This window comes from Hordeum vulgare, chromosome 7H (genome assembly GCF_904849725.1).
Source record: "Hordeum vulgare subsp. vulgare chromosome 7H, MorexV3_pseudomolecules_assembly, whole genome shotgun sequence".
Lineage (NCBI taxonomy): Eukaryota > Viridiplantae > Streptophyta > Magnoliopsida > Poales > Poaceae > Hordeum > Hordeum vulgare.
Genome location: NC_058524.1, coordinates 552,324,003 through 552,396,091, shown reverse-complemented (window position 1 = coordinate 552,396,091; position 72,089 = coordinate 552,324,003). Strand labels below are relative to the sequence as shown.

At 41.1% G+C, this 72,089-nt stretch overlaps 2 protein-coding genes across 2 annotated transcripts; both read left to right on the top strand.

The window, feature by feature from the left end:
- Positions 1-7,512: 7,512 nt before the first annotated feature.
- LOC123409283 (vacuolar protein sorting-associated protein 8 homolog) lies at positions 7,513-21,168 on the top strand. Its single transcript, XM_045102225.1, is given in 21 exon segments — positions 7,513-7,519; positions 8,547-8,629; positions 8,816-10,126; positions 12,231-12,524; positions 12,614-12,856; positions 12,972-13,104; positions 13,199-13,338; positions 13,427-14,060; positions 14,565-14,629; positions 14,709-14,810; positions 15,394-15,530; positions 16,034-16,089; positions 16,438-17,084; positions 17,189-17,379; positions 17,496-17,790; positions 18,304-18,591; positions 18,679-18,788; positions 19,007-19,337; positions 19,833-20,234; positions 20,731-21,059; positions 21,153-21,168. Coding segments are annotated over 21 exon segments (5,814 nt in total).
- A 24,850-nt stretch (positions 21,169-46,018) lies between these two features.
- Positions 46,019-47,944, top strand: LOC123411467 (BTB/POZ and MATH domain-containing protein 1-like). The gene is made up of 2 exons (XM_045104414.1): positions 46,019-46,517; positions 46,692-47,944. Exons 1-2 carry the CDS (start codon positions 46,140-46,142, stop codon positions 47,775-47,777), a joined length of 1,464 nt encoding a protein of 487 aa, XP_044960349.1. The 5' UTR covers positions 46,019-46,139; the 3' UTR covers positions 47,778-47,944.
- Positions 47,945-72,089: the final 24,145 nt, after the last annotated feature.

Genomic DNA, 72,089 nt, shown 5'->3' with positions numbered 1-72,089 from the left:
GTTTTGAGGAAGGATATAATGAGGCTTATGATGACAGAGCATATCATGCCAAGGTTTTGGATGCACCGGCGAAGTATGCACCAACTCTCAAGATGAGAAAGCACTACTGAAATAGTATTTTTGCCATGTGTCAGTCCTTTGCCATCTGCCGTGTGTCAACTGATGGCAAAGAGGTTCTTTGCCGTCAGCCAGCCGACGACAAAGAACTGGCTGACGGCAAAGAACTGGATTCCAGTAGTGAAGGGCAATGCACAATACCGAAGAGGCTAGCAAAATATGGATGGTGGAAGTGCCAACAATCAAATACTCGCATTAGTCCGAAAGTCATGCACTTATTATTGGTAACTATCTATCTAGTTAGGAGATTCACAAAGAGACAAGTACCCCAAGGAGGAGTGTTTGGGGGTTTGGTTATCCTTGCACATCCTCGACCCATGATAACGTGAGGGTACTCCATATATTCCAACCCCTCGAGAGGTTAGTGATCCATCTAGTAGCTAGAGTTCTCAACTATTTTTTTTAGTTTTTGAAAATACACACAGATTTCCCAAAATACGACACCTATCACTAATAGGCTCAAGCTCTTGACACCAAAAGTCCAAACATTACTCAAATCGATACCTCAAAACGGTTGCAAGTTACTACTACACTTAAATAGAAACCTCAATTACCTACTCATGCAAGACACACAACTCAGTGCAACATGCCAACTCTCTAAACAAGATAAACATGATAACTCAAGAGAGTTCCAAAAGCATCCTAAAAAAAGCTCTTAAAAATATAAAAGCAAGAAAACTAAGAGCTAAACGTGATAGCAGCTATGAAAAGATAAAGAACACACAAAAAGATAAGCATGAAAACCTATGTTGTGTTCTAGGGTGGAGTGGAGCGTGTTTCTCTCCCAAACAAAGAAGGCTAGGGTCCAACTTGTTATGAACAGCAAGCAAAACTAAAACAAACTAAAGAGTAAAGAGCGCGACGCTCCAAGCATAGCACATAACATATGAAGTGATAAAAATATAGCATGGAGAAGGATGAACTAATGATTGTTGATGGAGAAGGGGATGCACGGGGCATCCCCAAGCTTAGACGCTTGAGTATCCTTGAATATTTCTTGGGGTGCATGGGGGTATCCCCAAGCTTGAGCGCTTGACACTCCTGGATCTCCTTTCATCATCTTCCATCGCATACTTGAAAACTCCCTTCATGCGAAACTCATCATAAGCTTATTAGAGTGGTAAGTACCCATAATAAAATAATTTTTCTCCACTTGAAATAAAGATTTTCATGAAGAGCCACTTTTTCTCAAGATTCCCAAAAAGTTTTTGCAAAGAAAAAGCAAGCTTAAGATTTGCAAAATGATGAAAACGCAAAACGTGGCAGAATCTATGAAAAACAGACCAGCAGGTAGTAAATAATTTTTTCAGGGCACTTCTGCAACTCAAATCTAAAAATCAGAACACACGCCAGAAAGCCAATTTTATAGAGCATAATTTCAAAAAAATCATATCAGAAAGATGATCTGGTGATTTTTGGTGAATTTTTCCGTCAAGCAGACAAAATCTGTTTCTGAACTGCATGTCACAACTTTTGAACTTTCTTGCAATCGGAGGCTAAAACTTGGCACAAAGCTTAAAAATAAAGATACAATGATGTTGCTACAGTAATAACACACATCAAGACCACTAAAAACTGAAAGTAAAAACTCAAAGTAAAGATAACAAGGGTTGTCTCCCTAGAGCTCTTTCTTTATAGCCATAAAGATAGGCTTAAGATTTTAATGATGCTCTCGTAGGAATAAGAGTTGTAGAACAAAAGAGAGCATCAAGAAGCAAATACCAAACACATTTAAGTCTAACATTCTTCCTATGCATAGGAATATTGCAATAGAATAATTCATTGAAGCACAAAGCCTTCGACATAAAGAGGGGAAACTTCTTATTTTTTAGATATTTAGAACCATGTCTCCCCCTCTCATTTTAAATTTCAGTGGCATCATGGATGAACTCAACAATATAACTATCACATAAGGAATTATTTCCATGATCCAAAAGCATAAAAGTATCATTACTCTTCTTATAAGCAAAATCTTTCTTATTAGGAATAGTGAGAGTAAAGCAATCATTATCATCATGGTAATTATCATATTTAGGAAGCATAGTATCATCAAAGCAAATTTTCTCCTCAAAAGTTGGGGAACTAAAAATATCATGTTCATCAAACCCGTCATCCCCAATCTTAGAGCTTTCCATGTCATTAGCAATATTGATATTCAAAGAAAGCATACTAATAATATTGTTGCCATCATAATTGTTATACAAATAATAAAGTTCCATAGGTTTTTTAATTTTCTCCTCAAACACTTCATGTCCTATTTCAAGATAAAGTTTATAAAGCTCTCTCATATTTTTGTTGTTTTCCATTAAGCCTAACTAGTGAAAATAAAAACAAGAAACGAAAAGATGTAATTGCAAGATCTAAAGATATACCTTCAGGCACTCACCTCCCTGGCAACGGCGCCAGAAATAGCTTGATGTCTACGCACGCTTCTATTCTTGTAGACTATGTTGGGCCTCCAAGCGCAGAGGTTTGTAGGACAGCAGCAATTTCCCTCAAGTGGATGACCTAAGGTTTATCGAACTCAGGGAAGTAGAGGTTGAAGATGGTCTCTCTCAAGCAACCCTGCAATTAAGAAACAAGAAGTCTCTTGTGTCCCCAACACACCTAATACAATGGAAAATTGTATAGGTGCACTAGTTCAGCGAAGAGATGGTAAAATATGGGTGATAGGTGTGGCAAAGCAAGGTAATATAAATCTGTAATAAAAATTACAGCAAGGTAGCAAGTGACAAAAGTGATCATAAACGGTGTAACAATGGTGAGAAACAAGGCCCGAGCTTCATACTTTCACTAGTGGCAACTCCCAACAACATTAACATAGTATAATCACATGATATTTCTACTAAAACATGCAATGGTGACGTACTCGGAGGTCATTCCTTTGTGATCAAGAGAGGACGAGAATTATGTAGGGCTACAAAATCACACCTCAGAGTTTGTAGTTCTCATCTATGGATTTCCCAATGTCACCGCGGCCATCCAAAGAGAGTACCACAATCACCAAAATGTATCTCAAGGATAGTCAAAGACAAGCATCAAGAGACTCTCAATCTTCAATCAATTCACAAAAGAGGAAATCACTCATGAAAATATTCTTCTAATCCATGTCCAATAGACCGTTGTCACCATGGTCTCGGGGATTATACTAGATAAGATCAAGTGGGTACATCAATCCAATACATAGAAGAAGGGGAAACATCATGGGATCACCCTAGGTTAACATAGCCTATGATCACAATCAAGATCACATCATGGGAGAGAGAATTAACCACATAGCTACTGTAGAAGACCTCAGTCCCGAGGAGGAACTACTCTCGCTTCATGGAGGGAGGAAGCAACGTCGATGTAGATGAATCTGGGGGCACTTCCCCGTCCCGGCAGGGTGCCGGCACAGGAATTCTGGTCCCCGAAACTTGTTGGCGATGGCGGCGGAGATCGGAATTGATTCTGGAGAAAACGGTTCCGAAATCAGGGTTTCCTCCACGGTGGTAAAAATAGGAGCCAAGGTAGGGCACCAGAGAGGGTGGGCCCCACCCAAGCGGCCTCCTCGTGCGGCCAGGGGCAGGCCGCGCCACCAGGGTGCCTGGAGGCCTGGTGCCCCCCTCTGGCCCTCCTTCGGTCGTCTAAAGTCTTCTGGAACGTTGATTTTATATATTTTTTGTGCAATTTTTTGGACACTGTAAATATGGGTATAAACCTGCAATTCACAGACATCAGCAGACATGAACTGGCACTGGGTGCACTGAGTTAGTAGGTTAGTCCAAATATGTTGAAAAGGTATGGAAGTGTACAAAACACATAGCAATATCACCCAAAACTTGCATGGAGTAAGCAGAAATTATAGATACATTTGGGACGTATCAACCGTCTCCTCGGAAATAGGAGCACGGGAGAAGGGCGCCCCCCTCCTCCTCGACTCATTATCATCTTTGTCATGTGAGATCATTCATCCTCTCACAGCCCCCCTTGAATTTTGTGCTAATGGATGTGTTTGCTATTGGTTCTCAACCTGCGAGGCTTGGATGCTTCTTGTCCTGACACTATATTCAACTAGCTGATGTTGATTGCTTGTGCTGCTACTATGTGCTAATGTGTGCTAATGTGTGCTGTTGTTTGCCTCTTTATTTGGTTATGTGTGAATCTGAAAACTCTTCTTAAGAAGCAAGGATTTCGGTTGTTACTGATGTTGCATAATTGACTCTAAATATTTTGTCATCTCATATGCTCACATGGCATGCCTACCCAACCTGCTCGAGTAGTAACAGAAACCAGGGTATTCGGACAACCTGATCTTTAAACTAGTGGTTATTTATGCTTATCGTGTCTTCTGCTAAAAAATAAAATGCACAATGAGCTTGTTTGAGTTTTTTTATGCATATACTATACTTGATCATGGTACTAGAAATGCGATAGTATTTAGGAAATTTCAGTTCTTGTCAAGTCCAGCAGGCATTGCTTTGTTGTTGGACACCAGTAATTAAGAGATAGCGTTGTATACTCTGTGATTATTTGTCTAGTGATTTTCAAAAGCATCTATCTTCCCACCTTTCAAAATGGAGAAACTCGTGTCATTTCCTATATGATTTGAATGAAATGATTAGTGTGGTAGTGGATTTACCATAATGTATACTTTACTAAAGAAATAACATATGCGCTCCTGAAACGTATAACTTTATTCTCTGCTACATGTTCCATTTAAGCTACGTACAGTAACTTGCAAAAAATGTAATTGCCAAGCTTGACTTGTTCTGCTTGCCTCCTACACAATTTTCAAATAACTACTACTCCCTCTGTTTCTAAATATAAGTCTTTTAAGATATTTCACTAGTAGTCTACATACGGAGCAAAATGAGTGAATCTACACTCTAAAGTATGTCTATATACATCCGTATGTAGTCCACTAATGAAACTTCTTTAAAGACTTATATTTAGGAACGGAGGGAGTACTTAATTTGTAGCATGTAGACTGGATTATTATTTTGTCCAAATTGTATTCTAGAGATATGTACAAAAGTGTATGTTGTCCAGCCCATGTAGACATATACAAAATGCTCTAAAATCAGTTGAATGTTTGTGAACTTAGTTTAATGATTGTGGTTCTGCTTGGGTTTTCCTGTTGCTGTTGTTTCGCGTCGGGTTCTAATTTGGTCTGCTAGTGTTGTTTCTGTGGTGGTGATGCAGGCTCGCGGTGAAGAAGAGCAAGGCCGAGAAGGACCCCAAACAAGCCCAAGCGACCCCCGAGCGCCTTCTTTGTCTTCATGTGAGTCCCCCTATTTGATTACTTGATGTGGTTCGATTCACATTGTTTTCCTGTGTTTTGGTGTGACACCGCGTCCTAACCGAGGAGTTTGTGTGTGTTTCGTCTACGTAGGGAGACCTTCAGGAAGGAGTACAAGGAGAAGAACCCCAACGTCAAAAAGGTCTCCATGAGAAGTTCGTGTGTATGCAAGATTGGATGGTTAAACTGGTTGTTATAATATGACAAGTTTATGAAGTTTCGTGTGTTTTGTTCTGACTAGGATATTGTAATAAAATGATTTTGTCTGATATTTGAAGATTTTCATATGTTTTCTCTCCTTTGTGTGTGATATATTGCTTATTAATAAGCTGTGAAAAAAATAGAACCTCCAGTTGGGACCCATTGCCTAGAAAAATCTAATAATTGAGACCCATCTGAGAACTGGAGCTGACAAAGAGGCTAGGAACTAAAAATAAATGGTTTTTTAAAAGGTCACAATCCAAAAATAAAAAGGCTAAAATGTTGGTCCTGGCCCATGTAGCTGACCAAAATTAATAGAAACATAATATAAAAAGGCTAAATTGTTGGGCTCGGCCCACGTAAAACACCGAATTGGACCGGGTTGATTCTTATCAATGACCAATCGAATTGGTCGTAACTTTGCCACGCCAGCTTGCCACGTTGGATCCGACGTGGTGTGGGTATACTTCTAACGACCAAAATGATTGCTCGTAGAACCTACGACCTTTTGTTTGGTTGTAGAAGTCTACGACCATTCCAGAAGAAAGGTTGTTAATTTCCATTAGAGACGCTCAACTTTTGACCATCTGTTTTTGGTCGTAAAAAGGCCACAAATGGAAATCAACGACCATCTGGTGACCAATATTGAAGGTTGCAAGTTAGCATATTTATTGTAGTGAAAAGTTTCGGACTCATTGGTAGTGTACCGGGAGTGCCGGGAGGGTACCGGGGGACCACCGGGAGGGGTGTGACGACCCAAGGGCTTCATGGGCTATGAGAGGAGGTGGACCAGCCCTTGGTGGGCTGGCCGAAGCCTCCCCTAAAGGCCCATGCGTCTAGGAGTGGAGGGATAAGGAAAGAAAGTTTAAAAGGAAAGGAGAAAGAGTCCTCCCTCCTATATATGTACTAGAGGTATTTAGGGTTTTTGAGACACGGAAATCAGCCACGTGCTCCCTCTTCCTCTAGTCTAGTTCGGCGGTGCTTAGGCGAAGCCCTGCTGGATTAGTTCACCATCACAACCACCATGACGCCGTGCTGGAGAACTCGTCTACCTCTCCGCCCCTCTTGCTGGATCAAGAAGGCGGTGATCGTCATCGAGCTGTACGTGTGCTGAACACGGAGGTGTCGTCCGCTCAGCACTAGATTGGGATGGATCGTGATGGGATCGTGGGACGGTTCGTGATGAGATCGCGGGACGGACTGCAATTTGGATCACGAAGATGTTCCACTACATCAACCGCGTTATATACGCTTCCGCTTAGCGATCTACAAGGGTATGTGGATCCGATCTCCCCTCTCGTAGATGATCATCACCATGGATAGGTCTTGCGTGTGCGTAGGATTTTTTTTTGTTTTCCATGCAATGTTTCCCAACAATCTTCTCATGTTTGGTTCATGCGTTTTGACATTGGCAAAAGTACATAACCACTCTACCGTGGAATGTAGACAACTAATTCTCTGTTTCATCTGAATTACCAGGGGTCCCCTGGGAAGAAAACTATGGGAGTTTGTATTGCCCTTCCTACCTGAAATCCCATGTCTTTCAGCCAATCAATGGATGATAAGTCCGGCCTGGCCTAAACATCCCCATTCCAAGCCTCCATCTCCTCTGAAACAAATACACTCTTATGATAAAGCCCGTTCACCAGTCCATGTTATTTTCCCGTCGCAATACACGTGCTCTTTTGCTAGTGAAATATAAAAGGCGGAAGCGAAGTACTTTTACAAACGCGGGATGACGGCCTGGTTGTTGTGAAGAAGCCCTCCTGTTTGCAAAATACTTCCCCCGTCTGAAATTATTTGTCACACAAATGAATAAAAAATATGCATCTAAAATTAAAATATAATTTAGATACATACATTTTTATAACAAGTATTTCCAGACGGAGAGAGTACACATCAGGCTCTGTACAATGGCAGGTGCTTAGCAGGGACGATTCTAGGGAGGGACTAGGGGGGCTAGACCCCCCTAACAAATTGATTTTTCTACTATAATAATGGTTGTTATAGTCATTTTTTTTACTTCATATGAACTTTGACCTTTTCATGAACAAACTTGCCCCCCTATGCTTGCATACTAGCTTCGTCCCTGGTGCTTAGACAGGTGCGAGAGAAAAAAAAACCCGATTTATTTTCTAAGAATGGACTGCACGGGTGCTTAGAAAGGGAAGGAGAAGCAAACTTTTGCTCCGGTGCTAGCTGATGCTTAGGAGAAGTAAGTGCTTCACAAAGGTCACGGGTGCTTCACCCCAATGCCTCCATCGGGAAAAAAAAAAGCAGCCCTTCCATGCACGTGAAAAAACTAAAATAGCCAAATCCAGGTGGGTCCGTGTGGGGCATGCTTGTGTTGATCCACATGACAAAGCGACGGTGTTGATTGGAGTTGTGCGTCTAACTTGTTGGGCATAGACATATTCGCGTTGGAGAGAACTGATGCCAGGGCAGCCCTACGCGAACTTTGAAGCATCTGAAGCATCTTTGAGGCTCCGACTAACATCTATGCATTGTGAGACAACTTTATTTGCGACCCAACGCCGTTCTTTTTTTCTTAAAACCTGGCCATAAACACCCACCACTCTACAAGGCCTCAAGCCCTCAACAGACAACTGCAGCTATCCTTAAAAAATTGCCTAAAAAAAGCTATCCTCAAAAAAAAAAAGACGACTGCAGCGGAATCATGGTATTTGGAGATATGGAGAATCTGACAGAGAGTCCAAACAGGCCCAAAGTCTCGCGAAGCTTCACATCAGCCCACGTCATGTCCCTCAACAATAATAAATCAGCCTATATATACGTGGTCTATTTGATCTGACGGATCCAGGGACGGATCGAGCGACCGACGCGAGTTATTGGAGTAGTTGTGTTTCCCCTGGACTACAACCCAAGCACCGTCGAAACCGAAAGCATCGAAAACTACCAATAATAAGTTGCCAATTACCTTGGCGAGACGGCCCCGTCTCCCTCGTGTTATCGTCGTCGCCCGCGATGGCATCCAAGCCACCGCCTCTGCCCCATGAGCTTGACCTAGATGCCTCCCCCCTGGGCTCTCCAATCTCCGACGTTGATCACCGCCGCGCCGTCGAGGACCTGCTCCTCCTCCTCTCTTCGTCCGACTCCGACGGCGATGACGAGATAAACCCTACACCCGGCACCAACTACAAACCACTGACCCGCACCAAAGCCCCATCGCCGCCCCCTAGTGAGCTCGATCTGGAGGCCTTCCTCCCGTCGTCTCAAGCCTCCTCCGACGCTGACGCCGATCGCCGCTGCGCTGTCGACGACCTGCTCCTCCTCCTCTCCTCGTCCGACTCCGACGAAGACGACGAGCCAAACCGTACACCCAGCACCAAATACAAACCTCTGACCCGTACCAAAGTCACACCGCCGCCTCCTAAACCTTCCCCATCTCTTCTGCCGTTGCCTTCCGGGTCCCCCGGGAGGTCCACATCAGCATTGCCGTCGGCTACGCACTCCTACCTTGTCTCTAGAACCTTTTCGAACAAAGCTACCTCCTCGTCGAGGCCAGTCCCCTCGCTCTTCCGGGGTGTCCGCCCCAGCCCTAAACCAGGCGCCGCCTTCGCTGCAGCCGCGGCCGCGTCCCGCGCTGTTCTTACTCCGCACGCTGCTGCAATTAAGTCGCGGCGCACTGCCTCCACGCCCATAGAGAAGCTCCTCGACCAAGGCTCCGAGTGTATCCTTTTTACCGGAAATTTCAAAGGAGATGATGTAGCTGAGAAGGTTAGTGAGGAAGTGGTTGCTAGGGTGACGGACGAAACTGTCGGCGGGAATGGAGTTGAAGAATTGGAAGTGGGCAAGCACGGTGAAGTGGGGACTGGAGAGAATCCTGAGCCCTCAGAATCGGTGGACATAGGCAATGTCGACTTTGTTGATGCGGAACATGTCAATGGCAATGAGCAACTTGAGGGCAAGATTTTGGCTGAAACCGATCAACGCGGGAGTCAAATTCGGCTTATTGTTGAGGAAAATGGTGATGAGCCAATTAGCAACGGAATTTTTGTGGAATCTGGTGACATTCAGGATGGGTCAGTTTCCCATCAAAAGACTGATAACGGGCTGGCAGTCGAACGTTCTGAAACTGATTTGGAAGAGCAAATGAAATCTGAGAGGATCATCGATAAGGTGATCGAAGAGACGTTGGAGATCAGCAGGATGGCTGTGAAAAAGACGGAGAAAAAGCCAAAGGCGCCGATAAAACCATTGGAGTGGGCTGAGGAGCTCGAGAAGAGTCATGCCTCATTTGTGCAGCACTGGGAGGAGGGAGCAGCAGCACAACGAATGCGTCTGGAGGGGATTGGGAAAGGCCAACCTGCTATTGGTTACATGCAGATTGAGGTGGACAACCCAATAACTCGTGCCATGGCCTCTCCGTCTTTTAGGCAGGAACATGGCTCTCCTCAGGTCTTAGCAGTACATAGGAGCTATATTGCCATGGGCATGTCCAATGGATCTGTTATCATCATCCCAAGCAAATACTCCAGCAATCAAGCTGATGATACAGATGCAAAGGTTAGTCATTGCCTCCTTGGTGCTGTTGTGGTCAAATACTATATATGGTTTAATGCTTTGCTTCAGATGTTGTACTTCAAGGTGTTTCATTATTAGTTATGTGGTATAGACTTGAAGATGATTCATTAGATAACACTGAGTCGTAGACATTACTTGGGGCTACAATTTTGCAATAGTTGTATACATCACCACCATAATTCTGAAATTGTCTTGTCGTCAGGGTTGTAGCTGCATCTCACAAAATTAAGTTAATCCAGATATAATGTGTTGCAAATAATGATCTAACTTGACATGCAAACATCTGCTGTCCCCATTACTACCCTGGTGTACCAAACTTTGATACAAACATGACATTTAACATTTAGGTAGAATTCTAAAAGCATACAAAATCTTAGATTTGGAACAGAAACTAGAAGTACAATAAGGTGGCAACGAGGAATCTGCTAAAGTAACTCATTTGCCATCTGACTATCTGAGCCCCATTAACATGACAAATACAATTGTGCAATGCTATGCATAACTGATAGTAACCCTTGGAATAAATCTGCACAATAGTGTTTGCTATTTTCGTCAATCCATCTAGTTGTATAGTTGGGAATAAAGAACAGACCACTGTATGGACGCGAATTTGGTGAACATGGTTCAACGCGCATCTCTTATGAATAGAAAATTCGAAAAAAGGCTAGCAAAAATAAATAAATAATGAATCTATTTTTGTAATATACATAATTAACCAGTATACTCGTGTATGAAGTTTCACGAAGAAATCGCACCCGTGGTAATCTGGGGAAAAATGACAAAATCAAAGCTATTTAAAAGAGACTGTTTTTTTGTTTGCGCTATGAATAGTTATGGTTACAATTGTATTTTCGTCACTAAGAATACCATGTGTGTCTATACCGTGAAATTTCAGAATTTTAAAAAAATCAAGCATTTTTTATGAATTGACTATTCACATGGGTGCGCGTGATAAGGGTTACAGTAGCCGTTAATGGCAACAAAAGAAGATAAGGGTCTATTCCTTGTTCTCATAATTACACCTAAAGTTCACTTAGGCAAGGCTGTGAAGTGTAGGTATCACACCTTCATAGTGCGGACCACTTAGGGCATGTACAATGTTGCTATCGTAAGAGTGCCACGTAAGATAAATGCTGAGGTGGAGGAGAGAGAAATCATAAGAAAAAAGGCTTGTCTTCTCTTATTTAAGAGATGATCTCTTAGCACGATATGTCGCACTATACTTTTAGGAATAACTAGTTATTGAAGATAAGGCTAAGAGATAATCCATTGTTGAGATGAGTTTTTGTCATCTCTAAATTACATACAAAGCTTAAGATAAGACTCTCTTATCTACCATTGTACATGCCCTTATAGTCTTTAGCAGTTGATGGCAACAAAAGAAGATAGGATTACCTTGGTACTTTTATTAGATTAGATGGCTCAGTACTCAAATACTCAAATATTTTACCATCTTTTGTGCCCGAATCTAATGACAAGAATTTTGATTGACTTAACATAATTTCTATTGAGAAAGCTGGTTGATTATATGACATTGATTAACGTGCCAAACATAAATGGTAGGAATAATTAAGCCCAACCAGATGCCTCAAAGATGATTGGGATACATCTCTATGTTCTTTTAAGAACAAGAAACCAGAAGAAACTGTATTTTTTGTATGTTTAGCTCGCCCAAATCTTCAAGGCACTTTTACTTCTTGCTCTACAGTTGCTCACTCACTGCACAATTGACCCTTGATTTCTCTTCTCTTGCTTGCTCATCGAAAATTATTTTTTTCCAAGATAGTTCATGAAACTCGAAAAGTATCTCCTGGATTGATGCTTACTGCACATTTCATGCGTTTGCCAGTCATATAATAACTCAGTGCCTGCACATGAAGCTATTAATCTTGTAGGCCACTAAGGCCAGTAACCAGTTGCTATTCAAAAATCTTGTTGGGTGAATCATATGTGGAAAATAGTAAATCTTTAATAATGGTTATGGTTTAAAATGAGGACAGCTATCCTAGAGTAGTGGTTCTGAAGTCCTGAGAATTATATGTCACTTTGATTTTTTTGTCTATAAATACTGCTTTTATAATTTCAGATGCTATTCTTTTGGAACCAAGGTGAAAAAACTCAATCACCAGTGACTGCCATGTGCTTTAACCCGCAAGGGGATCTTCTGCTAGTAGGATATGGTGATGGTCATATGACAATTTGGGATGTACAGAAGGCTACTGCAGCAAAAGTCATATATGGTGAGCATACAGGAGCTGTAGTGCATGTCTGTTTTATCCACCAATGTAAAGCCATCACTGGTGATTCAAAAGGGCTTGTTCTTCTGCACACATTCTCAATTATCCCCGTCATTAATCGCTTGACTGTCAAGGGAATCCAGGTATGTAGAAACATCTCCATTGTGCACATGTTAACCCACTTGATCCACTGTTAAATATGTCTGCTCTGACAAAACTTACGCTTTGCCAGCGCCTTTTTGATGGGCATACTGGAATCGTGCTCTCAGCCTGTCCTCTTCTAGCGGATGACTCCTTTGGTTCTGGCAACTCATCTATGCCAGACAGCCTAACAACTTCCTCCAGTGGTGGTCATGGCAGCATGATGGGAGGTGTAGTTGGAGTAGATTCCAGATGGAAGTTTTTCAATGAAGGTTCTTCTCCAATGGAGGATGGTGTTACAGTCATGTTCATTATGCATCAACATGCTCTTGTGGTATGAATGATATATTTCATGATGCAGACTTTTTTTTACTATCTGTTATGTTGTGAACTCATAATTATCGTAACCCTTGTATTGAGTTATGATGTTCTGTGTTTCTCCTTGCTAGGTTAGACTCCGTACCAACATTGACCATGTTGACCATATTGAGACCTTCTCTAGACCAGAAGGAGCACGAGAAGGGTCAATTGCTTATGCTGCATGGAAATACACATCATCCTTGAGTCATTCATCGCCAACTGGTAAGATTAGACCTCCTCAGATATTGACAATGATCAGTAATTTCTTATATTGGTAAACTGTAGCTTCTTGTGCTAAAATGACAACACTATATAGATGAAGACCGGGTATCTTGGCTTGTGCTTGCATGGGACCGTCAAGTACAAGTGTCAAAATTTGTTAAATCAAAGATGATCAAACATAATGACTGGAAGCTTGATAGTGTCGCTGTTGGTGTTGCCTGGTTAAAGGATAAGGTATGTAAAAGTCTCCCCTTTTGCTTATTCATTTAGTTTATGTTCTTTTCACAGTTGTAAAATCAAGTTGCTCTTTTTTTCCATTCAGATGTTAGCTGTCCTTAACTTGAGAGGGCAGCTCTGTTTGTTCTCAAAGGATGGCAGTGAGCTTCGCAGGACTATCTTTATTCTTGATGGCTTGGTCTTAGAAGACAGCATACTGTACCATACACATTTTTCTAACAGGTTTGGTAACCCTGAGAGGCATTTTAACAACTCGGTAGCAGTAAGGGGTGCTACAGTTTATATTCTTGGCCCAAGCTTTCTTACAGTTTCGCGACTTCTTCCATGGAAAGAGCGGATTGAAGCACTAAAGAGAGCTGGTGATTGGATGGGTGCAATGGACATGGCAATGAAGCTTTATGACGGTCACACACAGGGTGTTGTTGATCTTCCGAGTAAAGTTGATTCTATAAGGGAAGCCATAATGCCGGGTCTATTAGAGTTGCTCCTGTCATATATTGATTATGTCTTTGAATATATTTCAATTGCATTGTCAAACCATACTGGAAAAAGGGGAGCAGCTGATGGCCTGATAAACGCCGATAGATCCCTGCTGACAGAGAGAGAAGAAGAGTATGCCCGTGTAGGAGGGGTTGCAGTCGAGTTTTGTGTTCACATTGGACGGAATGACATCCTGTTTGACACAGTCTTTTCTAAGTTTGTTGCTGCTCAAAGTGGAGGTAGGCTTGTTATTAATTAACTCATAAGAACTAGCAATCTTTCCATTTTGCTAAACTCTGATGTTTATTTTGTTCATGCCTGAAGTTGACGCAATCCTCCCTTTCCATGTTTAAGACATCTTTCTTTCGATCATTCGTGGATACATACCGTGATCCTCTTAATTTTTCTCTACAGCAATGCAAAGGAAGATACTTTCCTGCTTCGGTTCTAAGTTGCAGGCATTCTGTAAATCCCTTTTGGTGGATGCTTTAGTGGGTTCTAGTTGCGTAGCCAGGCATTTTTTCCTTCCTTCTGTTGCTTTGACTCTATTTTATTTGGAATAACTTTACCTGTACTTTTGAAGGTTCCACAGCCTTTTTAAGGAAGATTCCAGAGGATATTTATATTAATTTTCATGTTCAGTAGTATAAGAAACATATTGCTTATGTCAAGTTATCTGTTTTCTGATAAGTTATGTCCACGTACATGTTTCTGTTATTAAATTGCGGCTATATCTTAAACAGGTGTATTTCTAGAGGCACTAGAGCCATATATATTGAAAGATATGCTTGGTTCTTTACCCCCTGAGGTGAGTAACACTGAGGATTTTCTAGTGTTAGCACATAAATTTGCAAATGGTTATACATTTATGCCAATTTGATTTGTAGATCATGCAAGCTCTAGTAGAGCATTATAGTGGCAAAGGATGGTTGCAGCGAGTCGAACAATGCATTCTTCATATGGATATTCCATCACTGGATTTTAATCAGGTATACATACGAGAGTGGTTTTTCTACACCCCAGGTCGGTGCACCCACGGTGCACCCACGCGAAAAACATAGCAAAACATTTAAAAAATATATGAAACTTTGTCGGAATGATAATCAACAAATGTTATGGGCGCTTGCAAAGTTTGGTAGTTATATAACATTCGAGGAGCTCTGTACAAAAAAGACAAAATCACTGAAAATTAGTTAAAATGTAAGTCACTGTTTGAGCAGATTTTGTAATTTTGCCTTTTTTGTACGAAGCTCCTCGAATGTTATTTGACCACCAAACTTTGCAAGCACTTCTAAAATTTGCTGATAATCATTCCCACAAAGTTTCAGAATTTTTTAAAAATGTTTTGCTATGTTTTCTTGTGTGGGTGCACCGAAGGTGGGTGCAGCCACTACTTTCCCTATACATAACTTGCATCGAACTAGTGTAAGATGTTTGGTGTTTCATTGTCCACATTCATTGTCCAAGAAAATTGTTTTTTTCAGTTTCTTCTTGCACTCTTTTTGTAGTTTGGACTAGTGTGTTGCACAATTATGCATCCACATGATATTGTTCTACTTGTTCTCTATGCAGGTAGTCAGATTGTGTCGTGAGCATGGGTTATATGGTGCTCTAATATATTTATTTAACCAAGGCCTGAATGATTTCCGTACACCTCTAGAGGAACTTCTATATGTTCTCCAGAACGCTACTAGAAAAGATGCTACTTGGTATGTCATATTCTTGCCAGAAGGAGTTGTTTAAACCTGCCATAATCACCTTGCTCATAGATGATATATAATAGTATAATCATTATGTTCTCAAGTTAATTATATATGATTTGAGCATACTTATGTTATTCCCAAGTTCCTGATTGAACATCTGTTCTGGTACATTATTAATCAGAATTTCATAATTTTCTTAGCATTAGTTACTTGTCTATCATATATGCAGTTTACATGAATCTTCATTCTAAGTGCATCTTTATGTTTTCCATGGGATTTCCCTATTGACATGCATGAGTGTGAACAAAAATGTTGAAGCCAAGCAAGGAAGTTCCCATGATTCTAAGGAAATAGGCAAGAACCACATTAGTAGTTGGTTAGAGTTGCTCGATTTGGTTTGACATTTCTAGCGGGCTAGTTTTGTATATGCAATTAGTGTATCTTTTAGAATATTATACTACTGCTATATAGAAGGCCAGTTTCTTCTTACCATATTTTCACTTTAACAGCTACAGAATGCTTGTTTATCTGAAGTATTGCTTCCAGGGCCTAGCATTTCCTCCAGGTTAGTAGATTTACCATTCACAGTATTTTCTTTACTATTTCATTAATTCTATGCCAGTTTAGTGTTGACCATACTATGTTTTTCCTGTGCTGTTGGGCTTTTGGTGGGCATAGAACCTTGTAAATTGTGAAGTGTGTTAATAAAACTATGTGCTTAAATTGTGATTTTCTGAAATTGAAGAGTTAAGATTCAACATAAGCTCCTTGGTGTTGTGTCATCGTCGTGAGAACATCTGCATACTTCCAGCAGTATTATGCTCAGAACTAGGAATAATTAACTTGTTATAAAGGATGCTCTTATAAGGCGATTCAACTCCATGATATGTTATCACATGATCTAATTTTTCAGGGCATGGAATAATTCCCAGAGCCCAAGTTCATTCAGTGAGAAGAGAACTTGTGCAATTCATGCTTGAGGAGTCTAAAATGCTCACTTCTGAAGTATTTAAGGGTTTCAGTTCTTCTGGAAAATGCCCAAACATATGCTATCTACTATGGATGGATACAGAAGCTACTCTGGAAGTTGTCAAGTGTGCTTTTGCACAAGAGAATTTTCAACCTACTTCTTATACTCCTGATGCATCTGTGTCCAAGGATGAAGATGATACTAATATTGAAAGGACAGATAGTCAAAATGTCTTGGTACAAAGTTTAGTTGACACAATCATTCATATTACTGGTTTGGAAAATGAGGCAATCCATTCCGTTCTTGTGGGTACTGCTGAGTCAGAAGAATCAGAAACTTGGCCTTCAGTGAAGGATTTTGGTTATATAATTGAATTTGTGTCTTTTTACATTTCCAATAAAAGGGCAAGGTCATCTCAACGAGTTCTTAAGCACATTCTTAAATACTTCACGTCATCCAGTACTCCATCATATAATGATAACAATGTGCTAGCTCAGAAAGAAGTTCTTCAGCTCTTCAATGTGGTTCCTCATACTGACTGGAATTCTGATTATGTGTTGCACCTTTGTTTAGATGCCCACTTTCATCAGGTTTGTCACTACTTACCCTTTAAAAGTTCACCTGTATAATATAGCACTGCTGCTCAGAAAAGGTCTTTCAGCCCATGACTGTAAATGTTATTGTTACTATACAGGCATGTGGCAGGATATATACAGCCAGAAATCAAAATTTGTCTGCTTTAGATAGTTACATGAAGGACAGAGTGGAACCATACCATGCTTTTATCTTCATCAATAGAAAGTTATTTCAGTTGGCAGATGATGAAGCTTTATCGTTTCGTTCCACAGTAATATTTCGTTTTGCCGAGCTGGTCAATCTAAGCAGGTGAGATTGCTAATTAATATTTTAACTAGTACATATCTCCCCCCCTTTCAGTTTTTTGCTTGCTGGTTTGCCTTCCTACTGAATCTGTTCAATTTCTCTGTTACATCATTTTCTAGGGAGTGCGCATTTGTCTTGTTCCTTGATCATTTTCAAAATGAGATCCAGCAAATATTGTCAGAGTTTCATTCTGATAACCGCAGCCACTTTCTTTTCCTGAAAACTGCAATGGAAGTACACTTGTCAGGAAAACTTGACTTCAGTTCACTAACTGCCCAGGACAATGAAATTGGTGCACGTCACTACTTATCTGGTGAACTTGAAGATTATCTACAGAGATTATCAAATGTCCCAAAGTTGTTTGACCGCAATCTTGTTTCTATGATTGATGAGTTATTTGAACCCTATCTGAAGGTACGCTTATTTGATAGATTTCCACCACTAGTTTATTTGATATGGAGCCTTTAAAACAAAATAATGATACACCTTTGGGTGAAGCCTTTTAGCCATCACTGTAGACGTCAGTAAATCCTTTGATTTCTATAACACTATATTGGCACAAAAAGTGGTACTGAGAGAACAATCTATCGGCAAATGGTAGCGCAATGATTTGCCATAAGCGTTGTATATAGAATCAAGAAGCAGTTGCTGTTTCTTTTTTGGAGCTTTGGAATCTGATTTTATTATATTTAAAACTGTTGTTCATGAAATCAATACTTATTTGCAGTTTCTTGAATTTCTACAAATGTTGCCACTTTTGTGAAGAGGTGCATATAATTGACTTTATACTAGTAACAAAGAATAACCTAATACTCAGAAGTAACATTTTATGTAATTTGTTAGGTTGAAGTATTTTATTACTAGCAACACATGTTTTGTGAGATTGTCATCCTTTTTTGTTAAATCGAATACACTTTTGTTGCACAGCTTCTATGTCAGTATGAACCAAGGTCAGTCCTGAAGTTTCTAGAGACTTATGAGAGCAACAGATTGGACGGGTGTTTGCAGTCCTGTCTAGATTATGGAGTTACAGATGCTGCCGCATTTCTGCAAGAGAGGCGTGGTTATGTTCGGAGTGCGCTGACACTTGTTCTAGCCGGACTAGATGAGAAAATTAGCCAGTTTATCACTTCGCTGGAAAATGCGTTTTCTCATATATCGCCAAAGAGGATCTCTGAAATTGAGCAACCAGCCATTGTTCTAAAAATGAGTGAGGTTCTTTTTCTCGTACCTATTGTAATACTAACTTAGATTGGTATCCTTTATTGCATAGTTGGTAACATATTTGATATTCTCATCAAGGCTCATCCGGTGCTTGATACATTACGTTCCTCTATTGGATTGTGCCAAAGGAACTCACAGCGCTCAGACCCAGAGAAGTCTCAATCACTTTGGTTTCAACTGCTTGACTCGTAAGTTTGCTAATATATACATAATTACATACTCCATCCGTCTCAAAATAAGTGTTTCAAGTTTAGTATATAACTTTGTACTTAAGCTAGTACAAACTTGAGACACTTATTTTGGGACGAAGGGAGTATAAACTTTCGTACTTTTAGCTTGTTGGATTTATCAGAGATCAGCATATAGACTATAGCTGTTAATTAATGCTGTTATGTTGTTGATGCAGTTTTTCAGAACCACTGAAAAAGTTGTATGGAAGCAAGGATGTAAATGGAAAAGGTTGTCGGTCCGAGGGGGGTGAAACAACAAACGGACATCCAACAGGCAAAGGATTCTCACAACAAATGGTGATTTCAGCTTATGAAAGGTGTTTGAATACTCTTTGGAGAGTATTCTCACAATTCGTTGGAGAGATAATTGAGGCAATGGCTGGGTATATACCCCTACCAACAATTATGTCAAAGCTGTTAGCTGACAATGGGAGCCAAGAGTTTGGTGATTTTAAGCTTGTCATACATAGAATGCTGTCTATGTATCATTATGAAAAAATAATACTGGTACAGATTGATTTCTGTTCCTTTTGTCATTTACTTCATAAGTGTAGCACAGATGAAATTTGATACTTTGCACAACACCAACATTTGGCAAATAGGCCATTATTATTTACATAACAAATTACATACTCCATTGATATAGAGCAGATTCATTGATACATACTCTATAAGCTTAGGATGATTAAGCTGATTGAACTAAACCCGATGCTTTTTTTAATAATATTAGCAAAATTCATATGAACCAACATCTAAAGCGATTATACACTTTATGAATCTACAAACATTTTTCTGCTGATCTAACTAATGTCCAGATAGTGATGCCTTGAATTTTTAATTTGTTCAATCAAATGTTGTTTCCTCGGTAATTTATTGTAATAATTTCTTGCTCTGTATTAAAGACCAGCTAATTATGGTGAAACGATAACATCATCATTTATTTTTTTCTTATGTATTTTATCTAATATAAGAAATCAACCTCATCTGATACCTCGCTTGCAGGAAACAACGAAGTCAGTTATCGAGGATGATTCGTTCTATACCTTGAGCTTATTAAAGAGAGGAGTTTGTCATGGATTTGCTCCACACACTTTCGTCTGTTGTGCATGCAGTTGCTCAGTTTCTAAAGTTGTTACTTCAGCAGTTCGAGTATTCAGTTGTGGGCATGCAACACATCTTCACTGTGAATCTGAACAAAGCAAATCATCCAGCGAGGATTTTAAAGATGGATGTTCAGTTTGTCTCTTGACGAGTGACACACAAACCGGGAAGAAATCACCTATAATATCAAAGAATGGGCTACCCAAGTATCCCATGGTTGAAAATGAAGTAGCATATGGCGTCTATAATAATAACGAGACACATCATGTCGAGAGATCTCGTGGGCTTCAGCAGATGTCACGGGTAGGAATATTTTGAGATATTTCTTTTCTTCTAGTATAATAAACTTCTTTGTTGTGACTAGACTCTTTCCAAAACTGACTTGTGTGATAGTTGAAAGCTCTCATCAATAAATTGTGCTATCTCTCTTGTAATGAATATTTAGCATATTCTTGTTTTAGTCCTCTATATGTTACATATTATATCATCTGTGTATTTAGTTATGCTAATATTAATCTCATATGTGCACGTTTTATATTGGCCTTTGGTCAGTGATATACTTAAGTGTCTATTCCAATACTTCAAATTTAGTTAAAAATAAATCTAAGTTAATCTTGTAGTTTCTCAATGGTGATAAAATGGACATGGCCTATATAATGTACTTCTGTAGTACTCCCTTCGTTCTTTTTTATAAGACGTTTTGGACAGCTGACATTAAACTGTTTTGTACGCTATCTGAATTTTCTAAATATCTTATAAAAGGGAACTGCTAAAGTTTTTGCCATATTTTCTTTTGCAGTTTGAAATTCTGGGAGGTCTCCAGAAAGCTCAGAAGTCTCTTCATATTGAAACTGTACCTCCATTGAAACTTTCTCCGCCAGCTATATATCATGAGAAGATATAGAAGAGAGTAAGGTTGGTAGGAGAATCCAGCAGACCCTCAATTGGAAGTGAAAACCCACAACAAAGATTGCACATGAAGGAGGCAAAATCTAATCAGCGAATAAGTTGGCTGGGAGAATCCATCAGACATTTAGCTAGAAGTGAAAAAGCCGCTGAAAATACGACACACGGAGTCAAAACCAAAGAAATCAGGAAATTGGCTTTTGCCGAAGTCAAGCAAATTCGGTAATTCTCTAATTTTCTCGATTAACTGAATAAACAAAAGCAGGTTCCTATTACCTTGGATTCCTATTTCACCTTTTAAAATCTCATATGCAGGTTCTCACAAGAATGAAATACTCAGTGGCAAAGAAGTGCAAACACCTGCAAAATCTGCTTTGACCATTCGCATAAAGACCTCAAACTAGGCTGCTGCTGCGACTGCTAGAGCGAAGGAAACGATGCTGATCCAAAGCTGGTCAAACTCCGAATAAGACGTACCGGAAGACTCCAAAGCTAACCCAACGATTTGCATTTAGCTCGCACGCGTATGGTGTGCGTGTCAAGACATATAGGAACAATAATTTTATATATATGGTAGGATGTATTTTTAGGTCAGTATATATTTTATGTCAGCGCAAGTTGAAATGCTTGTTTCTTTACGACACACTAGCAAAATGGCACGTGCGTTGCCACGGAAGAAAAAAAAACATAATCTCTAATGACGGTGACCACAGTATGTTCACATATCATCGCTTGATTTAGAAATTTTGTGCACAAATGCAAGAAAATGTTTTTTCTTTTAAATTTATTCACAAGTTGAAGCAATCTTTACATTTTTAAAAAATATATATCATGGTTGTCAAAAATCTTGGTAACTCAAAGATTTATTCTGAATTTCAAGATTTTTTTTAGAAAACATACAATAATAATTGATCCATCCAACAGTTAATTTTTCAAAATTCACACAGGTATATTATCACAAAGACTTAAAAGCATTAATGTTTAACTACATACATTAGATCTTTCGTGAATAATTTTACAAATATGGGAACAATTTTAAAATCGAGAACATTTTTTACAATTTACAAACATTTACTAAAAATCGTGAATATTTTTTATATTTCGAACGGGTTTAAATATTTTCTTTTGAATTGGCAACCAATTCAAGAAAAGACCAACATAATTTTTTATGTTGGAGGATTTTATTTTAAATTCACAAAGATTTTTTGAGATGCATGAAGTTTTTCTGAATAAACAAACATTTTTATAAATCAGTAATATATTTATTAAATTCATGGACATTGTTTTGGAATTTGCGAAAAAAACCAGCGCTTTTTTTGAATCCTATTTTTAATTCAAAATAAAATTCGTCAGCATTTTAATTCAAAATTCCTATTTTTTAATAGGGAAAAGCTAACCATCAGCCGGCGGATTATAATGGCCGCATCAGCCACCTCCCCCGTAAGACACGCGTCCAAGTGACTATGCGGTTCTGCAACAAAGACTATGTTTCTGAAACATATACGATGTTGCAATGGTCTACTATAGATTTATGTTCTGACCATCCGGCCGCCGCCAGCCGTCCATGAACGTTGCAAAAAAATTCCGCAACTTGACCTTTGTTGTAAAAATTCCTGAAACATGACCTTTGTTGCAAAAAAATCTTCCGCAAAAATACCTATGTTACAGAAAGACGAAGAAAAAAAATTCCTGCAACAAGCAAATTGTTTCTGAAACTCGACCGTTGTTTCAGGAATTAACGGGTCCAAAGTTTATTTCTTGCAACAAAGCGAAAGTTTCTGCAACTCAGCCATCGTTCCAGGAATTATGGGGTGCCTGACCGGAGCACATCCGACGGCCACGTGTAGATCGGACGACACTCCAAGTGGTGGATGTTTAGTAAACATCCACCGGTGGAAGCGTAGCAGGCCCCTTTTTAATATGCAAAAGTTTTTGTAATTCTAAATTATTTAAATTATAAATAAACAAAAATGGAACGGAAAATTTTAAATAAAAAAAGAAACTATCAAAACAGGCATTAGCTATTTATAAAATTTTAGGACATTTTTTAAATTTATTAACATATTTTGAATTATCAAGCATTTCTTTAAATTCCTTTAATAATTTTTAATACATGGAATTGTATTTGAGGTCATGGACTTTTCTTATTGTACAAACATTTTCTAAAATTGCAAACATTTTATTGTATATGCGAGCATTTTTTACAAAACTCCGAGCAGTTTTTGAAGTCACAAACATTTTAATTTTTTAAATATGTTGATTTATAATTTTCAGTTTATTAAAATTTTAAAGATTATTTGAAGTTCTAAATTATTTAAAATAAAAAATAGAACGTAACTGAAAATAAATAAATAAATAAACGAAACTAAAAGCAGGCGCGTGTGCATGGGCCGGCCCATACGGTGTGCCGGATATTCTCCCAGCATGCAGAGCGTAATATAGGAGGTTTTTACATGGGCCGGCCCAGTGCAAGATTTTTCGCTTTGTGAAACATTTTCTATTACTTACCGGTGGCATGGTGGGTAATTTATGCAAACTTTAGGGATAATTTTCAAGACGGACGATCAGAAACCGTATTTGCTTTATTATTAGGAAGAGATAAATGCATATTTTCACAATTCCTCCATTGGATCATCTTGTTACATTAGAAATATGCTACAATATTTATTTCATATTATTTCATAACTTTTAAATGTTAAAAAACTTAGCGAGCCTAAACTAGTTATGTGACAAGCTATGATAGACATAATTTTGCTTATATATATATACAGCCCGTGTATTCTGTTAATATTAACAGAATAGTTATTCTGCACATACTTTTCAGCTGCACGCTCAACATTAGTGCACTGCATCCCTATCAAACGAAACACTGTAATGTCACCAGAAAAAACTGCACGCGCTTTTTTGAAACCATTTTGGCTTCACTTTATAAAACCGTTTGTCGGAATGAGGCGTATAATATACCGTTGGATTGCTAAGGAAAACCCCAACTCCTTCATGTTGAATATTTTTCACGATTCCTCGCGGTTTGAGAGCAGTTTTGAAAATGGTGGGCGCATGGCGGGCTGCAATGAGCGTATTTTTGAGATTTTTTCTAAACAGCTCATTGAAATGAAGAAAATAATATGGCGTTGGAAAGATATCGTCGAGCCGCATCTTTTTATGTAGATTACTATGTCTAATTCCTTATGGTTTGAGAGTTATTTCAAATTTACTAAAAAATAGAATTCTGTTTTTTGAATTTTTTTGTTTTTTGCCACTGTTTTCAGTGCAGTTTTTAAACCGTTCCTTGGAACGAGGCGTATGATAGGGCGTTGAAAAGCTCTGGAATATGCGCAACTTTCACATGTTGACCATTTGTTGAGATTTCTCGTGGTTTTAGATGAATTTTGAAAACGGTGTGACTGCCTAGGAATGGTAGCAAGCGTATTTTCGTATTTTTTTGCAAACCGCTTATCGGAATGATGCAAATGACACGGCGTTGGAAAGATATCGACGATGCACATCTTTTTCATGTACACCACACTCTCTAATTCCTTACGGTTTAAGAACAGTTTTAAAATTACCGAAATGCGTACACTCTGTTTTTTCACGACACCCAAATCAACATGTGAGCCTTTTTGACGAAACACCGCATTGCATGAGACGGGTAAGTGAACTTCATGATTTAATTTTTGTTAAACGTAAATTTTTCAAGACGGGGAAGTAAACTGTATTTCACGTTGGACGTAAGTCACTAGTAGAAAATGGTCCATTAGCCCCGGTTCTGGAACCGGGACTAAAGGGTCGGGACTAAAGCCCAAAACCTTTAGTCCCGGTTCTCTTACCAACCGGGATAGGAGGGTCTCCACGTGGCCGCTGCCAGAATCCCAGGCAGGAGGGCCTTTAGTCTCGGTTGATCACATCAAGCGGGACCAAAGGGCTTCCACGCGTTAGCATCTCGCAGGAGTTGGTTTTTTTAAGGGGGGTTGGGGGGTTTTGGAGGGTTAATTCAGGGGTTAACTCGAAGCTAGCTAATAAGAATGAAGGAAACCATTAATTACACAAGATCGTAATGCTGAACATATATAGAGAGAAGTGACATCTCTTTCTCCGTGCTTGGTCGAACAATAAGTTTTCGTATATTTATCCGACGCTACTACATATATACAATATAACATCTTTTAGAATCACTAACATCATCTAACTAAGATCCAATCACAAATCCACATGGTATTCTCCGTCTTTAGGTATGACGTGGTCAAGAAAGAAACCCTCCAATTCCTCTTGAATTGCTCGTATGCGATCATATGGTAGGAGTTCATCCCGCATTTACCAGATCTAATTTAAAGAAGGGGTCAATACATGCATATATATGAATAAAACTCAACACGATTGATGCTAATATATAAAATAAAATTGTGAATACTATTTATGTGCTTCAAATAGTTCATCAGAGAAGCCCCGTTCAGAGGTCGAGTGGCTAATGAACTCGCATACGTAGTATGCACATAAAAGAGTCCCTTCTTCCTGGTACAAGCACTTTACGAGAATAAAGTTCAATCAAAATGATAAGCAAGCATGGTAATGATATATTGATGAAAAATTGAATCAATTAGAGATGCGCAAAACTAGCTAGTACTACTTACTTTGGGGTGCGTAAATCGCAACTCTTTGTTTAGACCGGGAACCTTTTTGGTGAACTTCTTCCAAACCCTGCCACACAAAGAAAATGATTACTTGATATCAGGAGATTAACGAAAGTTACATACCGATATGGTCCCGGTATTGACTGAACTTACTTCTTGAGCATTGCAGTCATGTCCGCATAATCCTCGGGACCTTTACGTCTCGAGTCTAAGACAATTAGTAATGCCCCATCAATGTTAATGGATAGCAGAATAAAGTGGAAACTGCGCTGATACGTCCCAAACGTATCTATAATTTCTGCTTGTTTCATGATCTTTTGGGTGATATTGTTATATGTTTTGCTACACTTCTATATCATTTTACACATATTTGGACTAACGTACTAACTCAGTGCACCCAGTGCCAGTTTCTGTCTGCTGATGTCTATTTTGCAGGGACTTTTACCCAATTTTCTGAAGCCCTAAAAATTCCAAGAAAAATATATAAAAAATCAGCGTAACGGAAGCTTCCAGATCACCGAAGATGGGCCAGAGGGGGACCAGGGGCCTCCCAGGCGACCTGTGGGCGCAGCCTAGCCCTAGGCCGCACGAAGAGGCCGCCTGGGTGGGTCCCACCTCCTCCAGTGCCCTCTTTTGGCCTATATTTAGTCCTCCGTGAGAAAACCCTTCCATCACATCCGGAATCGCGAATCTATCCATCGTTCCGCCGCCGCAGCGCTTCCGAGATCGGGAGCGTCAGGAGACCTCTTCCCGGCACCCTGCCGGAGAAAGGATTGACCTCTGGAAGCTTCTCCACTGCCATGGACGCTTCCCGGACGTGCCATGAGTAGTCTCCTTGGACCATGGGTCCATGACCAGTAGTTATGTGACGTCTTCTCTCCAATCGTGTGCTTCCATGGTTAGTCCATGTGAGCTACCCTACATGATCAAGGCATCTATGTAATTCTCTTGCTATTTCTATGCTCTGTTTGTTGGGATCCGATGGATTGTGAGATTATGTTCAGATTTTTATGAGTTATATATTTTATTATCCTTTTATATTATGTTCCTTAGTGATTCATGCATGTTCTTTGTTGCTATTTATTGCTTTGGTCGAGTAGTAGATTGTAACTCCAAGAGGGAGCGTTATGCATGATTGTGGGTTCATGCCCCTCGATGTCTAGCTTGAGTGACAGAAACATGAGAGTAGGGGATGTGTTGTTGCCACCAGGGAGAAAACAACGGTGCTTGTGACCATGGTTGCAAGGATTGTTTACCTTACGCATAGTTCATTCATGCAGTTGTCCGTTGCTTTGAGTTCATACTTTGGGTGGGGCTCGCAACTTAATACCGGCGAGATGTTCTGGATAGATATCTCAAGGTGGATGATTAGTAAGTAGATGTTGATGAATAAATGGTCTACTTGTCTTGGCGTACTGCCCATTACTATTGAACATCTAACTATCAAGTAGCATAATTAGCATTGTGGTGCATTCATAATTCTGTCAATTGCCCAACTGTGATTTGTTTACCCAAGCATAGTTGTTTATCATCTTTTGGGAGAGAGACATCACTAGTGAACATCATGTTACTCCGGTCCATATCACCATCATTGTTTACACTTCCACCATTTACCGTTTTCATTTACTTTTCCGTTGCAATCACTATTACCTTCCCGCTTGTGTTTTGATCCTTTGCAAACTACAAGGCCGGAGAGATTTGCAACCTCTCTATACTCGTTGGGAGAAAATTTATTTGTGTGTGTGCAGGTCCACGTCTTCTGCTAGCTCCAGGGTAGAGACACCTACTTGTTGATCCTAGGAGTCCACTCGTCCCCAACTCCGAATCGAGCTCTAAAGGTGGGAATGGAGCCCCAACGGCCGGATCTGGCGCCGCCTGATGCCGCCGGAGCCGCTCCAGCGCTCGCGTCGTGCCTCGTCATGTTGGAATTATGCCCTAGAGGCAATAATAAATAAAGTTATTATTATAATTCCTGTATCAAGATAATCGTTTATTATCCATGCTATAATTGTATTGAATGAAGACTTATATACATGTGTGGATACATAGACAAAACACTGTCCCTAGCAAGCCTCTAGTTGGCTAGCCAGTTGATCAACGATAGTCAGTGTCTTCTGATTATGAACAAGGTGTTGTTGCTTGATAACTGGATCACGTCATTAGGAGAATCACGTGATGGACTAGACCCAAACTAATAGACGTAGCATGTTGATCGTGTCATTTTCTTGCTACTGTTTTCTGCGTGTCAAGTATTTATTCCTATGACCATGAGATCATATAACTTACTAACACCGGAGGAATACTTTGTGTGTATCAAATGTCGCAACGTAACTGGGTGACTATAAAGATGCTCTACAGGTATCTCCGAAGGTGTTCGTTAAGTTAGTATGGATCGAGACTGGGATTTGTCACTCCGTGTGACGGAGAGGTATCTTGGGGCCCACTCGGTAATACAACATCACACACAAGCCTTGCAAGCAATGTGACTTAGTGTAAGTTGCGGGATCTTGTATTACGGAACGAGTAAAGAGACTTGCCGGTAAACGAGATTGAAATAGGTATACGGATACTGACGATCGAATCTCGGGCAAGTAACATACCGAAGGACAAAGGGAATGACATACGGGATTATATGAATCCTTGGCACTGAGGTTCAAACGATAAGATCTTCGTAGAATATGTAGGATCCAATATGGGCATCCAGGTCCCGCTATTGGATATTGACCGAGGAGTCTCTCGGGTCATGTATACATAGTTCTCGAACCCGCAGGGTCTGCACACTTAAGGTTCGACGTTGTTTTATGCGTATTTGAGTTATATGGTTGGTTACCGAATGTTGTTCGGAGTCCCGGATGAGACACGGACGTCACGAGGGTTTCCGGAATGGTCCGGAAACGAAGATTGATATATAGGATGACCTCATTTGATTACCGGAAGGTTTTCGGAGTTACCGGGAATGTACCGGGAATGACGAATGGGTTCCGGGAGTTCACCGGGGGGGCACCCACCCCGGGGAAGCCCATAGGTACTGGGGGTGCCGCACCAGCCCTTAGTGGGCTGGTGGGACAGCCCAAAAGGTGCCTATGCGCATTGGGAGAAAAATCAAAGAGAAAAAGAAAAAAAAGGAGGAGGTGGGAAAGGGAAGAAGGACTCCACCTTCCAAACCAAGTAGGACTCGGTTTGGGGGGGGAGACCTTCCCCCCTTGGCTCGGCCGACCCCTTGGGGGTTCTTGGACCCCAAGGCAAGGCTCCCCCCTCTCCCTCCTATATATAGTGGGGTTTTAGGGCTGATTTGAGACAACTTTGCCACGGCAGCCTGACCACATATCTCCACGGTTTTACCTCTAGATCGCGTTTCTGCGGAGCTCAGGCGGAGCCCTGCTGAGACGAGATCATCACCAACCTCCGGAGCGCCGTCATGCTGCCGGAGAACTCTTCTACCTCTCCGTCTCTCTTGCTGGATCAAGAAGGCCGAGATCATCGTCGAGCTGTACGTGTGCTGAACGCGGAGGTGCCGTCCGTTCGGCACTAGATCGTGGGACTGATCGCGGGATAGTTCACGAGGCGGATCGAGGGACGTGAGGACGTTCCACTACATCAACCGCGTTCACTAACGCTTCTGCTGTACGGTCTACAAGGGTACGTAGATCACACATCCCCTCTCGTAGATGGACATCACCATGATAGGTCTTCGTGCGCGTAGGAAAATTTTTGTTTCCCATGCGACGTTCCCCAACACGCCAGCGCCGCTCCTCGGCCTCCCAAGACGTACAGAGAGAGCTTCGCTCGAGCTCGTCCTCGAGCACCAGTATAGGTCGTCGGTCGCAGCTCTGACGAGCAGCCCCGAGCAGCCGAGCCCCGCCACCGCACGTCCCCCGTGCCTCCGGTGAGATGCCCTGCTGCAGCTCCTCTGTGTGCCTGTGTTTTTCCCTGTCTCATCTCCATCTTGATGCAGCGCCATGTAGGTTCTCGCAGCTCTACCTCGCCCCGTTTGAGAAGCTCCACCACAACCTGTGGGATCCGGCCAGGAACTCCATGAGACCGAGTCCCATGCCCAGATTTGTGCGTCTTCGAGCTCATCCCGGTCTTCCTCTATATTTTTGCCATGGCCGCCGGGCTCTGTCCCATGAAGTGAGAAATCCCCAGATCTGAGACTATGTTGGTTCCTCGATCCGTTCTGGCAAGTAGTGGTTAATCTAGTGTTGTCCTTATGTTTTTGTATGACCGCTAACAACAGCGCAGTGGTTTGCCGTTGGAGTATATTTTCCCTGGTCCAGGAGGTCGTGGGATCAAATCCCATGGGTGCCTTTAATCTTTTGTTGGCTATGGTTTTTTTCTCTCTTCCACACAGCTGTCTTGGGCCGATTTCAGCCTTGGGCCACTGCACTATGGTGCAATTCGGTCCACTCCGTTTTTTAACATCGTGTGATTTTCCAATTTCCACGGACTTTGCTAATTTCAGGAAAAACTTTGTTTTTCAAACGAGCGTAGTTTCTAAACCGTGGATCGGTTCGGAGTGATTCAATTTGTAGCTTGACTAGAATTTCGCGTAGGTTAATAATTTCCAACTCTCATGCATGTTCAAGGTTGTTAGCGTGTTGTTTGCATCGGTTTGTGTGCTGATGTGTTAAAAACGGTTTAGGTCGTAACTATTTGTCCGTAGCTCCGTTGGAGTTGTGCCATATATGTAAATGGAGTAGAACAACGAGTAGAATCACATGAACCACTTTGTTTTTCCGTTTAACAAACCTAAAATGTGATTAGGACAAATATGGACAGAATTAAGATTTAACACGTGGGGTCATTTCGGAGATGCTATATGTCGTTTCCGGCCTCATTTAAAATGCCTAGATAGGTAGATTAATTTGTGCTTCACCCCCTTGCCATGTTAACAACCTTTTAATATATCCATGTACCTGAACGGGAGTGAACTAAATAATTCAACATGGAGTTTCGTCGATATGCAACTCGTTGCATATCGAGCTTCACTTAATGTGTAGTGTTTGATTATTGTGATTCTCATGCGTTGCATTAGACCGTTCATGCATCATATTTGTCTTGCATCGTGTGGTGTATTTCTGTGTTGATGGTTGTTTCCGGTTTCCTCCGTCTCGATAGCGTTCCGCAAGCGTGTCGGAAAGTGAGGACCCGTTCGACTACAACGGTTCGTCTGCTTCACGGAGTCATTCTTCTTCCAAGCGGGATCTCAGGCAAGATGACCATTTCCCCAGATACCATTACTATCATTGCCATGCTAGTTTTACCATTGCTACCGTTTATGTCTCGTTGCCTACCACATGTTAAATATCAGTCTCTCAACAATGCCATGAAAACCTTCAACCTGTTCAACCTAGCAAACCATTGATTGGCTATGTTACTGCTTGCTTACCATGTTGTTAGTGTTGCTAGTTGCAGGTGCAGTTGCTTACATGTGTTAACACGGGTCCCTTGTCATATCACCATATTAAATGTTATTTAATTTAATGCACCTATATACTTGGTAAAAGGTGGAAGGCTCGGCCTTTCTAGCCTGGTGTTTTGTTCCACCTTTGCCCCCTTAGTTTTCGGCTACCGGTGTTATGTTCCATAATTGAGCGCTCCTAACACGATCAGGGTTGTTATGGGGACCCCCTTGATAATTCGTTTTAGATTAAAGTTGGTCTGGCAAGGCCCAACTTTGGTACTACATTTGCCTAAGAACCTAATAAAATTGCATAGGGACTTTCCAGACCCCGAGGATAATTTAATCAACCCCCCGGGCCAGTGCTCCGCATGAGTGTTGGTCCACCAACCTAGCAGTCGGCGATGCCACCTCGAGGCAACTCGAGGTTTGGCTACCGTCCACTATGCATAGACGGTGTGTCCTAAGAATGAGATACGCGGCTCCTATCGGGTTCGTCGACACACCGTGTGGCCTTCCTAGATTAGTTTTACCTTTGACGAGATATCTTGTGCATTGGGATTCCGGTGATGCTTTGGGTAATCTCAGAGTTGAGGTTTTCCACTAAGGAGTCCGACGAGATCGCGAGTGTCGTGATCGAGGATTTCTATGCGGCTTGTGGTAATTTGTGATGGACTAGTTGGAGCACCCCTGCAGGGTTAAATCTTTTCGGAAAGTCGTGCCCGCGGTTATGTGGCAACGTGGATACTTTGTTTAACACTGGTTTTAGATAACTTGAAGTTAACTTAATTAAAACATGCCAATTGTGTGCGTAACCGTGATTGTCTCGTTCGTGAGTTCCTTCTCCGATCGAGGACACGACGGGGTTATGTCTGACGTAGGTAGGTGTTCAGGATCATTCATTTGATCATCGGTAGTTCATGTCCGTTATGCGTAATTCATCCCCCTCTTATTTCTTGTACTCGTAAGTTTAGCCACCAAATATATGCTTAGCCGCTGCTGCAACCTCACCACTTAACCATGCCTCACCTATTAAGCTTTGCTAGTCTTGATACCTTTGGAATTGAGATTGCTGAGTCCCCTGTGGCTCACAGATTACTACAACACCAGTTGCAGGTACAGGTAAAGGTTACTTGACGCGAGCACGTTGATTGTTCATTTGGAGTTGCTTCTTCTTCTTCTTCTTCTTCATCAATCTAGGATGGGTTCCAGGCCAGCAGCCTGGGATAGCAAGGATGGACGTCGTTCTTCTTTTGTCGGTTGTTTTCGTCCGTAGTCGGACCCTGATCTTACTCTTGATGAATATGTAATGTACTGTTGTGACTCTGATGTAGCTTGTGGCGAGTGTAAGCCAATTATATATATATATATATATATCTTCTTTTCAGTACATGTACTTGTAACGATATCCATTCTTGCGACACGACGAGATGCGCTTCTATCCCTGATGTGGCGTTTGTGCCAAATTGAGGATAGGGTCGCATCTTGGGCGTGACAAGTTGGTATCAGAGCAGTACCGACCTAGGAGCCCCCTTGACTGATCGAACTTGGCCGAGTCGAGTCTAGTGAAAAACTATTTGAGTCTTAGTTATATATCGGAGAGTAGGATTCTTTTTTCTCCTCTTCTATGCTCTGGTGAGGAATCTTGACGTAATAATTTATTCTACTCCTCTTCCCACTCCAATTTTTTTAGGATCACGCGGATATTTTTGGGATCTATATGATGCCGATGTGACGGAGTTCTTTCTTGGTGCCTCCTGTCTGACTTGATTTTCTTCCGGGGAGTTGAGCTCCAGGAGATTCTTGAGCACATCGTTATCATTCAGATTTCTTAATATCTCAGGACAAAGGATGTTCGTAATTGCTTCAATACTAGTAGTGGCGAGATAACCCCGATGTCCCAAGTACTGGTGCAGATTGTTCGGGAGTACTGCCATACTTTGTATCGTTGTGATCACGAGGGTCTGTTGTAGATGAAGGTCCGAGATTCTGGTCGTGTGTTGACGGATGTGATACAGGTGACGGGTTCGTATAGGAGCTGTGTGATATTACTCCTTGTATCCGTGTACCAGATTGCATGACCAGATATTTCGGGAATTCTTAGATGGGAATTCAAGTAGTTACTTATAGGACAATCTTCCAACAAATGCATGATGTTAGGTTGGGGTTTGACATCTAGTGGATTCGTTTGTTGACGGTTGATTTACAGCGGTTCTCGTTGTGTCTTAAAGAGTCCTTGTAGCTTGCTACGACTCGGGGACACTTCGTATGTCGGGTGCACTGTCTTGCACTTGATGGCTACTGTAAGGTTCGAGCCCGTGTGATCCTGTCATATAGGACGAAATCTTTCTCATGAGTTTGTTCTGGCTAATTGCAAGACGCATCCTTTGTTTTGTTGAATAAGGTAATTCAAGTTGCTTCGATGTCAAGTGGTGATTTCAGATCTTTCCTAATCTGTGTTCTCATATTTTTATGTGAGCGCTAATTCTTTTTGTACCAGTCTGTAGCAATCTATATACTTCGTATACTTATGGTACCTCAAACATTCTGAAAAATTACAAATTCGTGGGCAAAAGGCATATCAACCAGCAGCAAAAAGAATCAACTCAAAAGCTCTTTCTGAATAAAAATGAAAAATCATCTCGTGAGTGAAAAGTTTATGTCTTTTTCCAGCAGGATCAAACAACCATTACCAAGACTAATCATAAAGGTTTTGCTTGGCTCAAACACAAAAATAAACACAAAAAACACAATCACAACAGAATTATGATGGTGTGGACGCAAGAAAACAGAAAGAAAAAGATAAATTCATTGGGTTGCCTCCCAACAAGCGCTATTGTTTAACGCCCTTAGCTAGGCATAAAAGCGATAGAATCACGTATCGTCGTCTTTGGTGCTCAAACCATAAGTAGTGTGATCACTTATCATCTTAAGGTTTTCATCTTTCTTGCTAGATGATTCACCACTATTTTTGGGAACAAAAACAGACTTGGTGACCTTATTGTGGGCAAAGTTTGGAGTATTTTGCACGGCGGCAAAAGCGGAACCCAAGTTGGTTATAACGTCCTCTAGTTTGCCAATCCTAGCGGAATCATGACCTAATTTTTTGTTGACTGTGGGTTCCTTCTCCTTTAAAATTTTCAAAACCATTCCCACCTTGGATCCGTACCGAGTGATTTGATTGTGGATCTTTTTATCCAAATTCTCAATGAGTTCTATCGTAGCAACTTTATTTTCAATGATGTCCAGCCTACGCATCACATGTTCCAGAGTTAAGGTAGTTCCATTAACCATGAGTGGGGGTGATCCTACCAAATTTATTACAGCGCCGTAAGAATCAACGGTATGGCTACCCAAGAAATTTCCACCTACGATGGTGTCAAGAATATACCTATTCCAAGGAGAAACACCCACATAAAAACTGCGAAGCAGTACGGTAGTGGATTGCTTATGAGTAGATCTACTCTGAGCATTGCAAATCCTATACCAAGCGTCCTTTAAGTTTTCTTCCTCACTTTGTTTGAAATTGAGAACTTCGCTCTCGGAAGTATCGTTCGAAGTGGTGGATCTAGCCATGAGCACAGGTAGACTTTCCCACGCAGACGAACAGAAAACAAGCGAGAAAAAGGGCGAACGAAAAAGGCAAATTGTGAAGTGGGGGAGAGGAAAACGAGAGGCAAATGGCAAACAAAGTAAATGCAAGATATGAGTTTGCGACACCTACTTGGATGAGTTCTTGACTTGATCCTCCCCGGCAACGGCGCCAGAAATCCTTCTGCTACGGCAACAAAAATACTTCCCTGGCAATGGTGCCAGAGATCCTTCTATCGTCTCTTGAGCTTGCGTTGGTTTTTCCCTTGAAGAGGAAAGGGTGATGCAGCACATGAGCAGTAAGTATTTCCTGATTTTTTCGATGATCTCCTGATTTCGATGATCTCCTGATTTCGATGCGGCGACGGAAAAGTACTTTCGATGATCTCCTGATTTTTTCTGGGATTTTAGGGAATATATAGGGCAGAGGTGGCCCAGGGAGCCCATAAGCCAGGGAGGCGCGGGCCCCCCTGGCCGCGCCATGAGGGCTTGTGGGTTCCCTGCAGGGGCCCTGCCTTGATTCTCCGGCTTCCCGATCTTTTTCTGTTTCAGAAAAAATCTTTTTGGCAGTTTCATTCCGTTTGGACTCCGTTCAAAATCCTCCTATGAAAGGGGTCAAAAACATGGAAAAAATAGGAACTGACACTTGGCACTGAGTTAATAAGTTAGTCCCAAAAAATATATAAAAGGCATGCAAAACATCCAAAGTTTGACAAGATAATAGCATGAAACCATCAAAAAGTATAGATACGTTGGAGATGTATCAATACACAGCTCATCCTTCTTCTTGAGTGAGGTCCAAGGGTGACGTTGCCCGTGCATAGCTGGGTGCGTGAACCCATCCATCACGGTACCGACAGTAGCCCCCGGACCTGGGCTCGACGTGTGTTGCACACATCGTTAGGGCCAAGTCCTATAACACAAAGAGTCGACGCGTTGCCAACCCCTCTGTCCGTTCAAATCCAAAATGCAAAGGATAGCATGAGTAACAGCCGTGACCGAGGTAATCCGACTTCCGAGGACAACTGTCTCCCACCGGTAATCCTCCTTAGCTTCACCTCCTCCATTGCCGCGTCGCTTCTTGACTTGATAGAAGTGTCTTCCTGACATGTGGTGTTCCATCTTTGTTGATGGAGGGGATGATGCATTGCATGCTACCATAGATGGGGGGCGACGTACGCAGGTGGACAACCCATCATCAATTCCCTTCGAATCCAACATTTGAGAGGAGCGGCAATGATGTTGCTTTCAATTAATTGATGTGATGTGTCATCTTGTGTTCATCTTGGGAACCCATTGGTGCATTAGGAAGGCCAAGGAGTAGCATGATCGAGCAGTTGATCCTCCTCACCTCCCAGGCTACAACTATCGAGGAGGAGCATGTTGTTCGTCATCCTTCCCTCTCTTGTAACATCACGAGACACATTCTTGAGTTGCCTTTCGTTATATTCGTTATTATCGTGCCAAGTGTCTATGTGCTGCATTTATCGTCACATTATTCGCATTTCATTGACACTTTGTTGCCGTCGTTCTATAAACTTTCACTCTTCCACGAAATCCCATGTCTTTTCTATGCGCAAGTTTGGGCTCGAAACATTGCCACAAATCCCTCTATGACATTCGTGAGCTCCACCAAAAATCTTATCATTGTTGGACCTTCCAAGCACCTACTTCATATTCAAACTCATTTAAATTAAATTCAAATGAGTTTGAATTAAGCTCTTCCAATTATGGTGAAACTTGTTCGACGGGACTAAGTATATATCTTGGACCCCACATAAAAGTTTTAACATTTTTCATCTACCATGGCTATTTCTTTTCTTCCTTTTCTTCTTTTTCTATTTTCTGAGTAAAGGAGATACCAAGGGAGAGAGAGTGTAGCCTAGACGCGAACTCCTACCTGCCGCTCGCTGTGGCATGGAGTCCCTCCCACACAGGGCGACCCTCGACTGGGCCGGCCTAGTAGGCACGCGACAACTGTAGCTTCTTTTTTTCTGATTTTTTTTACTTTTTTTGGGATGTTTTCTTCCCGTTTTCCTTTTTTCTTTTTTATCAAAACTATCAAACGTTGAATTTTTTTAATCATTTTTTGAAAGCTTGAACTTTATTAAAATAGGGAACAAATTTGCAAATGCGAACAATTTTTTAAAGCACGAACATTTTTGAATCTCGAGAACAAATTGTTAGACCAAGAAATTTTTTGAAAAATCTAGAACAAATTTAGGACCACGATTAAAATTTTCAAGCACGAACATATTTCGAATTTTAAGACAAAACTTTGAAACAGAGAACAATTTTGAAAACCCCGAACAAATTTGGAACCATGAACAAGTTTTTAAAAGCAAAAGCAGTTTTTAAATCTTGAAAACATATTTTGAAAATCACAACAATTTTGCAAAATCCTGAACAAATTCATAAACATGAACAATTTTTGAAAATACAAATATTTTGTGAATTTTGAGTACAAATTTTGAATGACAAGAATATTTTGTGAAAAACAATTCAAAAATCCAGAACATTTTTTGAAATCCTAGAACATTTTTTAAAGAAATAACATATTTATAAAAAAGCAAAAACATTTTCAGAATTTGACGAACATTTTTCGAAAATGTCGAGCATTTTTGACAATTTGGAACTTTTTGAAAATACCGGACAATTTTTTGAAAACAACAATAACATTTTCTAAATATGAAGAACATTTGTTGAAAACCGAGTACATTTTTTGAAAAATACCGAACGGATTTTGAAAATCAAGAACATTTTTTGACAATCCAGAACATTTAAAAAAAAGCAGGAATAGAATTTGAAGAACATTTCTTGAAAATCGAGCACATTTTTCTAATAAACAAAAATATTTTTCGAAATTGAAGAACAAGTTCTAAAAATCCCGAACATTTTGTGAAAATCCAGAACATTATTGGAATTTCTAGAACATTTATTTAAATCTGAAAAAAAAGCAAAAACATTTTTGGAACTTGAAGAACAAGTTTTGAAAATCTTGAACATTTCTTAAAATTCAGAACATTTTTTGAAAATATCTGAATAACTTTTTGAAAAAGAGCAGAAACATTTTCCGAATTTGAAGAGCATTTTTTTAAACCCAATACATTTTTTGAAAATCACAAACATTTTTTGAGAATCAAGAATTTGTTCTGAAAAAAAGCAGAAACAGAATTTGAAGAACATTTGGTTAAAACCTAGTGCATTTTTTGAAAATCGAGAACATTTTTCTAATAAACAAAAACTTTTTCAGAGTTTGAAGAACAACTTTGAAAAATACGGAACATTTTTCTAAAATCCAGAAGATTTTTTGAAGTTCTAGAACATTTTTTTAAATTCTAGAACACTTTTCTAAAATCCAGAACATTTTTCTAAAAAGCAAAAATACTTTTAGAATTTCAAGAATAATTCTTGAAAATACCGATCATTGTTTGAAAATTAATAACTTTTTTCGAAAATCCATTTTTTTTAAATAAAGCAGAAACAAAATATTACGAACATTTTTTGAAACCCAGTACATTTTTCAAAAAATGAGAACAGTTTCTCAAAACTAAACCTTTTTGGAATTTGATTTAATCCCGGACCTTTTTTCGAAAAGCCATAGCATTTTCGAAACAGGAAAAAAAAACAGATTCAAGTAACCTTCTAGAAAGTTCCTAAAACCAAAAAAACCGGCTGGGAACATTCCGAAAACCAGGATCCCCACAACCGGTAATGGGCCGGCCCAGATCGCGTCCCTCCTGCTTTATCCGTGCGAAGCCCCGACATCTTGATGCAAAGAGCGGGAATTTCTCTTTTCTTTTCTTTCCCATTTTCCCTTTTTCTCTAATTTTATTTTTCTTTCTTTTTCATGTATTATATATTATTTATTTGTGCGTTTATATAGAAAAATCTTCATTCTTTATTTAAGGAAATGTTCACCCTATGTTTATAAAATAGTCAATGGATTTTGAAAAAATGTTCACTGTGTATTTAAAAGAAATAAATGTATATCAAAAAATGTTCAATGCGTATTTTAAATATAATTTTTTGTTCAGCATACATCACGACACAATTTGATGTGTATTTGAAAATTATTCAATGTTTATTTTCAAAATATTCTCGGTGTATGTTTAGAAATTCTTCAATGTTTGGAATTCCAAACTCTTTGTTCATTTTAAAAATTTGCTCGAATTTCCAAATTTGTTCATAATATTAAAACAATATTAACACAAGTTAAGGAAATAAATCCCAAGAAATGTTTATTTTTTTGGAAAATAATGGATCCACCTGTGTCCATAGTACATTTACAATAGCACTGCAACATAGACAAAGTCAGTCGCTGTGTGTAGTGGCAAGCGACGGTGCAATCGAGCATGAGGTGCTTTCAAGTCTACGCCGTTTGCTATCTTTTTTATTTTTTCTTAGACAGTCACACAAAGCTTTATTCAACCTGAATTAATGTTTACACGTATAAAATAGATGTCCTAACCAAACATGGCGGCCCAACCCTAACCTTAAAACATGCTTCGCTAGATTGTAAGCCTTGAAATTCGAGCTCATAAATTCATGTCAAAACTACACTTATTGAAAAAGCTATTATGATCCATTATTTCATGTAAGATAGCTCCAGCTCGTCTGGTTTTTTTTTTGCGTGATATCATCTATCACAATCTTACAGCTAAGAATTCAACAGTTGGTGGATCACAAACTCCCTTTACCGCTATAGTAGAAGCTTCCTGGAATAGTCCACCATGGTCACGACATATTGCCATTGCAATGCCACATCCTCGGCTATTAGCGATCGGGGCATCCACATTGAATTTGAAACAAGTTTCATGTGCCTAAATCCAATGCGTTGGTCGGTTTGCCCGTTTTATCGGCGGTTTATCTTGCCGCTCCTCAATGCTATGAAGATCAAATATGATTGGATGAACTGGTTATGGATTGAAGGCCGTGGAAAACATCCTCATAAATTACCTTTCTTCGAGTTCTCCACACTAACCATAGTGTCACCACCAGGAGCACAAATTGCTGTTGTGACCGTTTTATCGGCGGTTTATCTTGCCGCTCCTCAATGCTATGAAGATCAAATATGATTGGATGAACTGGTTATGGATTGAGGGCCGTGGAAAACATCCTCATAAATTACCTTTCTTCGAGTTCTCCACACTAACCATAGTGTCACCACCAGGAGCACAAATTGCTGTTGTGAAACCTCATAATGTAACACAAATAGCCAGTTGCTTGCGTTTGTATCCGTATTTAAGCTCATGTGTTCAACGAGATTAGTATCCAAGAGAGCCCATATGCACCTCCTAGACATGGTGCATTCTAGAAGAGCATGTCTCCAGGAATTTGCATAGCCACAAAGTTCACAAAGATGAGTTGTTCACATGTTTCCATGATGAAGAACATCCATGGATGGCATTGAGTTTTGTGCCAAACGCCATATGAAGACTTTAAGCTTCGATGATACCCTGGTATGCCATAGTTCAGTCCACACTCTGCCGCTTGCCCTCATGTCTGCCTCTCCAACGTTTTGATCCATCCAATTTTCCATATGTTCTCTCGATTCATAACCATATGATAAGCATATTTTACAATGAACCTGCATGTTCTCTCGCCAGCCCAAGCCCAGAAGTCATTCACCGATCTCGTGCATAGCGATATCGCCATGATAGCATCAGCATCAAAAGGTATGAACGTGGAATGGATTAGCTCATCTCGCCATGAAGCCGTGGTAGTATCTATCAGTTCTGATACTAGCAAAGGTCGGTTAGTTGATATGAATGTTATCGGCCGCATCGGCCCTATCCTGGGTATCCAATTTATCTCCCAAATATTTATAGCACTCCCCCTTCCAACTCGCCTGATTATACCTTGTTTGAGGAGCTCTTTATCGTCGAACACAGCTCGCCAGATTTTTGAAGGGTTGTTCCGTAGTTCTGCTTCCAAGAAACCACAATTAGGAAAATAGGCCGATTTTAGAATGATTGCACTAAGAGATGAAGAATAATCAAGCAGTCTCCACGCCTGTCGTGCGAACAGTGCAATATTAAAGATCTTAGTGTCTCTAAATCCCATGCCACCAAAGTATTTTGGCTTTGTCATTACGTCCCATCACACCCAAGCTGGTTTTCTCCTCCCTTGATTGCCCCCACCAAAATTGCCTTATTATGGAGGTGATATTGCCACACAGGCCTCGCGGTAATGTGAAACATGCCATATAATATACTGGAATAACTTGAGCAACTGACTTAATTAGCACTTCCTTACCGGTTGGTGACAGGAATTTCTCCATCCAACGTCGAACTTTTTCCCAAACCCAATCTCTCAAGGACTTGAACGTCCCCATCTTTTACTGGCCAACATCTATGGGCATGCTCAGATACCTGTCGCTCAATAATACATTGTGCACATTCAGTTTTTGCTTCATATCATCTCTCAAAATCTGTGGGCACCCTTTGCTAAAAACATGGAGGATTTTGCATTGTTTATACATTGTCCCCAAGCATTGCAACATATGTCCAATAGGTTTCAAACCATCGTAGCCCCTTCAACACTTGACTTAAAAAAGCAACAGGCTATCGTCAACGAAAAGGAGGTGATTAACAAGCGGCGTTGTTTGTGCCACGTAGATCCCTTCCAAACCAGACGACTGAGAACTTGATTCTAAAAGGCACGAAAGGCTATATGCTGCAACTAAGAAAAGGTAAGGGGAGATAGGATCTCCCTATCGGATACCACTCGTGTGTTAGAATTCTTCCAACTTCTCATCATCGTGTCATTTTTACATCGTTCGACACCTAGTAATGGGCCGCACCGTTTTGCATGTTCTATCAACGACATCTATCATTTTGATGCTCACGGGCATCCAATAGGGGGAAAATCCTATTCGCTGCTCGCTGCGGCGAATGGTCGAGGTTTTGCACAAGGGCGGATGCAAGCGACGCGACTTGGGCCGGCCCATTTCCGGCTTCGCACAGTGCGACCAAGTTTTTTCTATGTTGTTTCTTTTTCACTTGGTTTCTATTTTTTTGTTTCTCCTTTTCTTTTCATTTTAATTTTTCCAGTTTTTTATGATTTTCATTCAGAAGTTTTGTAAAAACATTATATTTACCAAAATTTGTTCCAAATTTAAAAAAAGTCCTTCTTTATACATTCTATTGGGAAATATAGAAAATGTTCAAAATTCCAAAAAAATTAGAACTTTAAAATGTTTGTGTTCCAAAAATTGTCCGTGTTTATGAATTTTGTTTCTGAGTTTAAAAAATTATTCAACAATTTCAAAAAATGTTCATGATTTCAATTTTTTGTTAAGAACTTTATGAAATGTTCCATTTTTCATAATTCCATATTTTTATTCAGAAATTCAAAAAATGTTTCTGTTTCAGAAAATGTACAAGGATTTCAAAAAATGTTCGCACTTCTAAATTATGGTTCAGGAGTTTACAAAAATGATGCATTTCGGAAAAAAAGTTTGTCTTTTCAAAAAATTGTTGAGTTTTTGAATTTTGTTCCAGAGTTCCAAAATCTGTTTACGCTTACAAAAATTATTTCTGAAACTTGTTTGGGAGTTTGAAAATGTTCCATTTTTTAAAATACATTCACAAACTAAATAAATGTACAGGAATTCAAAGAAAATACCACCTTTTTTCTTTTATTTCTTTCCTCTCATGTCAATTTTTTATTTTCAATTTTGATTTTTTTCTTGCCTTTCTTTTTCATTTTTTTATAAATCCTTATGTTTTATTGTTTTGTTGTCCATAATTTTCAAAACTTATTTGTACCTTTAGAAAAATGTTCAGAATTTTAAAAATGTTTAGAAGTTCAGAAAATATTCTTGTTATTAATTTTTGTTCACAAATTCAAGAAATATTCAATATTATCCGAAATTTTTTCCCATATTATACAATATACCGGCTTTTCAAAAAAATAAAATCAATAAGTTAATTTTTTTTTCAAATTTTCAAATTATGTTTGGCAATTTCCAAAAAATATTGCCATTATGTTCATGTTTTCAATTTTTTTTGTTCGGAATTTCAATAAATATTTCCATTTAAAGATTTGTTCAAAAATTGCAAGAAAATGTTCGTGTTTGAATTTTTGTTCGGGAGTTTCAAAATATGTACGCAAGTTTTAAAGAATGTTCATGTTTAAATTTTTGTTTGGTAGTTAGAAAATGTTCCCGAATAAAAATTTCAAACTGGAAAAAAACTGAGAGCAAATTTTGAAAACCTGAACAAATTCTGAACCTAATGAACAAATTTTCGAAAAAATGAACAAAATTTGAAAAACATTAACAAAAAAGTTATAGTTCTGAACATTCTATTAGTTTTAGAACATTATTTAATATCAGACCAAAATTCAGAATTTCTAACAGTTTATAAAAGCACGAAATAACTGTGTACAATTTTTGAAAATAGTAATGTTTTCTAATATTCTGAGTATTTCCTGGAAATTTGTAAAAAAGAATTGTACCAAGACATTCTGAACAATGTTTCTAGTAGTAGGAACATTTTTGAAAATCATGAACAATAATTAAAAATGCAAAAACATATATATGTGCAAAATTCTAACTGATGAACAAATTTTAAACTTTGAACTTTTTTTTAACATTCGAGCATTTTCCAAAAAACGTGAAACAAAAATTGAAGGAATAAAAAATAAAGTTGAAAATCGAAAAAGGAATAGGAAAAAAAGGACAAAAGAAAGAAGAATAAGAAAGAAAAAAAGAAACAAAAAGTGACAAAAAACAAAAAAAGGATTAAAAAGATAAACCAGTTTAGATAACCTTCTAGAAAGTTCACAAAACCAGATGCCGTGGTCGCCGAACTGCCTACGCAAATTGGAGTGATCCATGGCATCGCTGGGTCGCTTCACTAGTAGTTTTACAAGAAAACAATAAAAAAGAAACTGGAGCAAATAAATCATCCCACCTGGCCCGATAGTGGGGTGCTCTGTGCACGCCCCGGTTTCTTCCCGTTTCTACAAACCGTCGCCTGCAACAGTGTTAGTTGGGCTCGGTGCATTATAGTTTATTTTATCTGTTTCTACGTAGCTTTTTTCTGTTTGTAAACCAAAAGATTGAGCAAGGACTGGGATTCAAACTGGCAACCTTGCTGCCGAGGGCACGGTGCGCTCGTTGCACTAACCAACATGCTGCATTCACCTCACGTGCACAGTTTCATTTTTTCACTATTTTCTTTATATATCTTTTTCCCTATATTTTCCATTTTTCTTTTCTTTCTTGAACAATCTTTTTTAGTTGGGGGGGGGCTATTTTTCTACATTGAATGAACTTTTTAAAAAAATGATGAACTTTCTTCAAAACTGATGATTTTTTTTTCAAAATCGATGAACTTTTTTAGAAATGAATGAACTTACATTTAAAATCGGTTAATTTCTTTTCGAATTGGATGAACTTTTTGAAAAATGCAAAGACCTTTTTTTAAATTTGATTAATTTTTTATTTCTATTTTCCCTTTTGCTCATTTGAACGAATTTTAATTCAATATTGATGAACTTTTTTCAAATTCTATGAACTTTTTTCCAGTATTGATGAACTTTTTTCGGATTCAATGATGTTTTTTTCCAAAATTGAAGAACTTTTTTAGAATTGATGTTTATTAAAATTGATGAACATTTTTTAAAATCGATGAAAAAATCCTTATTTTGAAATATTTTTCAAATGAATGAAACTTTTTTCAAAATCGATGAGCTTATTTTCAAAATTTATGAACTTCTTTTATAAAATCAGTAGCCTGATTTAAAATTTAATGAACTTTTTTCAAATTTGATGAACTGTTTTACAAATTCGACATTTTATCTCAAATTCGATGAACTTTATAAAAACTCATGAACATTATGCATTTCTTTGTTTTTCTCAAATTCAAAACTGTTTTTAGTGCAATTTTTTTCGAAATATATTGAGCCTTTTTATGTAAAAGATGAACTTCTTTTGAATCCATGAAACTTTTCCATTCGGTGAACTTTTTATTGACTGCGTGAACTTCTTTTGCATTGTCGTAAACTTCATTTGAAATCTGTGATCATGTTTTTTGATAATTGAAAAAACTAATCTGTACATTTAGTGTGCAATAAATAGCACCTCTACTGTTTTGTTCTTAAAGGTTTCATGCTGAGAATAGCCACTAACAGGTAGTTGATCGAGTGGTTAGCTTGTAGGTACAAAACCACGACGGCGTGGATATGAATCCTGGTTGACAATCATTTTCGCGGAATTTTTAATGCGCCTTCCTTGTTCTTGCGCCAGCCCACCCAGACATGGATGTGGGGGCCGGCTGCGTTCCCCGGCGCTGAAGGCCTGTAATAGGCGTAGTAGCCGGAATCACTACTTAACGAGTACACCTTTCAACAATTACTCTCATCTTCATAGGTTGCGACAAGTGGCGCACCGCATGTGTGTCACTTGTTGCAACTTGTAAATTTTCTTTTTTTTTTATAGATTCGTATTTTTAAAATGTTTTATCTCCTAAACCGTGCGTCCAAATCTCGAGCCGTTTTTATCGTTGGCTTTCTCGCGTCGAGATCTTCAAAACTAGATCCCATGTTGATAGGTTTTGACGAACTATTTTTTCATGAAAAGACCGGAAGAAAAAAACCAAACAAAAAAATCATGCCTCACGCGATAGAAAAAAATAGAAAACACGTTTTTCCCTTTTCAAAAGGCACGGGTCGTGCCTCTAGCGAAGGCAAAATCGTACCTCTCACGGAAACAAAACCGTTCCTCTCGCGGAAAAAAGAGAGAGCAAAAAACGCATTTTTCTCCTTTCAGGAGAGGCACGGGCGTGCCTCTCGTGAAAGCAAAACCGTGCCTCTCTTGAAAAAAGAGAGAGCAGAAAACACGTTTTTCTTTCCGGAAGAGGCACGGGCGTGCCCCTCGCGAAGGAAAAAACCATGCCTTTCGTGAAAAAAAAACCGTGTCTCTCGCGAAGGCAAAACTGTGCCTTTCGTAAAAGCAAAACCATGCCTCTCGCAAAAAACAACATCAGGAAAACGCGTTTTCCCCTTTTCAAGAGGCACGGCCGTACCTCTCGCGGAAGCAAAACCGTGCCTCCCGCACAAAAATCAAAAACGTGTTTTTTGCGTAAAAAAAACGCGGTTTTGTGTGAATTTGTTTTTAATTTTTTTTGTCCAAAAGCTACGAAAGACCGTTAAACTGAAACACCAAAAAAATTCTAAAAAAACCATTCAAAAAAGACGAAAATGCGTGGGAACAAATAAAAAAACAAAATCCGAATGAAATCCTCAAAACGCGACAAGTAGCGGCAACTGGGAACGCGCGAAGTGAAGATGCGTGAAAGTGATCGCTGAAACGCTTGTGTGAGAGTGCTCGTTAACTAGTTGCTGGTGCTCTGAGTCGCTCGCGAGCTGGGCTCGTTTAGTTTCCAAACTGGCCCTTATCTGGGCCTTGTTTCAATCTGGGCTGCTTCCTGTGTAGTGGGAGAGGCAGCTCCTTCAGCATCCGTGAGATCCAAAACGGAGGGCATCGGCTAGGGGTAAGGCAGACTCTACCTTCGCCACGGCAAATTAGGAGAATCGGCGATTATCTACCGTGACCTAGATCGAAAACTCCCGTCGTCGCCCGCCTCCTCCTCAGCCTCCGACGCCGACCACCGCCGTGCCATCCTCGACGAAAGGGTGACGGTCTCCCTCGTGCCCTCCTCAGCACCGGCGATGGCGTCCCACCCACCACCTTCACCCCATGAGCTCGATCTGGGGTCCTTCCTCGCGCTGCCTCCAGACTCCTCCTTTGCCAGCGAGGCCGACGCGGATTACCACCGTGCCGTCGACGATCTTCTGCTCCTCATCTCCTCGTACGAACATGTAGACAACGACGAGACAATCCATACACCCAGCACCAACCATAAAGCCCTGACCCGTACCAAAGCCCCACCGCTGCCCTGTGAGCTCGATCGGGAGGCCTTCCTCCCGCCGTCTCCCGTCTCTTCCTCAGCCTCCGACGCCAACGCTGATCACCGCCGGGCCGTTGAAGACCATCTCCACCACCTCTCCTCGTCCCACTCCGACGAGGACGACAACGACGAGCTGCAGGTAAGCTGCATCCATGAGTTTTGGCCTTTTATGTTCGGTATTACTTTCTTGCAATTACAATCAGCCATATTTGGATACTGTGGGAAGCTGAAATTAGACCATCAATGATGTTTTGCTGTATAAATGTGTCCTTCACCATTATCTTCTCACCTCCAAAATTTTCCACTTCCTCAGGATCCCTTGTTGAACATGGATGATGCGTGCACCATCCTCACCAGCACCGTGCGCTCTGTGCAGCTGTTCAGGGTTGATGGTTTGACAGCGTTGTGCTCGCAGCCCGGTCTGGCTAAGCAGTGCATCAAATCAAAGTGTGAGATCGGTGGGTATGAGTGGGAAATCATTTGCAATGTACCTACTTATTCCACCAGTTGGCTAGACTTCGGCCTTATGTTATTGAGTGAAGTCCCCCCAAATGGCTCTGTGACAGCGAGCATAAGCTGTCTCCTGGTACATCCGAGGGTGCCGGGCAATCCATCACACCCTTTACTGCGCAGAGCACCACACTCTGAGGTGACAGCGTCACATGTGTTCAAGCGCCACAAAGATTGCTCACATCAGGTTATGATCGTGCAAAAAAAATCTCTACCTGCGCCGGCATGTCCTAATGATGATTACTTGTGTGTGGAGTGCACCATTACTGTTCTGAAGGAAGGTCCTGATGCCTCTGTGGCAACTGCACTTCCGGTGCCGGCTTCCAACTTGCAGCAGCACCTTGGTGAGCTCCTGCAGAGCAAGACCGGATCTGATATTACGTTCGTCGTCTCTGGTGAATCCTTCATAGCTCACAAGAGTATCCTTGCTGCGAGGTCGCCTGTCCTCATGGCTGAGTTCTTCGGGAGCATGAGGGAGAGGAGCGCTCAGCAAGTCGTGATCGAGGACGTGGAGGCGGAAGCATTCAAGGCCATGCTGCACTTCATCTACACCGACAAAGTTCCTGAATTTGATTCGGAGCCGGAGGCTGCAGTGACCATAGCTCAGCATCTGCTTGCGGCGGCTGACAGGTATGGGCTGGACAAGCTCAAGGTTATGTGCGAGGACAAGCTTTCAGGTGGCGTTACTGTCGAGACAGCAGCTACTACTTTGGCTTTAGCTGAGCAGCACAACTGCTCTGACCTCAAGGCTAGGTGCATCGAATTCATCCTCAGCAGTCCTACGATCCTTGAAGCGGTGATGGCGACTGAGGGGTATAAGAATCTGGAGGCAATCTGTCCTGCTATTACTAGCATGGCATTGTGCGTGGGAGAAGCAACTGAATCATAGATAAGAAGTTGGAGCTGAGCCTTTTAGTTTCCGTATCTTCACCTTAAATGTTTTGTTTAGTAGTAGAACTTAAATTATGCATGTCTTCCGCCAAATGATGGCATTTGTTAATTCTATCTATGTTTTGACATTTGAGCAACCAGTGTGTGCTTGCGTTTTCCCCTAAGGGCCTGTTTGGATCAGCGTTTGCGCGTAAAATACCTCCGTAAAAAATACATGCCTCGATCGGTTGTTTCATTTCCAGCCCGAAATTACTCATTGACCGGTAAATTACACGTGTAAAAAAGTACAGCTGTATTATTTTACACCTAATCCAAGCGCAGCCTAAAGTTAGTGGAATTAATTTCGTGCCAAATGGTTCAAGATGTGGCAAATCATCTCTTTTCTAGCTTTGTTTGATCGTCCTGCATTTGCCCTTCATTGTTGGTGTACATAAACTACGACTTGTAGTAATCTCTGAGCTAGAACTGCATTTAAATTCAAAGTTTGCAGCTATTGTTGGACATGCAAAGCCACTCTTCATGCTCATGCAGCAATTAGGCTGGACCGCTAAAGATATGGCAACGAATTTGGTTTTCCACAGTTTGAACAATATCAAACCTCACTACTAGAATTTTCTATACGCCGGGTGCCAGGCTCGTGCATCCCGGCAAACACAGGATGTTGCCGAAAGTAGGCCTCGGCAAAACGGTAACACTCGGTAAAGTTTTGTCATGTGGCACAACCGATGACGCATAACGTGACGGTCACGGTTTAGCTTCTTTATCAAGAGGGTCACGCGAAAAAGATTTAGCACAGATTTTGTCTCACCTCGTCTACTGCCAAACGGAAAGATATGTTTAGTTTGTTCGATAGTACAACTGCACTAAGCTTCGGTGTTTGTTATTAAGAATACAATCCAATCGTACCTTTACCGAGTATTGGTCTCGAAAACGTAACAGTTGCCAAGTGTAGCTCTCGATAAAGTTAAGGCTCACATCAAACTTTAGTCCGACCTTGCCCAAAGACAAGAAAGATGACTCGTTTAAATAGTGGGACAATTCACATGAAGTAAGCTTCAATATTCATTACACTCCTTCTAAGAAGATGGACTGTGACTTTGAATCTTCACTTGTTTCGGGCAGAGAAGATTCAAAGTGATAGGCCATCTTCCTAATGATGGATGCCGACGCTTTTTATTTTTACTAATTCAGTTATTATTATTTTGAGTCATTTATTTTACTTTGAGAGAGATCGTGACGGTTTTTGAGGGAAGTGCGAGTCATGTTACTTCATTGACTTCGAAACTTTTCGTGCTCTCAAAGGAGGCCATCGCATGACACGTGCTAGGCCCTCATATTTTTTGGAACCGCGTGCAATATTTGAGACATTTATTGCTCTGCTAGGTTTTCAGTGTCGGAAATTGCAGACCTCCAAGGCGGTACATGAAATCATGCGCGGAAGCGGCGTGGCAAATCCTTTGTGATGTCCTTATGACATGCGTAGGCCTTGTGCAGATGAAGAAGGGGCATGCCCTGCCACCAGTGGCGAAAGTACCTCGATGGCATGCCTGATGCAACCGTTTAAATCCTCGGAAAATCGTACGATGCCAAAAAAATCGAGAACTGACACGGTGGCATCACATGGCCCTTATAGGGTGTGGTACAAGTTTGGGCGCGTTTCGAATAAGTTTTCTCTAAGGCCGCTTGTAAACTGCACCATCTCCGAGCAAGTCTCTGCATATCGAGAGGGAACATGACCAATTTGTGAGGGAAATGCGGGTCCTGTTGCTCCTTTGGCCTCCAAACTTCTCGTGCTCTCGAAGGAGGCCATTGTTGGGAAACGTTGCATGGGAAACAAATTTTTTTCCTACGCACACATAAGATCTATCCGTGGTGATGACCATCTACAAGAGGAGAGATCGTATGTACATACCCTTGTAGATCGCTGAGTGAGAGCGTATATAATGCGGCTGATGTAGTAAAACATCTTCACGATCCAAATCGCAGTCCGTCCCACGATATCATCACGATCCGTCCCGCGATCCCATCACGGTCCATCCCGATCTAGTGCCGAACGGACGACACCTTCCGCGTTCAGCACACATACAGCTCGATGACGATCTTCGCCTTCTTGATCAAGCAAGAGGGGCCAAGAGGTAGATGCGTTCTCCAGCACGACGGCGTGGTGGTGGTGATGGTGAACTAGTCCAGCAGGGCTTCGCCAAGCTATGCCGGACTAATCTAGACGAGGGAGACGATCTATGGAGGAGAGAGCAACACGTGGCTATTTTCTGGTGTGTGTTGCACTCAAAACCTCCACTATATATAGGAGGAATAGGAGGGAGGGCTGCCTTGCCTCCTCCTCCAAGGAGGAGAGGTTCGGCTAAAGCTAGGGGGAGAGTCCTCCTCCAATACAGTTTGGTGGAGGACTCCCCTTCCTAGTTGGTCTCCTTCTTCCCTTTTTCCTTTTTCTTCCTTTTTTGCATTAGCCGAAATAGGCTTTATTGGGTTGACCACACCAACCCACTAGGTGTTGTTGCGCCACCTTTAGGCCTACTAGGTCCCCTCCTGGAGGGGTGGCCCCGCCCGGTGAAACCCCGGAACCCATTCATCACTCCCGGTACTTTACCGGTAATGCCCGAAATCTTTCTGTCAAATGCAACTTTCCTATGTATCAATCTTTACCTCCGGTCCATTCCAGAGCTCCTCGTGACGTACGTGATCTCATCCGGGACTCCGAAGAACTTTCGATCACCAACATACATAACTCAATAATACCGAAGCGTCACCAAACCTTAAGTGTGCAAACCCCGCGGGGTCGAGAACTATGCAGACATGACCCGAGACACTCTCCGGTCAATAACCAATAGAGGCACCTGGATGCCCATATTGACTCCTACATATTCTACGGAGATCTTTATCGGTGGAACCTCTATGTCAAGGATTCAGTTAATCCCGTATGTTGTTCCCTTTGTCCATCGGTATATTACTTGCCCGAGATTCGTTCGTCGGTATCTCTATACCTAGTTCAATCTCGTTACCGGCAAGTCTCTTTACTCGCTCCGTAATACAAGATCCCGTAACTAACTCCTTGGTCACATTGCTTGCAAGGCTTGTTGTGATGTTGTATTACTGAGTGGGCCCCGAGATACCTCTCCGTCATACGGAGTGACAAATCACAGTCTTGATCCATGCCAACCCAACAGACACCTTCAGAGATACCTGTAGATCACCTTTATAGTCACCCAGTTATGTTGTGACGTTTGATACACACAAGGCATTCCTCCGGTGTCTGGGAGTTGCATGATCTCATGGTCATAGGAACATATACTTGACATGCATAAAACAATAGCAACAAACTGACACGATCATATGCTACGTTTATAGTTTGGGTCTTGTCCATCATATCATTCTCCTAATGATGTGATCCCGTTATCAAATGACATCTCATGTCTATGGTCAGGAAACCTTGACCATCTTTGATCAACGAGCTAGTCTTAGAGGCTCATTCGAAACAATGTGCTGTCTATGTACCCACACATGTATTTGAGTTTCCAATCAATACAATTCTAGCATGGATAATAAATGATTATCGTGAATAAGGAAATATAATAATAACTAATTAATTATTGCCTCTAGGGAATATTTCCAACAGTCTCCCACTTGCACTAGAGTCAATAATTAAAACTTTACTCTAAAATTTCTTGAACTTTTCAATAATTAAAACTCGTGTTTCATCAAGTAAATACACGAGTATCTACTCAAATCAAGTGTGAAGTAAGAACATAACTATATCCACTGCGTGCCTCAACACTCATTAGTCTGCATACATCAAAATTTATGATTTCTAATAATTAACTTTCTCGTTCCATCTCACCGGAAAATGAGACCTTCAGTCATCTTGCCCATGTGGCATGATTTGCATGTCTCAAGTGATTCAAAATCAAGTGAGTCCAAACAATCCATCTGCATGGAGTTTCTTCATGCGCTTACACCAATAGGCACGTTTGGCATGTCTCAAATGATTCAAAAACGAGTGAGTCCAAAGATCCATCAACATGGAGCTTCTTCATGCGTTTTATACCAATATGACCCAAGCGGCAGTGCCACAAGTAAGTGGTACTATCATTACTACTTTGCATCTTTTGGCATTAATATTATGAACATGTGTATCACTATGATCGAGATTCAATAAACCATTCATATTAGGTGCATGGCCGTTGAAGGTTTTATTCAACTAAACAGAGTAACCATTATTATCTTTAAATTAATAACCGTATTGCAATAAACACGATCCAATCATGTTCATGCTCAACGCAAACACTAATCAATATTTAGTTTTAACACTAATCCCAAAAGTAGAGGGAGCGTGCGATGGTGATCACATCAACCTTGGAAACATTTCCAACACACATCGTCACCTTGCCTTTAGCTAGTCTCTGTTTATTCCATAGCTGTTATTTCGAGTTACTAACATAGCAACTGAACCGGTATCTAATACCCATGTGCTACTTGGAGTACTAGTAAAGTACACATCAATAACATGTATATCCAATATACTTTTGTTGACGTTGCCAACCTTCTTATCTACCAAGAGTCTAGGGCAGTTCCACCTTAGTGATCACTCCCCTCATCATAGAAGCACTTAGTCTCGGGTTTGGGTTCAACCTTGGGTCTCTTCATTGAGTGACAACTTACTTGTTATTCTCGAAGTTTCCTTTCATCCCTTTTGTCCTTCTTGAAACTAGCGGTTTTACTAACCATCAACACTTGATGCTCCTACTTGATTTCTACCTTCGCGGTGTCAAACATCACGAATAGCTCAGGGATCATCATCTATGTCCCTGATATGTTATAGTTCATCACGAAGCTCAGTAGCTTGGTGGCAGTGACTTTGGAGAACTACGTCAATCACTATCTCATCTGGAAGATCAACTACCACTTGATTCAAGTAATTGTAGCACCGAGACAATTGTTGGAAATATGCCCTAGAGGCAATAATAAAGTGGTTATTATAATATTTCCAGTTCATGATAATTGTCTATTATTCATGCTATAATTGTATTAACCGAAAACCATAATACATGTGTGAATACATAGACCACAACATGTCCCTAGTGAACCTCTAGTTGGCTAGCTGGTTGATCGATAGATGATCATGGTTTCCTGATCATGGACATTGGATGTCATTGGTAACGGGATCACATCATTAGGAGAATGATGTGATGGACAAGACCCAATCCTAAGCATAGCACTAGACAGTGTTGTTCGTGTGCTAAAGATTTTCTAATGTCAAGTATCATTTCCTTAGACCATGTGATTGTGTAACTCCCGAATACCGTGAGAGTGCTTTCGGTGCATCAAACGTCACAACGTAACTGGGTGATTATAAAGGTGCACTACATGTATCTCCGAAAGTGTCTGCTGGGTTGGTATGAATCGAGACTGGGATTTTTCATTCCGTGTGACGGAGAGGTATCTCTGGGCCTACTCGGTAAAACATCATCGTAATGAGCTCAATATGACTACGAGTTAGCCACGTGATGATGTGTTACAGAACGAGTAAAGAGACTTGCCGGTAACGAGATTGAACAAGGTATGAGGATACCGACGATCGAATCTCGGGCAAGTATCATACCGGTAGACAAAGGGAATTGTATACGGGATTGAGAGAATCCTTGACATCGTGGTTCATCCGATGAGATCATCGTGGAACATGTGGGAACCAACATAGATATCTAGACCCCGCTGTTGGTTATTGACCGGAGAGGTGTCTCGGTCATGTCTGCATGCTTCCTGAACCCATAGGGTCTACACACTTAAGGTTCGATGACGCTTGGGTTATATGGGAAAAGTGTACGTGGTTACTGAAGGTTGTTCGGAGTCCCGGATGAGATCCTGAACGTCAGGACGGGTTCCGGAATGGTCCGGAGGTAAAGATTCATATATAGGAAGTGGAGTTTTGATCGTCTGAAGTGTTTCGGGATTCACTGGTAATATACCGGGACCACCGGAAGGGTTCCGGGGGTCCACCGGGAGGGGCCAATAGCCCCGGAAGGCCACCTGGGCCAAGAGTGGAAGGGAACCAGCCCCTAGATGGGCTGGTGTGCCTCCCACCCCAACCTAAGGTGCAAGGGAGGCTGAAGGGGGCCAACCCTAGGGCACAGGGGCTTGCCTTGAGTGGCAAGCCACCCCTAGGGCGCCGCACCTCCTCCCCTTGGCCGCCGGACCTTCTCCCATCTAAGGGGGCTGCCGTACCACCTAGGGGAAACCCTAGGGTGTCGGCCCCCTCTCCCTCCCTCCTATATATAGTGAGGGCTTTGGGAGGGCTGCAACACGCAACTCCTCTCTCCCACGGTGCAGCCCTACCCCTCCTCTTCCTCGTCCTCCGTAGAGCTTGGCGAAGCCGTGCCGGAGTACCACGCAGCTCCACCGTCACCACGTCGTCATGCTTCCGGAGCTCTCCCTCAACCTATCCTTCCTCCTTGATGGATCAAGGTGTAGAGACGTCACCGAGATGAACGTGTGTTGAACGCGGAGGAGCCGTTGTTCGACACTTAGATCAGAATCCACCGCGATCTGAATCGCTGTGAGTACGACTCTATCGACCGCGGTCATAGTAACGCTTCCGCTTAGCGATCTTCAAAGGTATGAAGATGCTCTACACCATTACTCGTTGCTGGTTTCTCCTAGATAGATCCTTGTGTGACGTAGGATTTTTTTTGAAATTACTATGTTCCCCAACAGTGGCATCCGAGCCAGGTTCTATGCGTAGATTCTATGCACAAGTAGAACACAAAAGTTGTGGGCGATGATCATGTCAATTGTTTGCCGTTACTAGTCTTATCTTTTTCGGCGGTATTGTGGGATGAAGCGGCCCGGACCGACCTTACCCGTACGCTTACGTGAGACAGGTTCCACCGACTGACATGCACTTGGTGCATAAGGTGGCTAGCGGGTGTCTGTCTCTCCCACTTTAGTCGAATTGGATTCAATGAAAAGGGTCCTTATGAAGGGTAAATAGCATTGGCATAGCAACGTTGTGGCTGTCACGTAGGTAAGAACCGTTCTTTGCTAGAAACCCAAATCAGCCACATAAAACTTGCAACAACAATTAGAGGACGTCTAACTTGTTTTTGCAGGGTATGCCATGTGATGTGATATGGCCAAAAGGATGTGATGTTACATATGTGATGTATGAGATTGATCATGTTCTTGTAATAGGATTCATGACTTGCATGTTGATGAGTATGACAACCGACAGGAGCCATAGGTGTTGTCTTAATTTATTGTATGAGATGCAATGACATGTGATTACTTTACTTTATTGCTAAATGATAGCTATAGTAGTAGAAGTAATAGTTGGCGAGACGACTTCGCAAAGACACAATGATGGAGATCATGGTGTCCTGCCACTGACAATGATGATCATGCATGCCCCGAAGATGGAGATCAAAGGAGCAAGATGATAATGGCCATATCATGTCACTATATGATTGCATGTGATGTTTATCATGTTTTACATCTTATTTCTTAGAAAGACGGTAGTAAAGATAAGATGATACCTCATTAAAATTTCGAGATAAGTATTCCCCTAAGTGTGCACCATTGCGAAGGACCGTTGTCTCGAAGCACCACGTGATGATCGGGTGTGATAGATTCTAACGTTCGAATACAACAGGCGTGAGCCAGTTTTACACACGCAGAAAACTTAGGTTGACTCGACGAGCCTGGCATGTACAAACATGGCCTCGGAATATGAGAGACCGAAAGGTCGAACATGAGTCGTATGGATGATATGATCGGCATGGAGATGCTCAGCATTGATCACTAGTACGTCTCACGTGATGATCGAACACGGGCTAGTCGACATGGATCATGTGTCACTTAGATGACTAGAGGGATGTCTTTCTAATTGGGAGTTCATTATGTAATTTGATTAGATGAACCTAATTATCATGAACTTAGTATAAAATTGTCTTTACAAATATTGTAGATCCAATGGCCAAAGCAAATGTCCCACTCAACTTCAACGGTTCCTAGAGAAAACCAAGATGAAAGACGATGGTAGTAACTATGCGGACTGGGCTCGTAACTTAAAGCTCATCCTCATGGCTTCCAAGAAGGCATATGTCCTTGATGCGCCGCTAGGTAACCCTCCCGCTCCCGTGTCATCCCAGGATGTTAGGAATGCCTGACAGTCACAGAGTGATGACCACTCTATGGTTCAGTGCGGCATGCTTTACAGTTTAGAACTGGGGCTCCAAAGGCGTTTTGAGCAACATGGAGCAAATGAGATGTTAGAGGAGCTGAAACTAGGTTTTCAAGCTCATGCCCGGGTCGAGAGATATGAAGTCTCTCACAAGTTCTTCAGCTGTAAATGGAGGAGAATAGTTCTGTCAGTGAGCACATACTCAAAATGTCTGGGTTGCACAACCGCTTGACTCAGCTGGGAGTTGAACTTCCGGATGACGCAGTCATTGAAAGAATCCTCCAGTCGCTTCCACCTAGCTATAAGGGCTTTGTGATGAAGTACAACATGCAAGGGATGGAGAAAACCATTCCGGAGTTGTATTCAATGCTAAAATCAGCAGATGTGGAAATCAAGAAAGAACATCAAGTGTTGATGGTGAATAAGACCACGAGTTTCAAGAAGGGCAAGGGTAAAAAGAACTTCAATAAAGACGGCAAAGCAGTTGCCGCGCTTGGTAAACCAGTTACCGAGAAGAAGCCAAAGAAAGGACCCAAGCCTGAGATCGAGTGCTATTAGTGCAAGGGTACCGGTCACTGGAAGCGGAACCGCCCCAAGTACTTAGCGTATAAGAAGGCCGACAACGTCCAATGTATATATGATATACATGTTATTGATGTGTACCTTGCCAGCGCTCGTAGTAGCTCCTGGGTATTTGATATCGGTGATGTTGCTCACATTTGCAACTCAAAGCAGGAACTGCGGAACAAGCGTAGGCTGGCTAAGGACGAGGTGACGATGCGCGTCGGGAATGGTTCCAAGGTCGATGTGATCGATGTTGGCACGCTACCTCTACATCTACCTTCGGGGTTAGTTTTAAAACTTCATAATTGTTATTTAGTACCAGCTTTGAGCATGAACATTGTATCAGGATCTCGCTTGATGCAATATGGCTACTCATTTAAATCTGAGAATAATGATTGTTCTATTTATATGAGTGGTATGTTTTATGGTCATGCCCCGCTGGCCAATGGTTTATTCTTGATGAATCTCGAACGTGATGTTACACATATTCATAATGTTAGTACCAAAAGATGGAAGGTTGATAATGATAGTCCCACATATTTGTGGCACTGCCACCTTGGTCATATCGGTGTCAAGCGCATGAAGAAACTCCATACGGATGGACTTTTGGAGTCTCTTGATTTTGAATCATTTGACACATGCGAACCGTGCCTCATGGGCAAGATGACCAACACCCCATTCTCCGGAACAATGGAGCGAGCAAACAGCTTATTGGAAATAATACATACCGATGTATGTGGTCCAATGAGCGTTGAGGCTCGCGGTGGCTATTGTTATGTTCTCACCTTCACTGATGCCTTAAGAAGATATGGGTATGTTTACTTAATGAAACACAAGTTCGAAACCTTTCAAAGGTTCAAGCAATTTCAGAGTGAGGTGGAGAATCAACATGACAAGAAAATAAAGATCCTACGATCTGATCGTGGAGGAGAATATTTGAGTCACGAGTTTGGCACACACTTCAGGAAATGTGAAATCGTTTCACAACTCACGCCACCTAGCACACCGCAACACAACAGTGTGTTTGAACGTCGTAATCGCACTTTATTGGATATGGGGCGATCTATGATGTCTCTTACTGACTTACCGCTATCATTTTGGGGATATGCATTGGAAGCGGTCGCATTCACTTTAAATAGGGCACCGTCTAAATCCGTTGATATGACACCGTATGAATTATGGTTTGGCAAGAAACCTAAGTGTCGTTTCTGAAAGTTTGGGTCTGCGATGCTTATGTGAAGAAACTTCAACTCGAGAAGCTCGAACCCAAAGCAGAAAAATGTGTCTTCGTACGATACCCTAAGGAAACTATTGGGTATACCTTCTATCTTAGATCCGAAGGCAAAATCTTTGTTGCCAAGAACGGATCCTTTCTAGAGAAAGAGTTTCTCTCAAAAGAAGTAAGTGGGAGGAAAATAGAACTTGATGAGGTAATTGTACCTCCTCTCGAACCGGAAAGTAGCGCGGCACAAGAAAATGTTTCTGAGGTGCCTACACCGGCTAGAGAAGAAGTTAATGATGATGATCATGAAACTTCGGATCAAGTTGCCATTGAGCCTCGAAGGTCCACAAGGGCACGTTCCACACTAGAGTGGTATGGCAATCCTGTCATGGAAATCATGTTGTTAGACAACGACGAACCTTTGAACTATGAAGAAGCGATGGTGGGCCCGGGTTCTAACAAATGGCTTGAGGCCATGAAATCCGATATAGGATCCATGTATGAGAACAAAGTGTGGACTTTGGTGGACTTGCCCAATGATCGGCGAGTGCTACTTCTTGAGCTTGCGTTGGTTTTTCCCTTGAAGAGGAAAGGGTGATGCAGCAAAGTAGAGATAAGTATTTCCCTCAGTTTGAGAACCAAGGTATCAATCCAGTATGAGTATCAAGATGAGGCACCAATGCACCTGCGCAAATACAAACAAACTTGCACCCAACGCGATAAAGGGGTTGTCAATCCCTTCACGATTACTTGCAAGGTGAGATCTGATAGAGATAATAGGTAAATATAAATAAATAAATAAAAGTGCAGCAAGGTATTTTTGGTATTTTTGTATGTATATCTGAATATATAATATGTAAAATAGACCCAGGGGCCATAGTGTTCACTAGAGGCTTCTCTCATGATAGCAAGTATTACGGTGGGTGAACAAATTACTGTCAAGCAATTGATAGAATCGCGCAAAGTCATGCCGATATCTAAGGCAATGATCATACATATAGGCATCACGTCTGAGACTGTAAGTGCATCTAGTGCCCCTTAGTGATTTTGATGGTTTGAAGACTTATAGGTTAAGTATCTAATGTGTTCATGAGTGTACACAAGATCTATAAGTCGCCGATGAGTTTGAAATATTCGATGAATATCGACCCCTAAAAATGTATATCTTTGGCTAAAGAAATTGGTCTGAAGCTGAAGAATTGAATCGCGAATGAATTGCGATGAAACTGATATTCCTCATGAAGAAATTGAAAATGAGGAATTCGGTGTGTCCTGAAGAAAAACAATCTGAAGATTTTGAAGCATGAAGATTTATTCTGTCTGTTTTATTTTCTTCACCTTTGAGTCATAGGAACACCGTACTGTTAAAGGGGGTCAAAGTAACACGTCGGAATGAATGTCCTCATGATGCTCAACCCAAGCCTAATCCTACCAAAAGCCTCAAGTGAGGAATATGAGAGACATGAGGGCTCTCACAGTTGAGGGTCCCGACCGTTACTGCAAGTCGCACCACATCATTGGTCTTATCCACACCAACGGTCATATTATTTAAGGGCATTAATGTCAAATCATGTCGGAATGATCCCAGGCTATAAATAGCCGCCCCACAACCATTAGCTGGTTGGCTGCTCCGTTAGAAACCGACACTTGTCATAAGAGCAGCCCAAATTCCTCAGAGTCTTCGAGAGTAATTCATCAGTGAGGAAATACCCCAAACACAAAACCACAAACCGAAAACCAAGTGATTGAGCATCACTGAAGAAGTAGTTCCTGTGTGGGACTGAAGCCTTTTACCTTTGAGGACTGTGCATCCTCCAGACGGTTAGGCATCATGGTCTAGAGAAATCCAGCAATAAATTGTGGATCGCCAGGTGACCAAGTTTGTGAGGGTTTGGAAGTCTGCCCTAAAGACTTACCATGAGTGTGGGCGAGGACTGTGTGTTCTTATCCCAAGGAGAATACGGTAGGGACTGTGTGTCCCGGGACTGTGTGTCCTTTGGTTTCAATACCAAGCCGCTCCAAACCAGATGTACAACTGTCACAGCATTTGGAACTGGGTCATCAACCACTGTCTTCACTGTGAAACGGGTTCTATTTCTTCAACTCTTTATATTCCTGAGATTGTGTGTTGATGATTTTCACTGTCACTGTTTGAAGAATTTGCTGAAGACTTTCTCTGAAATTCCTCAACCCCAAATTCTTCATGCGAGTTAATCCTCATCTGTTTTCTCCGTGCCTGCATACTGTACAAACTGTTTTTCATATTCTTCACCCTGATAAACTGTTGTAGTGATACTTTGCACTCCTGATCCTTTGCTGTTTTCGCTGCAAGTTAGTCATCAGTGAGGAATTTCCTCAAAAGGAATTTCCTCAGTGATGAAATTCTAAAAATCTCCTATTCACCCCCTCTAGTCGATATAACGCACTTTCAATTGGTATCAGAGCAAGGTACTCCCTTGTTCTGTGTGATTTTGGTTTAACCACCTAGAGTTTTAGTTATGTCGACTACAGACATGATCAAGGTTACTACATGATGTCCTACTTTCAAAGGAAAGGACTTTCCCTTCTGGAAGACCAAGATGCAGATGCATCTACAAGCTAGTGACAATGATCTGTGGTATATTGTGGAACATGACGTCTGTATCGTCAGTGCTACTATCTCTGCCGCTGATGTGAAGAAATTCAAGCAACTTGATTCTCAAGCGAAGAATATCATCTGTGGCCATCTGAGCAAGGGCCAGTATGGCAGAGTAAGTGCTTTGGGCTCAGCAAAAGTTATCTGGGAAAGGCTATCCAAAGTTAATGAAGAGTATCAACCCAGCGTGATTCTCATGTTGATGTTCTTCGCAATCTCTTCAATCGTTTCAAGAGGCTTGACAATGAAAGCTCCCAAGATACCTTTGATCGCCTCACTGACATATCAAATGAATTGCAAGCACTCGGAGCTCAAGACATTACTGATCATGAAGTTGTGAAGAAACTATTAAGATCTTTCGATTCTTCATTTAATACTTTAGTTCTGATGATTCAAGAGAGACCAGACTACAAGATGCTTGATCCAGCAGATATACTCAAAAGACTCAATACTCATGAATTCCAACAAGAAGAAAATATAGATCTATATGGACCAAGCTATTCTAGACCACATGCACTGAAGGCCAAAGCAATTTCCTCATCTGAAGAAAAAGACTCAGATGGTAGCATTGGTGATCCTGAAGAATTTGGACAGGAGCTTGCAATGCTCGTGAGGAAATTCTAGAAGTTTACACGACGTGGCCAATTTGGTAAATCTTCAAGAAGAGATATGAGGAAATCAGAATCTTCATCTGAGGACTACAAGAAAAGAACCTGCCACAAATGCAAGAAATCAGGTCACTACATTGCTGATTGTCCTCGTTGGGGATAGGAATCAACCTTGAAGAAAATGATAACACCATCCACACTGATGACTATGCTGATGACTTCGCTCCAACCTATTGCTTCATGGCAAAAGGTTCAAAGGTACCGAATGATGATTCCTCCTCTGATTCAAGTGACTGTGAACCTAATGATTATAAAAAACCAAGTTACAGTAAACTTGCTATCATTGCCACTAAACAACAAACTGCCCTGGAAAAGCTTCAGAAACTGCTAGATAGAAGTGATGATCTGTTGAATGATGAAATGAATCTTACCCAAATCCTGACTAAAGATATGAAAAGTCTTCAGTCCTGATTTGATAATCTTCAAGATCGTCATGTTACACTCCTCGCTGATCATGAGAAACTTTCCTATGAATTTCTTCAAAGGAAGCTTGATCTTGAGAAGCTGAGGATTTCTCATGATGATCTTCGTATGGGAAATGATTCATTACTAGCTCAATAGATCAGTACTGCTCAAGCTGAATTCATTCCTCCATGTCTTAAATGCATCGAACGTGAAACTGCTAATTCTTCACCAGAATCATCATATGCTTCTATTGCTACAAATTCTTCAACTGCTCCTGTAGTGTCAAATTCCTCACTTGAGGAAACCACAAATGTCACTGATGAAAATGCAGGGCTGAAGGAATTGTATGTGACAGGCATATACAAAAGTCTCAAAGGACACCAAACCCTTTGTGATGTGCTCAAAAAGCAGATCTTGAACAGGAACCCGAGGAAAGAAGGAATTGCCTTTGAGAGGAAATTGAATGCTGATGGATCTTATTGGAAACCTGAGCAGTATCCCAAAACCTCATGGGTTGCTGCTACTGGGCCTCCTTTTGATCCATCCAACCTAACAGGATTTTCATGTGAATTATCCTATTCCTCAGATGAGTCATTTGACTCCAACTATAAACTGTTCAAAAATTAATCTGGTGAAGTATTTGCTCGATATGTTGGAACTAACTGCAGGAATGGGCCTCCCCTGAGGAAAATCTGGGTTCCCAAAAGTTGCGTTGAAAATGTTCAGGTGAATGTCCTCATGACACCACCTATGAAGAATTTGAACCCGAGATCAAATTCCTCAGGAGGACCAAAGTCTTCAAGAGGATCAAAATCCTCAACTGGTCAAAACTATGCTCATACCCGTGCTAATGCTTCTAATATGCAGGGAAGTTACAAGGAATATGAATATGAGTGTTATTCTTCAAATTGTTATGTTCATAAATCCTCAAATAAATTCTCTGCATGTTCATTTGAGTATTTTAACCCCCCTACTGTTAAAAGAAGTGCATTAGCTTCAATGCCCCCTTTCTCATATGGTGCTCGGAGGATGATGAATGCTTTACCACCCCTTCAGATGTGGGTGGTGAAGAAATTGAACTAATCACTTCTGCAGGTGAGGTCTCCAGATGAAAATGATCATCCGAAGAATTTGCTGGAGACCTGAGGAAAACGCTTGATGGGACGCAAGCCAATATTGATGAAATAGAAATATTTCACACGTCCTTATAATTCTGTTTATGATGAATTTCCTATCTGATGAAATTGATATCATATTCTTCAAGTCTGAAGCATATGAGATGGTAAGTTGTACTAATTCATCTGCATGAGGACAAACCCAAGAGTACTGAGTGGGTTCTTGATAGTGGCTGCACACACCACATGACTAGTGAGAAAAGCTTGATGATGAATATGCCACTAACTCCATCACCCCTGAAGCAAATCACATATGCTGACAAAGGTAAAAGCAAGGTATTGGGACTTGGCAAAGTGGCTATTTCCAAGGATAGGCACATGGACAAAGTGATGCTTGTTGAATCCCTTGGATTTAACCTCATGTCAGTCTCAATGCTTTGTGATCTTGATATGATTGTTATCTTTGGAAGCTATAGATGTGTTGTCATCATGGAATCTGACAGATCCAAAGTCTTTGAAGGTGTTAGAAAAGGGGATTTGTACATTGTTGATTTCTCTACAGGTCCTCAACCAGCCACTTGCCTACTAGAAAAAACCTCAGAAGGGTGGCTGTGGCATCGAAGACTTGGTCATGCAGGCATGAGGAATTTGCACACACTCGCGAAGAAGAAGCATGTCATCGGCATCGATTCAGTCAAATTCCTCAAGGACCATCTCTGCGGTGCTTGTGAGTCTGGGAAAATGACCAGATCCAAGCACCCCTCGAAGACTATGATGACCACTACTCGTCCATTTGAATTGCTTCACATGGATCTATTTGGACCTACTCATTATGCCACACTAACAAATGCATCATCTTTATATGGCTTTGTCATAGTTGATGATTATTCCAGATACACATGGGTGCATATCATTTTATATAAAACTGAAGCGCAAGAGGTCTTCAAACGATTTTCCTCAAGGGCCTCGACGAACTTCAACGTCAAAATCAAACACATCAGGAGTGATAATGGAACAAAGTTCAAAAATACTGGTCTTGATAATTATCTTGATGAACTTGGTATTACTCACGAATTGTCTGCTCCTTATACTCCTCAACAGAATGGTGTCGTCGGAAGGAATAACATGACTCTGGTTGAGATGGCAAGAACCATGCTTCAAGAATATCACACTCCTCGTCGCTTTTGGCCTGAAGCAATCAACACTGCATGCCATATCATCAACAGGGTATATCTTCACAAATTCCTCAAGAAAACCTCATATGAACTCCTCACAGACAAGAAACCCAATGTAAGTTACTTCAAAGTCTTCGGTGCAAAATGCTGGATTAGAGATCCTCACTATAGCTCAAAGTTTGCACCTAAGGCACATGAGGGTTTTATGCTCGGTTATGGAAAGGACTCACACACATACAGAGTCTTCAACAACTATCACAACAAGGTTATTGAGACTGTAGATGTGCGGTTCGATGAAACTAATGGCTCGCAAAGAGAGCAATTGCCTCCTGATCCAGATAAGTTGTCTCCTGAGGAAGCAATAAAGCTCAAAGCTACTGAAGACATTGTTCCCACTGAGGAAATTGATAAATAAATCATTCCCAGCACTAATGAAAATCAAGAAGATGCTCCTGAGGAAATTGCTCCAGAACCAATTCCTCAGCCCAGACGAAATCCTCAACCAGCTTATCCGAGGATTGCAAATGAAGTGGAACTTGACAAAATCCTCAATGACATCAATGCACCAGGTCCTCTCACTCGCTCAAAAGCTTCACACTTAGTTAACTTTTGTGGGCATTTCTCCTTTGTGTCTATCACAGAACCTTCAAATTTGTTGAGGCTTTCATGGAACCGGAGTGGATCCAAGCCATGCAAGACGAACTTCTTCAATTCAAGATGAATGACATATGGGAGCTCGTCAAACGACCAGATCCTCGCAAGCACAATATCATCGGCACCAAGTTGATTTTCCGAAACAAGCAAGATGAGGATGGTCAAGTGGTGAGGAATAAGGCACGACTTGTAGCCCAAGACTACACACAGGTTGAAGGAATAGATTTAGATGAAACTTTTGCACCTGTTGCTAGACTTGAAGCTATTCGAATACTACTTGCTTATGCTAATCATCATAACATCATCTTATATCAAATGGATGTGAAAAGTGCATTCCTCAATGGTAAGCTTGAGGAGGAAGTATATGTTGCTCAGCCCCCAGGTTTTGAAGATCCAAAGAATCTAGACAAAGTCTTCACACTTAAAAAGGCGCTCTATGGTCTCAAGCAAGCCCCTCGGGCATGGTATGATACATTGAAGGAATTCCTCATGAAGAAAGGCTTCAAACCTGGTTCACTCGGTCCAACTCTTTTCACTAAATCCTATGATAATGAACTATTTGTGTGCCAAATATATGTCGATGATGTCATATTTGGCTGTACTGACAAACGTTACAGTGATGAATTTGCTTACATGATGAGTGAAGAATATCAGATGTCTATGATGGGGGAGCTGAAATTCTTCTTAGGTCTTCAAATTCGTCAATAACGCAATGGAATCTTCATATCACAAGAGAAATACCTCAAGGATGTTCTGAGGAAATTCGACATGCATGAACGCAAAGGTGCCAAGACTCCAATGCCTACCAACGGCCACCTCTGCACTGATGAAAATGGTAAAGAATTCGATCAGCAGGTATATCGCTCCATGATTGGCTCTGTACTGTACTTGTGTGCATCTAGGCCAGATATAATGCTTAGTGTTTGCATGTGTGCACGTTTTCAAGCAAAACCGAAGGAATCACACCATAAGGCTGTGAAGCATATTCTTCGATACTTACTTCACACACCAACACTAGGATTATGGTACCTCAGGGGCTCAAATCTTCATCTTGTGGGATATTCTGATTCTGACTATGCTGGTGACCGTGTGGATCGCAAGTTAACCTCTGGCACATGTCATTTCCTTGGAAGATCACTAGTCTGTTGGTCCTCAAAGAAGCACAACTGCGTTTCACTCTCCACTGCCGAAGCTGAGTACATTGCTGCTGGTTCATGTTGTGCTCAATTGCTATGGATGAAGCAAACCCTCAAGGACTATGGCATCAACATGAAGAATGTGCCTCTCTACTGCGACAATGAGAGTGCAATCAAGATTGCATACAACCCAATACAGCACTCGAAGACCAAGCACATCCAGATTTGTCATCATTTCCTTCGGGACCATGTCCTCAAGGGCAATATCCTCATCGACCATGTGAAGACTGACGATCAACTGGCAGATATCTTCACTAAGCCCTTGGAAGAGAAAAAGTTTTACAAGTTGCAGTGTGAGCTAAATATCTTAGAATCTTGAAATGTTTTGTAAAAACATGCACACATCCTAACACTTATGCAAAATTGATGACTTAGATGTGCAACACACGATGAATCGATTTTCTTCAACCAATGAAGAATATCACTCTTAGTGTGAGGAAATCAACGAAGAAAATGATTCTCAGGGCCAAAGTCTTCAAGAGGACCAAAGTCTTCAAGAGGATCAAAATATTCAAAACACTTGATGATTTTCGTTTACCTAGATAGACTGTGATTTCAAAGTCCTCAACAACATTCACTTATAGCTATTTCTTCAATTTGATATTTCATCTAAGTGAATGTGATCGGACACTACTTTCCCTCTATGCTACTCTCACCCAGTCTATTCAATTCTTCATATGCGTTCTACTTGAAACTTTGTTCAAAATCCTCACTACGTGCTTGTAAGCTGATGATCTTGTAACAAAATCCTCAAATCTTCAAAAATAATTTTTTTAACTGAACCCCACTTTCCCCGTTCGGATAACCACGATCTCCACCGCTTAGGTCGTGGGCTACACGTGTCTTGTGGAGACGTAGAGACAGGGGCTATTTGGTCTGATACTTTCGCGCTAACAATTACCACCTGGCTATAAATATGTCCCCATCTCCCTTCGGTAAAATCTTCTTCGTCCTATCGCCCTCCTGCTACAGCAAAGCTCAAAAGCCCTAGCACCACCGCTAGAAGTCTCGACGCCGGCGAAGAAAATCTTGACTGCCTCGACCTCTCCGTCGCTGAAACCACGCCGGAACCGGACCATCTTCGTCCGCCGCCGCCGTAGCTGTCCTCTGTTGCCAAGTTAGGGCGTAGTGGACTCGCACCGAAGAGCATCTACTGTTACTTCCTTCTCTGTTCTTCGTGCGCGCTGTCTAGGGTAAATAAAAACCCTATTTTTACAGCTCTTTCGATCTACTATTTTACCTTAGATGTGTGAAATCTATTTTTCCTCAAGTATCTATCAGCCTCTTTTCCTCAAACACTGCTTATTCCTCAACTATTGATGAATTTCACTAAGCATCTAAAATCTTCACGAGATTCCTCAATTGTGCAAATTTTCGAATCTATACAACTCTGGAACCCAAGAACAGTGTGCTTAGACGAATTCCTCATTCACTGGTCAAATTCCTCAACTTTATTTTTTTTTCATTTCATCAAATCTGAGAACGCATATGACCTCTCCAAATTCCTTGCAACTATACTCTGTTCACAAGTACAAAAAATGTCAGCTGATGAATCTCTAGGTTCTCATCAACTTAACTCATTTGCAGCGTTTCTTGAAGAAAATCTGCAAGTTTCATCAGAATCCTCAAGAGTTCAATTTCCTCAGCAAAAGCCTCAGCTGAAGAAAATGGAAGATGAAAGAAAGCAAAAGGGTGGCAAGAAGCTCGAGCAGAACACTGCCATTGATATCCTGAGGATATATACTTGGAATACTGCACGCCTGATGAACAAGAGACTATGCCCAAGAGGAAGATAAGGCTTCAAAAGATAGAACGCCGGTGGGCTAAGGAGCGGAAAGAATACATATTCGTCACTCCCAAGTACGCGAAGAAATTCGCTCTGAAGCCTCCTCGCAAACGGCCTCCTCTTGAAGATTGTCAGGAGGCACACCCCTCAAGCCTCAAGACAATTGATGACTATCCCGAAGAAAAGTCAAAACATTTGTCAAAGCTTCAGAAGCAAGCAGAAGCCGCCGTGAGGAAATTCAATGAAGAATCTGCTGCTGCTGCAACTGCCGCTACCTCCTGTGCAGCTGAAACTTCTGGTACGGCCAATTCCAGTTCCAGACCTTGAGGACAGTTCGTTTTCTTCATTCCGCACTACTGAATCAGATGAAGATCAACAAGATACTGCCACTGGTCCAAGGAGGAAGTCTGCTCCCAATAATCCTCACGCGTCTTCCTCAACTGCCAAGAAGTGAAAGTCTTCACGGCGTTAGTCCTCAGTTTGTCCGTTTTTGTCACTTGATGACAAAGGGGGAGAAATCTGAGAGTTAGTCTTCAAGCGGGATATAATTCGGGGGCTTATAAACTTTATTTAAGCTACAAACTCTTGGGTCTTCTGAAGTGTTTTATGTAATGAGTTGTAACTTAAGCCCGATGGTACTCTAACGCTTTTGAACGTTTTTCTTCGCATGCTTATTCCTCAAAATTTTAATGCATGCATGCTGGAATTCGTCAGATACCATTTGTCATCATGCATCCTCAATTTCTTCATACTATATGTCGTATGTATGCATGATTTACAAGACTCAGGGGGAGATCTCCATGATATAAATCATCAATGTGCATTTGCAATGAAAAGCAAAATCCTCAAGATATGCACATCTTCAGGGGGAGTCTCTATGAATCTTGATTTCAAATTCCTCAAATGAGTATTTACACTTCATATTTTTATCCCCGTTGAAGACTTAACCTAATTTTCATCAACCACCAAAAAGGGGGAGATTGTAAGTGCATCTAGTGCTCCTTAGTGATTTTGGTGGTTTGAAGACTTATAGGTTAAGTATCTAATGTGTTCATGAGTGTACACATGATCTATAAGTCGTTGAGGAGTTTGAAATATTCGATGAATATCGACCCCTAAAAATGTATATCTTCGGCTGAAGAAATTGGTCTGAAGCTGAAGAATTGAATCGCGAAGGAATTGCGATGAAATTGATATTCCTCATGAAGAAATTGAAAATGAGGAATTCGGTGTGTCCTGAAGAAAAACAATCTGAAGATTTCGAAGCATGAAGATTTATTCTGTCTGTTTTTTTTCTTCACCTTTGATTCATAGGAACACCGTACTATTAAAGTGGATCACAGTAACACGTCGGAATGAATTTCCTCATGATGCTCAACCCAAGCCTAATCCTACCAAAAGCCTCAAGTGAGGAATATGAGAGACAGGAGGACTCTCACAGTTGAGGGTCCCGACCGTTACCGCAAGTCGCGCCACATCATTGGTCTTATCCACACCAACGGTCATATTATTTAAGGGCATTAATGTCAAATCATGTCGGGATGCTCCCAGGATATAAATAGCCGCCCCCACAACCATTAGCTGGTTGGCTCCTCTGTTAGAAACTGACACTTGTCATAAGAGCAGCCCAAATTCCTCAGAGTCTTCGAGAGTAATTCATCAGTGAGGAAATACCCCAAACACCAAACCACAAACCGAAAACCAAGTGATTGAGCATCACTGAATAAGTTGTTCCTGTGTGGGACTGAAGCCTTTTACCTTTGAGGATTGTGCATCCTCCAGACAGTTAGGCATCATGGTCTAGAGCAATCGAGCAGTCAATTGTGGATCGCCAGGTGACCAAGTTTGTGAGGGTTTGGAAGTCTGCCCTGAAGACTTACCACAAGTGTTGGGCGAGGACTGTGTGTTCTTAGCCCAAGGAGAATACGGTAGGGACTGTGTGTCCCGGGACTGTGTGTCCTTTGGTTTCAATACCAAGCCGCTCCAAACCAGATGTAAAACTGTCACAGCAGTTGGAACTGGGTCATCAACCACTGTCTTCACTGTGAAACGGGTTCTATTTCTTCAACTCTTTATATTCCTCAGATTGTGTGTTGATGATTTTCACTGTCACTGTTTGTAGAATTTGTTGAAGACTTTCTCTGAAATTCCTTAACCCCAAATTCTTCACGCGAGTTAATCCTCATCTGTTTTCTCCGTGCGTGCATACTGTGCAAACTGTGTTTCATATTCTTCACCCTGAAAAACTGTTGTAGTGATACTTTGCACTCCTGATCCTTTGTTGTTTCCGCTGCAAGTTAGTCATCAGTGAGAAAGTTCCTCAAAAGGAATTTCCTCAGTGATGAAATTCTAAAAATCTCCTATTCACCCCCCCTCTAGTCGATATAACGCACTTTCAGAGACAAGTAGACCGATACTTTCCGCATCTACTACTATTACTCCATACATCGACCGCTATCCAGCATGCATCTAGTGTATTAAGTTCATAACAAATAGAGTAATGCCTTAAGCAAGATGACATGATGTAGAGGGATAAATTCATGCAATATGATATAAACCCCATCTTTTTACCCTTGATGGCAACAACACGATGCGTGCCTCGCTACCCCTTCTGTCACTAGGTGAGGACACCGCACGATATGAATCCAAAACCAAGCACTTCTCCCATTACAAGAATTATTGATCAAGTTGGCCAAATGAAACCCATAACTCGAAGAAAATTACAAGGATACGAAATCATGCATATAAGAAATCTGAGGAGACTCAAGTAATATTCATAGATAATCTGATCATAAATCCACAATTCATCGGATCTCGACAAACACACCGCAAAAGAAAGTTACATCAGACAGATCTCCATGAAGACCATGGAGAACTTTGTATTGAAGATCCAAGAGGGAGAAGAAGCCATCTAGCTACTAGCTATGGACCCAAAGGTCTGTGGTGAACTACTCACGCATCATCGGAGAGGCAATGGTGTTGATGAAGAAGCCCTCTGTGTCCGAATCCCCCTCTGGCAGGGCACCAGAATGGTCCCCAGATGGGATCTCACAGAGACAGAAGCTTGCGGCGGTGGAAAAGTATTTTCGTGGCTCTCTCTGTTGGTTTCGGGATTTTAGGGAATTTATAGGCGAAAGAGGTAGGGCAAAGGAGGCAAGGGGGGACCACGAGCCTGCTAGGCGCCCCCCCCCGGGGCGCGCCTAGGGGGCTCGTGACCTCCCACGAGACCTCCTGCCTTGGTTCTCAAGTCTTCTGGGTATCTTCTATTATAAAAAAAATCACCCCACAGGTTTTATTCCGTTTGGACCCCGTTTAATATTCTTTTCTGAAAAAGGTCAAAAACACGGAAAAAACAGAAACTGGCACTAGGCACTAAGTTAATAGGTTAGTCCCAAATATGATATTAAAAAGGCATATAAATGCATATAAGACATCCAGAGTTGATAATATAATAGCATGGAACAATAAAAAATTATAGATACGTTGGAGACGTATCAAGCATCCCCAAGCTTAACTCCTGCTCGTCCTCGAGTAGGGAAGTGATAAAGACCAAATTTTTGATGTGGAATGTTACCTAACATATTTGTTCTTTGTAACTTCTTTATTGTGGCATGAATGTTCAGATCCATAAGATTCAAAACAATAGTTTAATATTGACATGAAAACAATAATACTTCAAGCATACTGGCAAAGTAATCATGAACTTTTGAAATAACAAGGCCAAGGAAAGTTATCCCTACAAAATCATATAGTCTGGCTATGCTCCATCATCCCCACGCAAAGAATTTAAATCACGCACAACCACAGTATTGGTCAAGTAATTGTTTTCGCACTCTTACTTTCTCAAACTTTTTCAACTCTCACGCAATACATGAGCGTGAGCCATGGATATAGCACTATAGGTGGAATAGAGTGTGGTGGATGTTGTGAGGCAAAAAGGAGGAGATGGTCACATCGACTCGGCGTATCAATGGGCTATGGAGATACCCATAAATAGATATCAATGTGAATGAGTAGGGATTGCCATGGAACAGATGGACTAGATCTATAAGTGTATGAAAGCTCAAAAAGAAAACTAGTGGGTGTGCACCCAACTTGCTTGCTCCCGAAGACCTAGGGCAATTTTGAGGAAGCCCATCATTGGAATATACAAGCCAAGTTATATAATGAAAATTCCCACTAGTATATGAAAGTGACAAAACAAGATACTCTCTATCATGAAGAACACGGTGCTATTTTGAAGCACAAGTGTGGAAAAAGATCGTAGCATTGTCCCTCCTCTCTTTTTCTCTCATCATTTTTTTGTTTGGGCTCTTTGGCCTCTTTTTTCATTTTATTTTTCCCCCTTTTTTGGTGGGCATCTTTGGCCTTTTTTATTTATTTCCTCATGGGCCAATGCTCTAATAATGATGATCATCACTCTTTTATTTACTTACAACTCAATACTTAGAACAATGATGACTCTATATGAAATGCCTCCGGCAGTGTATCGGGATGTGCAACGATCTAGCTTAGTGGATGACGTTGAAACATCTCGCTAGCTATCTTACGATCATGCAATGGCAAAATGAAAATGACGACACATGTCATGAGACGGAACGATGGAAGTTGCATGGCAATATATCTCGGAATGGCTATGAAAATGCCATAATAGGTAGGTATGGTGGCTGTTTTGAGGAAGGTATATGGTGGGTTTGTG

Bases quoted from the DNA above. Each gene is read 5' to 3' on its own strand.
- LOC123411467 (XM_045104414.1), top strand. From the start codon at position 46,140: ATGGCGTCCCACCCACCACCTTCACCCCATGAGCTCGATCTGGGGTCC. The intron at 46,518-46,691 runs GTAAGCTGCATC...CCACTTCCTCAG, and splicing joins ACGACAACGACGAGCTGCAG to GATCCCTTGTTGAACATGGA.